At 40.1% G+C, this 60,948-nt stretch overlaps 1 protein-coding gene and 1 long non-coding RNA gene across 2 annotated transcripts; one reads left to right on the top strand and one right to left on the bottom strand.

Moving 5' to 3' along the window:
* The first annotated feature begins 1,686 nt into the window (after positions 1-1,686).
* LOC131940803 (putative fumarate hydratase, mitochondrial) lies at positions 1,687-13,129 on the top strand. Its single transcript, XM_059299631.1, has 9 exons — positions 1,687-1,762; positions 5,336-5,461; positions 5,622-5,732; positions 6,662-6,838; positions 8,120-8,275; positions 9,092-9,203; positions 9,511-9,591; positions 9,756-9,959; positions 10,377-13,129. Exons 1-9 carry the CDS (start codon positions 1,751-1,753, stop codon positions 10,799-10,801), a joined length of 1,404 nt encoding a protein of 467 aa, XP_059155614.1. The 5' UTR covers positions 1,687-1,750; the 3' UTR covers positions 10,802-13,129.
* Positions 13,130-20,309: 7,180 nt separating this feature from the next.
* LOC131940809 (uncharacterized) lies at positions 20,310-24,837 on the bottom strand. Its single transcript, XR_009386581.1, has 5 exons — positions 24,766-24,837; positions 24,274-24,388; positions 22,939-23,481; positions 20,787-20,875; positions 20,310-20,408 (listed from the first exon to the last, which is right to left on the bottom strand). It is a non-coding gene; the product is annotated as an uncharacterized LOC131940809 (long non-coding RNA).
* Between the last annotated feature and the right edge of the window lie 36,111 nt (positions 24,838-60,948).

Raw genomic sequence — 60,948 nt, 5'->3', positions numbered from 1 at the left:
TCACGATGGTAACACACAGAGAGGACGGAAGGAAGTACACAAGGGACATCACTCAAGATAACAATATTATAAATATAACTAATACAGAAGAGTGAGTTCCCTTGACCTCACAATTATTTCAATCTATTACAGAAAATGGCCAGAGGGGGAGCGGCCGCTCCCCCTGCTCCCCCCCCCCCCCCTGCGTACGCTACTGCTCCTACCTTCCACCCCCACCCCGATGTTTTTTTTATTAAATCATTAATTTAGCGCTTTTTCCTTTGTAAGGGGATTTAACCAAGCTAGGTTATTTATGTCCAAATATTAATGGAGTTGTCTCACTTGCCTCCCGGGGGACGTCATTTGTATAATGGAGGACGTCACTAGCCATTTGTATCACGGAGGACGTCACTAGCCATTTGTCTGATGGAGGGCGTCACTAGCCAAATAGTCAACGTCCCTAGCCGCTTATCTCATGGAGGACGTCACTGGCCATGTCTCATGTGAACTTACATTGACACAAATAATGTTTTCATTTTGCTCGGGTTTGGGAAAACAGAGTACTGCGTGCGACAATTTCAAATAGAATGGTCACGCTTTGACATTTACCTACAGGCTATTGCTATATTAAGCATACTGATATCAATGTGAACTAAAGTGAACTCACCGTGAACATACCCCTAGGTCAATGACTCAATATTTTTCTCTCGCTGACAATTAAACGTGGGCGGTCTTTTAGGCCTACATGTCTACACCGCTCCCCCCCCCCTAAAAAGAGAGTCTACCGCCCCAAACGAAATGGAATCGTCCATAAATGACGTCACGCTTTTTTGGACGATTTTTACCTCCCTCCCTCCCCTCCGTCATAGTCACAAAAAGCCCCCCCCCCTAAAATAACGTCACACCTCAGCCTACAAACCCCGCCCCCCTCAAAATCGCAGTTGAATTTTTCTTAAAAGACGATATTTTCCAAAATCTTGTCTGAACTCTGTCAACATATATTTAATATATATTATATTATTTTAATCAATTCCTAGTATAATTTATTAAAACAGTTTTCTAAAACGCGAAATAACGGCTAAAATTCGTTTTCTAACATTGCTCTTTTATAATGCAAAAGTGTGACGTCACACCATCTGAACACCCCCCCCCCCCCTCCCCCTCATCACACACCGTCACAAAATTACAGACCCCCCTCTCCCCCCCTACGAGTGTGACGTCATTTATAGACGACCCCCTATATAGAAAATATATACTTTTGACAGTGTCCGCCCCTCCGAAAATAGTTGTCCGCTCCCCCCCCCCCCCCCAAAAAAAATTTCAAGTGCACCCCGCAGTGTTTCTTCCAGACTTTTTTCTCCGTGGGGGGGGGGGCACTTGAAATTTTCGGGGGGGGGGGGGGGGGCGGTAGACTTTCTTTGGAGGGGGGGGGGGCGGACACTGTTAAAAGTATATATTTTCTATATAAATTATATAAATTTCATTTCGTTCGGGGGGGGGGGGCTTCGTTCCCCCCCCCCCCCCCCCGTCCCCCCAAAGAGATGCCTGGAAGAAACTCTGCACCCCCGGAGAAAAAAGTCAGGAAGAAACCTGTCTCATTTTCTTCTCGGATTTTTTTTTTACCGCATAGCTATTCGCGTCTCGCATTTTACCAACATCCGTTATCGAAAACGAAAGTAGCATTGAACACAATTTCTATTTTCTAGACTTGATTCTAGACTTAAAAACTAGACGAAATCAAGCGAATTTTCAATCACGATTATAACCCAAAATGGAAAACAAAGTAATTTCTTATTTTGATTAAATCTAGATCTAGCTAGATCTAATTAAAATTATTAACTTTTATTACAATACAAGGCAATGTGCTATGCCTAGCCTAGCTAGTAACTAGCTACTAATCTAGATCTAGCTAGGAGGTAGAAAGTAGATCTAGATATCTAGAAAGCACCTACTGAGGCTACTGAGTAGGTACTTTCTACTCAGGTCCTACTCAGACTACTACTAACTAGAATCTAGATCTACTACTAGTCTAGATTCTAGACTCTAAAAAAGTAGCTAATCTAGATTTCTAGATCTAGATCTACCTCTAAAGTCTAACTAAAGTACTCTAAACTCTACTAACTTACTAAGTCTAGTCTGCCTCTCTAGTCGTCTAGACTAGACTAGAGTAGGTTGTAGCATACTAAATTAATTTTTGAGTATTTTATCCCAAAAATATCACATGAGTTAGAATCTATTAGTTTAGTTACTTAGAGGAAGGATTAAGAATTCCATTGGGGGAGAATGTTTGGTAATCTATCGCTTTGGGTACGTCTAAAAATCGCCTGCGGCTTCGAATGTACGAAAAAGTTGCCTAATTGTCAAGGCTTTAATAGAAGTATATTGTGATATATTTGTGTCAAATATTGTACATAAATGAATAATAAACCTAAATCAATGGCTAAATATATCAATATGGGTCAGAAATTAACTTTAAACAGCAATGTTTGCGAGTAAGATATGCTATATAAACAGCAGCCTTTTGTAAAATAGAGTGGCTTTCCCTGAATCTCGCGCTATAAGTTTACAAAAAAACTTAGACAAGAAGGCTGCTATAGTACATGAGCATGGTTGCATCTGTTGGAAAAATCGCCAGTCTTCGTTTATTACTGAAAAGTTTTAATTCAATGTTTAAAAAACAGGTGCATAAATGAAACAAGGAAACATTTTTGTATTTTTCAAAATATAAATGCTCCTCAAAATGTGAAATAATTATTAAAAATAATAATTTTTATAATAATAATAATTTTTAAATAATAATTATTAAAATTTAAGGAGTCCCCTGTTTTTCACATTACTAGTCGCGGGCGATTTTACGTACCCAAAACGATAAATTACCGAATGTTTACACAGTTGTAATGGGATCTTCTTTAAAAAAAGGATGTTAGGTTAATGTTAATGATTACTGTAGTAACTAAATAAATAGTAAATACACACGTGACACATGGCTGGCTAATGTCAATGCTAACCCTGTCCCCAACCCTGGTCCTGCCATATTCCTAACCGTAATTAGGCTTAACCCTAATTTCTAACCATAAAATTAGTCAAGATTACAATACTACTAACAACCAAACACCCCTTTTTACTTTCTCGTATATACGAAGTATAGAGAAAGTCTTGTAATCGTACAAAAAAAAAATCGAGATTTTTACAAATCTCGACGTTTTACACCTCACTGATACGGAAAAACATAATTTTGCAATCTTGTCCGTATGTCTGTGTGTCTGTCTGTGTGTGTGTCTGTCTGTGTGTAAACACGATAACTTGAGTACTGTTACAGCTAGGTTGATGAAATTTCATATATAAGTATTTTATCAAAATCGTAGATCCGTATCAACTTTTGAGCTATTTCTGATAACCAGAAGTGGTACTTTTTCTACTTTGAATTTTTCAAAAGCCTATAACTTGAGTACTGTTTCAGATAGATAAATGAAATTGCACATGTAAGTTAATGTAAGTAAAAGATCTAATTCTCTACCTTCTGTCAAATTTTGAGTAATTTCCGTTGACCGGAAGTACTAAATTACGCTATTTCCGATTTCTCAAAAAACGCATGTAAATTAATAAAGTACTAATAATATTGTGCACTATTATGCACATTTTGTTTTGGCATTCGCTTGGTGCGCAATTCTTTTTTCTAATGGGATTCTATTCTATTTTTAAAAGTTTAAGTAATTAAAAATCATGTCTATATTCCAAGTTATATTAGAATATTCGAGAAAGTTTAGGGGAGATCTCTCCCGGTTTATTAAAGAAGATTCCATTATCAGACTCAGGTATCTATAATTATCCTCCATGGGTACCAAATTTATATTTCTAGCTTTAATAGGAGAGGAGAAATAGTTTTTTTTCTATTTAAAATGTGTGGTCTTATAACTTATATAATATAATTTATAAACTGTATAAACTCTGTAAAAAAATGAAACAAGTGGGAAACAAAAATGAAAATTTTATAAAATGTTTGCACACATTTTTTGAATTCTAATGATAAATTATGAAACAGTGGTGGTTCTTTTATGTAAATTTGCATAATAATTGTGCAGGCTTGTTACTGTTTGATGGTATGCTTTATTTAAAAAAATGTACATTTTTACTATGACTATTTATATAGGAAAAAACAACATTCAACATGGGCGACAAAGGTCTGAATCTTAAAAAATTCATAAAAAATTAAATCACAATTTCAAATCACAATTTCTTTATAAAATAAGAACCACAAGTGGTTTATTTAACTCATGCTGTATAGTTTTTTGTGCAGGCAAGTTTTTATATATTAAAATAAAGTTGCTTTAGAGCATATAAATATATTGTTTTCAAATTAATTTAAATTTTTTTTTTTATTGGCAAAAATGAAAGAAAATTAAAAGTAATGGAGACAATCGAGTTGACGAGATTCCTTCCATAGTGTTGTTGTCATGGAATAAAAACGTGCTTTTTAGATTTAGACCGTAAAAAAAAATAAAAAATAAAAACTTAAGCCTAAAATTAATTTAGAAATTTTATATTTTTAGAATAAATGCTATAAAAGTTGTAAATCCAGAGAACTTGAAAAAAATTTGTTGAGTTTAAGGCTACATTTCTATTTATTTTCATCAAGCCTAAGTTAAAACCGGATGTTTCACTTTCGTAAGACAAATATTGATTGGCTGTACAGTAACTTAGTGATCGATAACTATTTGTTTACAAAACTTTGCAGATCAAGTTTTTAAATAACAATGCAAATTAAAAACCCCATGACCTAGTTTTCTATTTTTAGCTTACAATGTGTACAATAAAATCAATGTCGGCCTATCCAATAGCAGGATGCCATTGTTTATGTCGCCATTACACGTGAAAACCAAATTGTTTTGGCTTGTTTTTAAATTTTCAATTAGTTACCGAAAATTTTTAAAACATCAAATAGAACCAATCTTTAGTAAAGTCCGAAATAAACCAGACAGACAGGATTTTATAACCATATTAATTGTAACTACGCCGTGCCTGATTTTTAAACTAATTTATACACCTCTCAAATACCTTTGAGAGTTTTCTCGCTCGTGTCCATTGCACTAGGTTATAGCTGAACCTCAGTAGATTTTGAAAATATGGTTGCTTTGTGTATTGGAAATTAATATGAAATTAATTTAAAATTAATAAGAGACAGTGGTAAAAAAAACAAAATTTGAAATATCAGTCCAGGGCTATGGGTAGGTTTTTTGTATGAAAATTATCTCCCTTTGTTCTAATGCTACATACTAACCTAGAGTCTAGTTACTAGTTCTAGATCTTTTTGGATACCATGTGATGCATTGTTGATAACAATGGTTTGCTCCTTTAGAAAGATGTACGGATAGAAGCAGACAGTTTTGGAGACATTGCTGTCCCTGTAGATGTGTATTATGGGGCCAATACTGCAAGATCACTCATTAACTTCAACATTGGAGGACAAACTGAGATAATGCCAGTAAGGGAATATTGTAATTTCTCTGAGTTTGATTGGTATAATAAATATAACAATAACTTTTTTCATTACTTTACTTTTTTATCCTCTTTGTTATCCACTTTTTAAAAATGTAGATCTACTAGTGTTGAAATTATAATGGTAACTAATATTTTTTTCTCAGCTGGCAATTATTCGTGCATTTGGTATTTTAAAACGTTGTGCTGCACAAGTGAACATTGAGTATGGTCTAAGCAAGGATATAGCTGAACACATAGTAAAAGCTGCTGACGAGGTGAGCAAAATTGTGTTGCAAAAAGATTTTCCCAGTACTTGTACCATGAGGGAGTTTTAAGGTTGCATTCACTGCAATTAAATAAAAAAGCAAAAAAGCTTGTCTGAATTATTGTACACATAATTATAGATAGCCCAAAAGAATTAAGTGTGTCTCCTGACCAGTCTATTCGATCTCTCAGTCTATCTAGTTCTGGTTCAAGTTGAGATTTAATCACATCATTCCTTCATGTCAGCTTCCCTGGCCACATACATTCAGACACACTGGCCTAAGTTGGCTTTTCTTTTTGTAACTAGCCGTCGGTACCTGTTGGTACCCATTACACGTGAATTATAGGCCTATATATTTTTGATGTTATACATATTTGGAAAAAAATAATTTATAAAATAGTTATTGGTCAAAACACAAAGATACACGTTTAGATATTAGTGACAAAGCAAAGAAATAACTAAATAGCTAAAAATCCAGCACATTTAAAATCAAAGTAATAACTAAATAGCTAAAAAAAAACACCATATTAAATGCACACACTGATCAAGAGACTTAAATGATTTAGTTAAAAACACTGTTTAATGGTATTTATGTTGTTTTTTAAAGTAATTTGTATTACTTTTGGCCTAGAAAATTGTATACATTTCATAGCATATGTCTTGATAGGTAGATCTATAGATCTAAATAATATTTTCAGCAAAAGTCCGTATCTTTAAGTTCTCCATGTATTGCTGAACATACTGGTCACATCGACTAAAAAAACTTGCAGAGAGAGAGAGAAGTGCGCACATGGGCTTATATATATTAGGATGGTTGAAACAATTTGACTAAAAAAATTTTTTTTAAAATACTAATAAGTAAATAGTAATACATGCATTTTATTACTTTTAAAAATTGATTTTATTTTAACACTAATTGCATCTAATTTTTTAATTTAGGTTATATCAGGTAAACTAGATGCAAGTTTTCCACTTGTTATTTGGCAAACAGGATCAGGAACACAAACCAACATGAATGTCAATGAAGTGATAAGTAACAGAGCAATTGAGATGATGGGTGGTGCTATGGGGTCCAAGTCTCCAGTTCATCCAAACGACCATGTAAATATGGGCCAGGTACAGCTACACAATTACATTTTGATATTCTAAATTTTTCTCATCTCAATATGGGCCAGGTACAGCTACACAATTACATTTTGATATTCTAAGTTTTTCTCATCTCAATATGGGCCAGGTACAGCTACACAATTACATTTTGATATTCTAAGTTTTTCTCATCTCAATATGGGCCAGGTACAGCTACACAATTACATTTTGATATTCTAAGTTTTTCTCATCTCAATATGGGCCAGGTACAGCTACACAATTACATTTTGATATTCTAAGTTTTTCTCATCTCAATATGGGCCAGGTACAGCTACGCAATTACATTTTGATATTCTAAGTTTTTCTCATCTCAATATGGGCCAGGTACAGCTACGCAATTACATTTTGATATTCTAAGTTTTTCTCATCTCAATATGGGCCAGGTACAGCTACACAATTACATTTTGATATTCTAAGTTTTTCTCATCTCAATATGGGCCAGGTACAGCTACGCAATTACATTTTGATATTCTAAGTTTTTCTCATCTCAATATGGGCCAGGTACAGCTACACAATTACATTTTGATATTCTAAGTTTTTCTCATCTCAATATGGGCCAGGTACAGCTACGCAATTACATTTTGATATTCTAAGTTTTTCTCATCTCAATATGGGCCAGGTACAGCTACACAATTACATTTAGATATTCTAAGTTTTTCTTATCTCAATATGGGCCAGGTACAGCTACACAATTACATTTTGATATTCTAAGTTTTTCTCATCTCAATATGGGCCAGGTACAGCTACACAATTACATTTTGATATTCTAAGTTTTTCTCATCTCAATATGGGCCAGGTACAGCTACACAATTACATTTTGATATTCTAAGTTTTTCTCATCTAAATATGGGCCAGGTACAGCTACACAATTACATTTTGATATTCTAAGTTTTTCTCATCTCAATATGGGCCAGGTACAGCTACACAATTACATTTTGATATTCTATGTTTTTCACATCTAAATATGGGCCAGGTACAGCTACACAATTACATTTTGATATTCTAAGTTTTTCTCATCTAAATATGGGCCAGGTACAGCTACACAATTACATTTTGATATTCTAAGTTTTTCTCATCTAAATATGGGCCAGGTACAACTACACAATAACATTTTGATATTCTAAGTTTTTCTCATCTAAATATGGGCCAGGCTGGTAGAACTAAACAATAACATATTTACTTTACTTTTTCAATGATCAATAAACATTTTAATTCAGCAATTCAAAAACAAATAATATTTTCTTTTTAAAGAGCTCCAATGATGCCTTCCCTACAGCCATGCATGTAGCTGTAGCAATGGAGGTGAGTAACAGTTTACTGCCAGCAATGGATCTGTTGGCTTCTGCCCTTGAGGTCAAGGTAAAAGAGTTTCAGGACATCATCAAAATTGGACGGACTCATTTACAAGTATGTAACAAGGGGCTGTTTTTATTTTAAATCTAGTAGACCTATACGCCTGTACAGCTTCTCTTTAAGCTGTTGAGTCATTGCATTTCAATATAATTATGGCCAAATTTTTACATTATGTTCTAGATTTTTCAATATTAACATGGTTTTAGTTAACCCTTTTTTTCGGAACCTAGGTGAAGGACATTTAACTTATCAACGATTAATTGTATGGCAATTAGTTTTGCATCTCACCCATTATGCAAAATTATGACATATTTTATTAAGATGAAATTTAATAGTATTACATTTCTTTATTATTATTTTCTTTTACATAGAAATTTGTCTTGATAGGTTATGATCACCTGAGAAAAAAGTGTTAATTTTTTTTTAATATCGAACTAGGGGAAGTAATGTGTTACTTGTTCAACAGTTTACTCCTTTTGTCTAGCCATAAGCATTTTTCTTTATAGCAACATTTTTGTAAAAATCTACGCCTCATGACTTTAAATTTCAAGGTTTTCAGAATAGTATTTTAAAACTTAAAACAATGTCATATGATTACTGCTTTATTAAACCGGAGTAATTTACTCTCTCAGCTTAAAATAATGCAATGTGTGGTTACTCAAGATGATTCATTGTATTCTTTAAAACTTAAAATAAACATGATTTTAATGATCTATCTTCATTGTTGTACAAATGTTCTAGTGTAGACTATCTTGTTATTGTCTTATTCATTCCTGTTAGGACAACTAAACTTGGTTTGTAAATATTTCTTTCATTCAATAGATTTATTAGTACTAATGAAATAAATGTTTGAAAATGGTAATTTCCCAGGATGCAACTCCATTAACATTAGGACAAGAGTTTAGTGCGTACTTACAGCAAGTCAAATATGGGAAAGACAGAGTTTTATCAACATTCCCCAGACTGCTTGAGCTTGCATTGGGTAAGTTAAAAAGAAAAGAATTTCATTTTTCCAGCATCATTTTTGTTGGATTTTTTCAGCCCTGAGTGCAACATAATAAAGTCATCATTAAGTTTAGATATTACAATCATAAATTAATAGGCAGCTTGACTGACAGAAATAGCAGCCTTCATGTAGTTGAGTAAACAGATGAAGATGTCAGAAAAATTATTTTTAGAATTTAAGAAATATTGTTTTTTTTAGATGTTTTATTAATATTGATCATTACCTTTTAATAATCGTCAAAACCTTTTAATAACTGTCAAAACCTTTTAATAACTGTCATTAGGTGGAACAGCAGTGGGTACAGGACTCAATGCCAGGAAAGGATTTGCAGAAAAGGTGGCTGCTAGTATAGCTGATTACACAGGTACCAACTGTCTGGATCCTATGTGTTGTTCAAATATGACTTTGTTTTGAAAGAAACTTATCTCATTAAGGTTTAGAAAACTAATGGATTCTGTGTCTAGCCATTGTTTGTCATAAAACACTCATGGAGTCTGTGTATACCAACTGTTGTTACATTTCCACCAGGTCTTCCTTTTGTCTCTGCTGCCAACAAGTTTGAGGCCCTGGCTGCCCATGATGCCTTGGTTGAGCTCCATGGGGCCCTGAATGTCCTAGCCTGTAGCCTGATGAAGATTGGCAATGACATCAGGCTCTTGGGCTCTGGGCCACGGTGTGGTTTGGGTGAGCTGAGTCTGCCTGAGAATGAGCCAGGTAGCAGCATCATGCCAGGTATGTCAAACAATCAGAAACCTTTGTGTACTCATTTTCACAGGTTGTAGACTTAGTTTTTTAAATTGCTTTTTTTCTCCCCAAGATAAAATAATCTTTCTCCCTGTTCATCCTTCAGCATGATAAAAATAATCTTTCTATCTGTTCATCCTCCAGCCAAGATAAAATAATCTTTATCCCTGTTCATCCTCCAGCAAGATAAAATAATCTTTATATCTGTTCATCCTCCAGCAAGATAAAATAATCTTTATATCTGTTCATCCTCCAGCAAGATAAAATAATCTTTATATCTGTTCATCCTCCAGCAAGATAAAATAATCTTTATATCTGTTCATCCTCCAGCCAAGATAAAATAATCTTTATATCTGTTCATCCTCTAGCAAGATAAAATAATCTTTATCCCTGTTCATCCTCCAGGAAAAGTAAACCCCACACAGTGTGAAGCTCTAACAATGGTAGCAGCCCAGGTGATGGGAAACCAGACAGCCGTGTCCATAGGGGGAAGCTCTGGCCATTTTGAGCTGAATGTCTTTAAACCTCTTATAGTCAGCAATGTCCTGAGATCAGTTCGACTTCTTGCGGACTCCTGCGTTTCATTCACCAGGAACTGCGTCCAGGGCATCCAGGCAAACACAGACAGGATCAGGCAGATAAGGGACGAGTCCCTGATGCTGGTCACAGCCCTGAACCCATACATCGGCTACGACAATGCTGCTAGGATAGCCAAGCTGGCTCACAAGGAGGGGACAACTCTGAAGGAGGCCGCCATTAAACTTAAGCTTGTGACGGCAGAGAACTTTGCTCTGTGGGTCAGGCCTGAGGAAATGCTGGGGCCAAAGTGAATGACAGTCTGATTGTATTCAGTAACTCAGAACTGGGAGAGGTTTCATTGGTTTAATTTCCGGCATTTAAATATATACTGATGGATATATACACTATACTCAACTACTGTCACAATTTATTTTGTAATTTAAAATTATATTTAGTTTTTGTTTGAATTGGTTGTTTAATAACACAGTAGTGTTGATGTTAATTGTGTCATGAAAAATGCTTATATAATCAGCATAGATATTCAACATTTTTGTTAAACTGTTAATAGTTTATTGGAGGAAAAGTAGCTATTGAACCAGCGATCAGTGTAATTTTATCCTGACATTGTCATAGACTGATGCTGTGATTTTACTGTTATGTTGGTTCCATATCAAATTGTTTCTTTGGCCTTTTCATTTTGCATTTATGTTTCCATAAAAATTTTGTGGTTTTTACTGGAAGTTTTTGATAGGAGCTCAGTGTTATTCATGTGAAAGTGGTGTGTTTAAAGAGATAAATAGTGATATGCTATCAGTGATATGTTGAAATTTCTATTTTTACATTCCTTACCCGGTCTATGTTGTGAGATCTACTGGATTTGATTTATTACAGATTTATATACTCGATTATTTTTATGGACAGATTTTATAAGGTTTGTTTTATCCTCATCTGATGTTTGCCCTTGGAAGATATTTTTTTTATGTCATATATTTTAATTTCCAGTGTTTTTTTTCCTATGTGAAATTCAGGTAATTTGTACACTACACCTCTATCAGGTGCAACCACTGTTTCACTCCACACATCAGGGCCATGTAATGTGTGCATTGTCTAGTGTTCAGTAAAGTTCTAATTTTGGTTTTCTGTAGCAAGTAATGTGCTGCCAAATTGTCTTTGTGCCTTCAGCTAAAATGATTTTATTCTAGCCTTGGTCTGTGTTTCCAGTTTAACTCACACATTTCAAATACCATGAATGCAACCAATCTTTTTTCCAGCATAATGTGTTTGTTGTAAAACTTAACCAAATTATTTACCATTGGGAAAATTGTGCTTAGAGGTAACTTTTTCTCCAAATATTGTCCAATATTACCCTCTGACTCAGTAAATTTATTGATTTATTTGTGTGTCATTCCAACTACTTCCATTTCCCTGATACATTTTCATGATAGATTTTATCATCATATGTCTGGAGATGTTAACATTAACTATCACTGCCATCTGTAAAAAAAATAATCAGCTCTTTCAACTGTCATTAGAGTTTTTAAAAGAAAAATTTTAAAGACCAATAACTATACTAAGATGTAAATATATACAAACATTTGCATTTTAATCTGAACAGTTTATTATTTTATCAATTATTTTTATGACTCGTTCCTCTTGTTGAATTTGTTTTATAATTTGTGGTGTTTCTCAGGATTTTGTAACATCTGCCTAATGGCTATAATTATAAATTGGTTTGTAAATAAAGGTTTAAAAAAAATGTGGTTGCACACCAAGTGAAAAATGTAGAAATTTGAGATCATCTTTCTAACTATGCAAACACTGACCACTTTGTAACATTTGTAATCACTACATTTCTTATTGTTTAAACACAAGTATTTGATAACAAGTTCACTAAGTAATGAGATGTGCCTTGTATTGTAATGTGTTTTAATATTACCCTCATGTTTTCCAAAACTTTTTAAAAGAAAACTGAAAATGTAATCCTCCAAATGAAATCAGTCTAGATTTAATTAACCTTCCATAAGGTTGGATCTAGCTGGTTTTATTATTCTCTATTAGAACAACTGATGCTGGAAGTGTCGGCCGTAATTTGTTCTCAAAATGGAATTTTACCTGACACAACCAGAGTTATCTTCCCCACATGAAATTTTATTGTGTCTGGCTTAGTGCATGAAAATTTGCCCCATTACATCTTGCTGCTTGCCCCTGCAACATGAGAATGATAGTGATAACACTAAAAGTAGATGATAGCGTCAACATTTCTTCTATCTCAGCTCACTACACACAGCCCAATAGTGTTCTAATGATTTATTTTCCCTGTGACAAAATTTGCATTAACTTGTATTCGATAAATGTGAATTGAAAATATTCAGAACAGATTTAAACAGATGTCTAAAAACTGTAGTATTTTTTTAAATGTCTATACCTACACATAGAAATATTTAGTGTACTTGTTTAAATTGGACATTGATAATTGCAGTTTGTTATATAAATGATCTTAGTTGCACAACAAACTGAGTACAAGTTTAAGCAAAGTAGTTTTAACACTTACTCTGGAGCTCCAATATATTTTATTAAAAACATTGAAAACCTTTCTTTTTGTGTATGTTTAATGTTTAAAACAACATGTTTAATCAATCATCCTCTGTATCATTACCTTCAGGAAATGGTAAAAAAAATCTAATTGAAAAATCTTGTTTTTTTTTGTATGTTTTTTATTTTGTTTGTTACAAGGTAGGCCTATGTAGGCTTAAATAAAACACTAACAGTTTAATGGCCAGAATAATTATTTAATCAATCACATCTTATGTTTGGAAGAAAATTATTTAAGACAGTTTGCCTTAATGTCTACAATTCTAAGTATCCATTGCGTAAAAAAATATAGGCCTACACACAATAGTTAAAAAAATTAACTTTTGCAGAACAGTAAAAGAAAAGTGTATAAAGGTTTTTAATTTAGCCTATAATGACGTTTTCACATTTCAGAAACTCTAAAGAAATAGATGCATTCAAAGGGGGTGCAGTGAGCAGTCTTTCGATAGCCAGACGCACAGCACACACCTCAGACACACTGAATGCACTTCTCAAACTTTAGAGCTGATGTTTGTGACAGTCATATTGAGAGCCGACATTTGTGACAGTCAAATTGAAAATTGATGTTTGTGACAGTCTTATTCTTGAGTCATGCATCCATTTTATCGCATCTTTCCTTAAACACTGAGAGAACTTTGTTCTTTCTTTCTGAAAGTCATGTGATGTCTGGGTTCTTAGATCTATTGGAATATTTGGAATGTCCCTTCTCTAATCTGGAGACAATTTCATCCAATGCTTCACTTTTTCTTTTAACTGCCATTTGTTTTAGCGTGCACAGTTTCTCTTCCAACAATGGTTAATTTCTTTGGTGGCATCTGAAAAGTAGAATACATGTTGTCATTGTATCTCAAAACATGATCTAAAGCTTCTGATTGCATTCCGTTTGTAAATAGTCAATCTGTTAAGGTTTTAGTCAATAGAACTCGTTTTTATTGCATCAACATGTGTCCATTTAAACAGATGCACACGTTTTTGCTTGTTCAGAAACTGTTTAAATCGAATTTAGCACAACACTCAATAAAAATGTTAAGACGTTGCACATTCACCAACTCACAACCTAAACTTAGCCATTCTAAGTAAAAGGTACTTATGATGAGCAATTGAAAATAATGTAGTGAGATATTTGATTGTTTAAACAACCACTTACAATACATAATAAGATCTGTACTAGAGTCTATTGGTCAACACAATGTAATTTAATGTACACCATTGTAAAGGGAGTTTCGTGTAGAAGTTTAGCCTAGAATTATCTGAAACGTACTGGGGAATGTGACTGACAGGCCGGAGAAGGAATAATCACTTGGGGACGTTACACTGTCATTTGACACTGGGGAATTAAAACTTATAGAAGAGCGAAACTAATAAGAGAGAAAAATGTTAACCAAACGCGATCTCCAAGGCAGACAACTCACTCTCCAAGTATTTGCTGTCAACTGTTCAAGTAATGAAGAAATAAGGATGGTTCCTGATTTCTTCATTACTTGAACAGTTTACAGCAAATGGTGAAGTCAAGACGCAAGGATGGTTCCTGTTGACTTCACCATTTGGTAGAAAACACTACGTTTGTTGAAAACGCTACAATATACATACCTTCAAAGTACAATCTGTTTTATCTTGTTGTATAAGAAAGTCTTGCATTTGAAAATTCATCCTACACCAGCTCAGCCATTGCTGTGACTTAATTAGACAATGAAGATGTATATATCTGAAATTCAAAAGGAAAATGAATATAGCATTCACATTTTAATAAGTAAAAATTATTTTGACTGACCTAAATGTTACCAAATAACAGAACGTAACTATACCAAAACAAAAGAACCAAAGTAGCTTAAACCCAACTAACAGAAATTTTACACAATAGTAACCCATCTTTATTAAACTATTTAAAACGTAAAATAATTAGTAAAAAAATCAATCGACTTAGACTTTTAGTTTTAAAAATGTAAAGCACTATTTTTATTCATGAAGCTTTAAAATTCTCATTCTTTAGATCTTCAGCAAAATTGTTTGTTTTTATTTCCGAAGGACAAATAAATTTTAAACTAGTATATACAGAGCGTATTTATAAAGATTAAATCTCACCATTTTAAACCCTCTCTAGTGGGGTGGTCCATCACTGAAAAAGCTGCCTTCTTGCATACGATGCTATTGGAGGTTCAAGAGGTTAAAAGCTGTGGATAAAAAAACAAAAAAAATACAACAGTCTGTTGGAGGTGGAGCCGTCAGTCGGCCGCCAGATATGCTACCACCATATGGGACGGCGAACTGTGCAATAGTGAAGGCAAAAAGTCCTAGGGAGGCCGCGAGCAGTCCAAGATGGCTGCGAGCAGTCCTGGGGAGGCGGCGAACGGTCTGTCGATTGCAAGACGCACAGCACGCACTCACACTTCAGGAGCCTGTGTGCACTTATACCTCATGCGCCCTGCGTGCACTCACACCTCAGGAGCCCTGCGAGCACTAACCCCTCAACAGCTGGGCAACCGCAATATGGGATGGCGAGCTGTGCAATAGCGGCGGCAAACAGTCCTACAGAGGCCGCGAGTAGTCCAAAGGAGGCCGCGAGCAGTCCTAGGGAGGCCGCGAGCATTCCTAGGGAGGCCGCGAGCAGTCCTAGGGAGGCCGCGAGCAGTCCTAGGGAGGGCGCGAGCAGTCCTAGGGAGGGCGCGAGCAGTCCTAGCGAGGCCGCGAGCAGACGTGGGGAGGCCGCGAGCAGTCCAAGGGAGGCCGCGAGCAGTCCTGCGGAGGCGGCGAGCGGTCTGTCGATTGCCAGACGCACAGCGCGCACTCACTCATCAGGCGCCCCGCTTGCACTCACCCCCTAGGTGCCCTGCGAGCACTCACCACTCAAGAGCCCTGCGAGCACTCATACCTCAGGAGCCCTGCGAGCACTCACACCTCAGGAGCCCTGCGAGCACTCACACCTCAGGAGCCCTGCGAGCACTCACACCTCAGGAGCCCTGCGAGCACTCACACCTCAGGAGCCCTGCGAACACTCACACCTCAGGAGCCCTGCGAACACTCACACCTCAGGAGCCCTGCGAGCACTCACACCTCAGGAGCCCTGCGAACACTCACACCTCAGGAGCCCTGCGAACACTCACACCTCAGGAGCCCTGCGAGCACTCACACCTCAGGAGCCCTGCGAGCACTCACACATCAGGAGCCCTGCGAGCACTCACACCTCAGGAGCCCTGCGAGCACTCACACCTCAGGAGCCCTGCGAGCACACACATCTCAGTGGCCCTGCGAGCACTAACCCCTCATCAGCTGGGCTACCACAAGATGGGACGGCGAGACGTGCAATAGGTACGGCAAACAGTCCCATGGAGGCCGCGAGCAGTCCTGGGGAGGCGGCGAACGGTCTGTCGATTGCAAGACGCACAGCACGCACTCACACTTCAGGAGCCTGTGTGCACTTATACCTCAGGAGCCCTGCGAGCACTAACCCCTCAACAGCTGGGCTACCGCAATATGGGATGGCGAGCTATGGAATAGCGGCGGCAAACAGTCCTACAGAGGCCGCGAGTAGTCCTAGGGAGGCCGCGAGCAGTCCTAGGGAGGCCGCGAGCAGTCCTAGGGAGGCCGCGAGCAGTCCTAGGGAGGCCGCGAGCAGTCCTAGGGAGGCCGCGAGCAGTCCTAGGGAGGCCGCGAGCAGTCCTAGGGAGGCAGCGAGCAGACGTGGGGAGGCCGCGAGCAGTCCAAGGGATGCCGCGAGCAGTCCAAGGGAGGCCGCGAGCAGTCCGAGTGAGGCCGCGAGCAGTCCTGCGGAGGCGGCGAGCGGTCTGTCGATTGCCAGACGCACAGCGCGCACTCACTCCCTAGGTGCCCTGCGAGCACTCACCACTCAAGAGCTCTGCGAGCACTCACACCTCAGGAGCCCTGCCAGCACTCACACCTCAGGAGCCCTGCCAGCACTCACACCTCAGGAGCCCTGCCAGCACTCACACCTCAGGAGCCCTGCGAGCACTCACACCTCAGGAGCCCTGCGAGCACTCACACCTCAGGAGCCCTGCCAGCACTCACACCTCAGGAGCCCTGCCAGCACTCACACCTCAGGAGCCCTGCCAGCACTCACACCTCAGGAGCCCTGCGAGCACACACATCTCAGTGGCCCTGCGAGCATTAACCCCTCATCAGCTGGGCTACCACAATATGGGACGGTGAGACGTGCAATAGGTACGGCAAACAGTCCCATGGAGGCCGCGAGCAGTCCTAGGGAGGCCGCGAGCAGTCCAAGGGAGGCGGCGAACGGTCTGTCGATTGCAAGACGCACAGCACGCACTCACACTTCAGGAGCCCTGCGAGCACTCATACCTCATGCGCCCTGCGTGCACTCACACCTCAACAGCTGGGCTACCGCAATATGGGATGGCGAGCTGTGCAATAGCGGCGGCAAACAGTCCTACAGAGGCCGCGAGTAGTCCAAAGGAGGCCGCGAGCAGTCCTAGGGAGGCCGCGAGCAGTCCTAGGGAGGCCGCGAGCAGTCCTAGGGAGGCCGCGAGCAGTCCTAGGGAGGCCGCGAGCAGTCCAAGGGAGGCGGCGAGCGGTCTGTCGATTGCCAGACGCACAGCGCGCACTCACTCCCTAGGTGCCCTGCGAGCACTCACACCTCAGGAGCCCTGCCAGCCCTCACACCTCAGGAGCCCTGCGAGCACTCACCTCAGGAGCCCTGCGAGCACTCACACCAGGAGCCCTGCGAGCACTCACACCTCAGGAGCCCTGCCAGCACTCACACCTCAGGAGCCCTGCGAGCACTCACAGCTCAGGAGCCCTGCCAGCACTCACACCTCAGGAGCCCTGCGAGCACTCACACCTCAGGAGCCCTGCGAGCACTCACACCTCAGGAGCCCTGCGAGCACTCACACCTCAGGAGCCCTGCGAGCACACGCATCTCAGTGGCCCTGCGAGCACTAACCCCTCATCAGCTGGGCTACCACAATATGGGACGGCGAGACGTGCAATAGGTACGGCAAACAGTCCCATGGAGGCCGCGAGTAGTCCTAGGGAGGCCGCGAGCAGTCCTAGGGAGGCCGCGAGCAGTCCAAGGGAGGCGGCGAACGGTCTGTCGATTGCAAGACGCACAGCACGCACTCACACTTCAGGAGCCCTGCGAGCACTCATACCTCATGCGCCCTGCGAGCACTCATACCTCATGCGCCCTGTGTGCACTCACACCTCAGGAGCCCTGCGAGCACTAACCCCTCAACAGCTGGGCTACCGCAATATGGGATGGCGAGCTGTGCAATAGCGGCGGCAAACAGTCCTACAGAGGCCGCGAGTAGTCCAAGGGAGGCCGCGAGCAGTCCTAGGGAGGCCGCGAGCAGTCCTAGGGAGGCCGCCAGCATTCCTAGGGAGGCCGCGAGCATTCCTAGGGAGGCCGCGAGCAGTCCTAGGGAGGCCGCGAGCAGTCCAAGGGAGGCCGCGAGCATTCCTAGGGAGGCCGCGAGCAGTCCAAGGGAGGCCGCGAGCAGTCCAAGGGAGGCCGCGAGCAGTCCAAGGGAGGCCGCGAGCAGTCCTGTGGAGGCGGCGAGCGGTCTGTCGATTGCCAGACGCACAGCGCGCACTCACACTTAAGGTGCCCTGCATCAACTCACACCTCAGGTGCCATGCGAGATCTCACCCCTCAGGAGCCTGCGAGCACTTACACCTCAGGAGCCCTGCGAGCATTCACACCTAGGGAGCCCTGCGAGCACTCACACCTAGGGAGCCCTGCGAGCACTCACACCTAGGGAGCCCTGTGAGCACTCACATCTCAGGAGCCCTGCGAGCACTCACATCTCAGGAGCCCTGCGAGCACTCATACCTCAGGAGCCCAGCGCGCACTTACACCTAGGGAGCACTGCGAGCACTCACATCTCAGGAGCCCTGCAAACATTCGTCATACATATTCCCAACTGACCTTATTGAAGATTCATTTGACGAGCGCTGATCATTTTTCCTCTATATGATCGCTTGCGTTGCTTGAGATTGGTTGATAGGTCAAGGAGCATCAATTTTATCAACAGGCGTCAATAATGTGATCAATCTAGCAACATCGTGGTTGGCAGGCGAAACGTGTGTTTATTTGTTCTATGACAAGGATGCTGGACTTCTCAGATTTTAGAGATGATGTTTGTGATAGTCCTATTGTTGAGAGCTGACATCTGTGACAATCAAATTGAAAATTGATGTTTGTAACAGTCTTATTCTTGAGTCATGCATCCATTTTATCGCATCTTTCCTTAAACACAGAGAACTTTGTTCTTTCTTTCTGAAAGTCATGTGATGTCTGGGTTCTTAGATCTATTGGAATATTTGGAATGTCCCTTCTCTAATCTGGAGACAATTTCATCCAATGCTTCACTTTTTCTTTTAACTGCCATTTGTTTTAGCGTGCACAGTTTCTCTTCCAAATAATGGTTAATTTCTTTGGTGGCATCTGAAAAGTAGAATACATGTTGTCATTGTATCTAAAAAAATAATCTAAAGCTTCTGATTGCATTCCGTTTGTAAATAGTCAATCTGTTAAGGTTTTTGTCACTAGAACTCCTCGTTGTTATTGCATCAATGTGTGTCCATTTAAACAGATGCACACGTTTTTGTTTGTGCAGAAACAGTATTTAAATCGAATTTAGCACAACACTCAATAAAAATGTTAAGACGTTGCACATTCACCAACTCACAACCTAAAATTAGCCATTCTAAATAAAAGGTACTTATGATGAGCAATTGAAAATAATGTAGTGAGATATTTGATTGTTTAAACAACCACTTACAATACATAATAAGATCTGTACTAGAGTCTATTGGTCAACACAATGTAATTTAATGTACACCATTGCAAAGGGAGTTTCGTGTAAAGATTTAGCCTAGAATTATCTGGAACGTACTGGGGAATGTGACTGACAGGCCGGAGAAGGAATAATCACTTGGGGACGTTACACTGTCATTTGACACTGGGGAATTAAAAAAACTTATAGAAGAGTGAAACTAATAAGAGAGAAAAATGTTAACCAAACGCGATCTCCAAGGCAGACAACTCACTCTCCAAGTATTTGCTGTCAACTGTTCAAGTAATGAAGAAATAAGGATGGTTCCAGATTTCTTCATTACTTGAACAGTTTACAGCAAATGGTGAAGTCAAGTCGCAAGGATGGTTCCTGGCGACTTGACTTCACCATTTGGTAGAAAACACTACGTTTGTTGAAAACGCTGCAATATAGCCTACATACCTTCCAAGTACAATCTGTTTTATCTTGCTGTATAAGAAAGTCTTGCATTTGAAAATTCATCCTACACCAGTTCAGCCATTGCTGTGACTTAATTAGACAATGAAGATGTATATATCTGAAATTCAAAAGGAAAATGAATATAGCAGTCACATTTTAATAAGTAAAAATTATTTTGACTGACCTAAATGTTACCAAATAACAGAACGTAACTATACCAAAAAAAAGAACCAAAGTAGCTTAAACCCAACTAACAGAAATTTTACACAATAGTAACCCATCTTTATTAAACTATTTAAAAAATGTAAAATAATTAGTAAAACAATCAATCGACTTAGACTTTTAATTTTAAAAATGTAAAGCACTATTTTTATTCATGAAGCTTTAAAATTCTCATTCTTTAAATCTTCAGCTAAATTGTTTGTTTTTATTTCCGAAGGACAAATAAATTTTAAACTAGTATATACAGAGCGTATTTATAAAGATTAAATCTCACCATTTTAAACCCTCTCTAGTGGGGTGGTCCATCACTGAAAAAGCTGCCTTCTTGCATACGATGCTATTGGAGGTTCAAGAGGTTAAAAGCTGTGGATAAAAAAACAAAAAAAATACAACAGTCTGTTGGAGGTGGAGCCGTCAGTCGGCCGCCAGATGTGCTACCACCATATGGGACGGCGAACTGTGCAATAGTGAAGGCAAAAAGTCCTAGGGAGGCCGCGAGTAGTCCTAGGGAGGCCGCGAGCAGTCCAAGGGAGGCCGCGAGCAGTCCAAGGGAGGCCGCGAGCAGTCCTAGGGAGGCCGCGAGCAGTCCTAGGGAGGCCGCGAGCAGTCCAAGATGGCTGCGAGCAGTCCTGGGGAGGCGGCGAACGGTCTGTCAATTGCCAGACGCACAGCACGCACTCACACTTCAGGGGCCCTGCGTGCACTTATACCTCATGCGCCCTGTGTGCACTCACACCTCAGGAGCCCTGCGAGCACTAACCCCTCAAGAGCTGGGCTACCACAATATGGGATGGCGAGCTGTGCAATAGCGACGGCAAACAGTCCTAGGGAGGCCGCGAGCAGTCCAAGTGAGGCCGCGAGCAGTCCAAGTGAGGCCGCGAGCAGTCCAAGTGAGGCCGCGAGCAGTCCTAGGGAGGCCGCGAGCAGTCCTAGGGAGGCCGCGAGCAGTCCTAGGGAGGCCGCGAGCAGTCCAAGTGAGGCCGCGAGCAGTCCTAGGGAGGCCGCGAGCAGTCCAAGGGAGGCCACGAGCAGTCCAAGGGAGGCCGCGAGCAGTCCTAGGGAGGCCGCGAGCAGTCCAAGGGAGGCCACGAGCAGTCCTAGGGAGGCCGCGAGCAGTCCTAGGGAGGCCACGAGCAGTCCTAAGGAGGCGGCGAGCGGTCTGACGATTGCCAGACGCACAGCGCGCACTCACAACTCAGGAGACCTGCGAGCACTCACCCCTCAGGAGCACTGCGAGCACACACACCTCAGGAGCCCTGCGAGCACTCACACCTCAGGAGCCCTGCGAGCACTCACACCTCAGTAAACATGCGAGCACACATCTCAGGAAACATGCGAGCACACACATCTCAGGAGCCCTGCGAGCACACACCTCAGGAGCCCTGCGAGCACTAACCCCTCCTCAGCTGGGCTACCCCAATATGGGACGACTAGACGTGCAATAGGTACGGCAAACAGTCCTATGGAGGCCGCGAGCAGTCCTAGGAAGGCCGCGAGCAGTCCAAGGGAGGCCGCGAGCAGTCCAAGGGAGGCCACGAGCAGTCCAAGGGAGGCCGCGAGCAGTCCAAGGGAGGCCACGAGCAGTCCAAGGGAGGCCGCGAGCGGTCTGTCGATTTCCAGACGCACAGCGCGCACTCACTTAAGGTGCCCTGCATGCACTCACACCTCAGGTGCCATGCGAGATCTCACCCCTCAGGAGCCCTGAGAGCACTTACACCTCAGGAGACCTGCGAGCACTTACACCTCAGGAGCCCTGCGAGCACTCACACCTAGGGAGCCCTGCGAGCACTCACACCTAGGGAGCCCTGCGAGCACTCACATCTCAGGAGGCCAGTGCGCACTTACACCTAGGGAGCACACACATCTCAGGAGCCCTGCGAGCACACACATCTCAGGAGCCCTGCGAGCACACACATCTCAGGAGCCCTGCGAGCACTAACCCCTCCTCAGCTGGGCTACCCCAATATGGGACGGCGAGACGTGCAATAGGTACGGCAAACAGTCCTATGGAGGCCGCGAGCAGTCCTAGGAAGGCCTCGAGCAGTCCAAGGGAGGCCGCAAGTAGTCCAAGGGAGGCCGCGAGCAGTCCTAGGGAGGCCGCGAGCAGTTCTAGGGAGGCCGCGAGTAGTCCAAGGGAGGCCGTGAGCAGTCCTGGGGAGGCCGCGAGCAGTCCTGTGGAGGCGGCGAGCGGTCTGTCGATTGCTAGACGCACAGCGCGCACTCACACTTAAGGTGCCCTGCATGCACTCACACCTCAGGTGCCATGCGAGATCTCACCCCTCGGGAGCCCTGCGAGCACTAACCCTCAGGAGACCTGCGAGCACTTACACCTCAGGAGCCCTGCGAACACTCACTTCTCATGAGCCCTGCGCGCAGTTACACCTCAGGCGCCCTGCAAACATTCGTCATACATATTCCCAACTGACCTTATTGAAGATTCATTTGACGAGCGATGATCATTTTTTCCTCTATATGATCGCTTGCGTTGTTTGAGATTGGTTGATAGGTCAAGGAGCATCAATTTTATCAACAGGCGTCAATAATGTGATCAATCTAGCAACATCGTGGTTGGCAGGCGAAACGTGTGTGGGTGGTGTAATATTGAACAGTTTATTTGCTCTATGACAAGGATGCTGGACTTCTCAGATTTTAGAGATGATGTTTGTGATAGTCATATTGTTGAGAGCTGACATCTGTGACAATCAAATTGAAAATTGATGTTTGTAACAGTCTTGTTCTTGAGTCATGCATCCATTTTATCGCATCTTTCCTTAAACACTGAGAGAACTTTGTTCTTTCTTTCTGAAAGTCATGTGATGTCTGGGTTCTTAGATCTATTGGAATATTTGGAATGTCCCTTCTCTAATCTGGAGACAATTTCATCCAATGCTTCACTTTTTCTTTTAACTGCCATTTGTTTTAGCGTGCACAGTTTCTCTTCCAACAATGGTTAATTTCTTTGGTGGCATCTGAAAAGTAGAATACATGTTGTCATTGTATCTCAAAAAATAATCTAAAGCTTCTGATTGCATTCCCTTTGTAAATAGTCAATCTGTTAAGGTTTTAGTCAATAGAACTCCTCGTTGTTATTGCATCAATGTGTGTCCATTTAAACAGATGCACACGTTTTTGTTTGTGCAGAAACAGTATTTAAATCGAATTTAGCACAACACTCAATAAAAATGTTAAGACGTTGCACATTCACCAACTCACAACCTAAACTTAGCCATTCTAAGTAAAAGGTACTTATGATGAGCAATTGAAAATAATGTAGTGAGATATTTGATTGTTTAAACAACCACTTACAATACATAATAAGATCTGTACTAGAGTCTATTGGTCAACACAATGTAATTTAATGTACACCATTGTAAAGGGAGTTTCGTGTAGAAGTTTAGCCTAGAATTATCTGGAACGTACTGGGGAATGTGACTGACAGGCCGGAGAAGGAATAATCACTTGGGGACGTTACACTATCATTTGACACTGGGGAATTAAAAAACTTATAGAAGAGCGAAACTAATAAGAGAGAAAAATGTTAACCAAACGCGATCTCCAAGGCAGACAACTCACTCTCCAAGTATTTGCTGTCAACTGTTCAAGTAATGAAGAAATAAGGATGGTTCCTGATTTCTTCATTACTTGAACAGTTTACAGCAAATGGTGAAGTCAAGTCGCAAGGATGGTTCCTGGCGACTTGACTTCACCATTTGGTAAAAAACACTACGTTTGTTGAAAACGCTGCAATATAGCCTACATACCTTCTAAGTACAATCTGTTTTATCTTGCTGTATAAGAAAGTCTTGCATTTGAAAATTCATCCTACACCAGCTCAGCCATTGCTGTGACTTAATTAGACAATGAAGATGTATATATCTGAAATTCAAAAGGAAAATGAATATAGCAGTCACATTTTAATAAGTAAAAATTATTTTGACTGACCTAAATGTTACCAAATAACAGAACGTAACTATACCAAAACAAAAGAACCAAAGTAGCTTAAACCCAACTAACAGAAATTTTACACAATAGTAACCCATCGTTATTAAACAATTTAAAACGTAAAATAATTAGTAAAAAAATCAATCGACTTAGACTTTTAATTTTAAAAATGTAAAGCACTATTTTTATTCATGAAGCTTTAAAATTCTCATTCTTTAGATCTTCAGCAAAATTGTTTGTTTTTATTTCCGAAGGACAAATAAATTTTAAACTAGTATATACAGAGCGTATTTATAAAGATTAAATCTCACCATTTTAAACCCTCTCTAGTGGGGTGGTCCATCACTGAAAAAGCTGCCTTCTTGCATACGATGCTATTGGAGGTTCAAGAGGTTAAAAGCTGTGGATAAAAAAACAAAAAAAATACAACAGTCTGTTGGAGGTGGAGCCGTCAGTCGGCCGCCAGATATGCTACCACCATATGGGACGGCGAACTGTGCAATAGTGAAGGCAAAAAGTCCTAGGGAGGCCGCGAGCAGTCCAAGATGGCTGCGAGCAGTCCTGGGGAGGCGGCGAACGGTCTGTCAATTGCCAGACGCACAGCACGCACTCACACTTCAGGGGCCCTGCGTGCACTTATACCTCATGCGCCCTGTGTGCACTCACACCTCAGGAGCCCTGCGAGCACTAACCCCTCAAGAGCTGGGCTACCACAATATGGGATGGCGAGCTGTGCAATAGCGACGGCAAACAGTCCTAGGGAGGCCGCGAGCAGTCCAAGTGAGGCCGCGAGCAGTCCTAGGGAGGCCGCGAGCAGTCCTAGGGAGGCCACGAGCAGTCCTAGGGAGGCCACGAGCAGTCCTAAGGAGGCGGCGAGCGGTCTGACGATTGCCAGACGCACAGCGCGGACTCACAACTCAGGAGACCTGCGAGCACTCACACCTCAGGAGCCCTGCGAGCACTCACCCCTCAGGAGCACTGCGAGCACTCACACATCAGCAGCCCTGCGAGCACACACACCTCAGGAGCCCTGCGAGCACTCACACCTCAGGAGCCTTGCGAGCACTCACACCTCAGGAAACATGCGAGCACACATCTCAGGAAACATGCGAGCACACAACTCAGGAAACATGCGAGCACACACATCTCAGGAGCCCTGCGAGCACACACATCTCAGGAGCCCTGCGAGCACTAACCCCTCCTCAGCTGGTCTACCCCAATATGGGACGACTAGACGTGCAATAGGTACGGCAAACAGTCCTAGGGAGGCCGCGAGCAGTCCAAGGGAGGCCACGAGCAGTCCAAGGGAGGCCGCGAGCAGTCCAAGGGAGGCCACGAGCAGTCCAAGGGAGGCCGCGAGCGGTCTGTCGATTTCCAGACGCACAGCGCGCACTCACACTTAAGGTGCCCTGCATGCACTCACACCTCAGGTGCCATGCGAGATCTCACCCCTCAGGAGCCCTGAGAGCACTTACACCTCAGGAGACCTGCGAGCACTTACACCTCAGGAGCCCTGCGAGAACTCACACCTAGGGAGCCCTGCGAGCACTCACACCTAGGGAGCCCTGCGAGCACTCACACCTAGGGAGCCCTGCGAGCACTCACATTTCAGGAGCCCAGCGCGCACTTACACCTAGGGAGCACACACATCTCAGGAGCCCTGCGAGCACACACATCTCAGGAGCCCTGCGAGCACTAACCCCTCCTCAGCTGGGCTACCCCAATATGGGACGGCGAGACGTGCAATAGGTACGGCAAACAGTCCTATGGAGGCCGCGAGCAGTCCTAGGAAGGCCTCGAGCAGTCCTAGGAAGGCCTCGAGCAGTCCAAGGGAGGCCGCGAGCAGTCCTAGGGAGGCCGCGAGCAGTCCTAGGGAGGCCGCGAGCAGTCCTAGGAAGGCCTCGAGCAGTCCTAGGAAGGCCGCGAGCAGTCCAAGGGAGGCCGCGAGCAGTCCTAGGGAGGCCGCGAGCAGTCCTAGGGAGGCCGCGAGCAGTCCTAGGGAGGCCGCGAGCAGTTCTAGGGAGGCCGCGAGCAGTCCAAGGGAGGCCGTGAGCAGTCCTGGGGAGGCCGCGAGCAGTCCTGTGGAGGCGGCGAGCGGTCTGTCGATTGCTAGACGCACAGCGCGCACTCACACTTAAGGTGCCCTGCATGCACTCACACCTCAGGTGCCATGCGAGATCTCACCCCTCGGGAGCCCTGCGAGCACTAACCCTCAGGAGACCTGCGAGCACTAACACCTCAGGAGCCCTGCGAGCACTTACATCTAGGGAGCACTGCGAACACTCACTTCTCATGAGCCCTGCTAGCACTCATACCTCAGGAGCCCTGCGCGCAGTTACACCTCAGGCGCCCTGCAAACATTCGTCATACATATTCCCAACTGACCTTATTGAAGATTCATTTGACGAGCGATGATCATTTTTCCTCTATATGATCGCTTGCGTTGTTTGAGATTGGTTGATAGGTCCAGGAGCATCAATTTTATCAACAGGCGTCAATAATGTGATCAATCTAGCAACATCGTGGTTGGCAGGCGAAACGTGTGTGGATGGTGTAATATTGAACAGTTTATTTGCTCTATGACAAGGATGCTGGACTTCTCAGATTTTAGAGATGATGTTTGTGATAATCATATTTTTGAGAGCTGACATTTGAGACATTCAAATTGAAAATTGATGTTTGTAACAGTCTTATTCTTGAGTCATGCATCCATTTTATCGCATCTTTCCTTAAACACTGAGAGAACTTTGTTCTTTCTTTCTGAAAGTCATGTGATTTTTGGGTTCTTAAATCTATTGGAATATTTGGAATGTCCCTTCTCTAATCTGGAGACAATTTCATCCAATGCTTCACTTTTTCTTTTAACTGCCATTTATTTTAGGGTGCACAGTTTTCTCTTCCAGCAATGGTTAATTTCTTTGGTGGCATCTGAAAAGTAGAATACATGTTGTCATTGTATCTCAAAACATGATCTAAAGCTTCTGATTGCATTCCGTTTGTAAATAGTCAATCTGTTAAGGTTTTAGTCAATAGAACTCGTTTTTATTGCATCAACATGTGTCCACTTAAACAGATGCACACGTTTTTGCTTGTTCAGAAACTGTGTTTAAATCGAATTTAGCACAACACTCAATAAAAATGTTAAGACGTTGCACATTCACCAACTCACAACCTAAACTTAGCCATTCTAAGTAAAAGGTACTTATGATGAGCAATTGAAAATAATGTAGTGAGATATTTGATTGTTTAAACAACCACTTACAATACATAATAAGATCTGTACTAGAGTCTATTGGTCAACACAATGTAATTTAATGTACACCATTGTAAAGGGAGTTTCGTGTAAAGATTTAGCTTAGAATTATCTGGAACGTACTGGGGAATGTGACTGACAGGCCGGAGAAGGAATAATCACTTGGGGACGTTACACTATCATTTGACACTGGGGAATTAAAAAACTTATAGAAGAGTGAAACTAATAAGAGAGAAAAATGTTAACCAAACGCGATCTCCAAGGCAGACAACTCACTCTCCAAGTATTTGCTGTAAACTGCTCAAGTAATGAAGAAATAAGGATGGTTCCTGATTTCTTCATTACTTGAACGGTTTACAGCAAATGGTGAAGTCAAGTCGCAAGGATGGTTCCTGGCGACTTGACTTCACCATTTGAGAGAAAACACTACGTTTGTTGAAAACGCTACAATATACATACCTTCTAAGTACAATCTGTTTTATCTTGCTGTATAGGAAAGTCTTGCATTTGAAAATTCATCCTACACCAGCTCAGCCATTGCTGTGACTTGATTAGACAATGAAGATGTATATATCTAAAATTCAAAAGGAAAAGGAATATAGCAGTCACATTTAAATAAGTAAAAATTATTTTGACTGACCTAAATGTTACCAAATAACAGAACGTTACTATACCAAAACAACAGAACCAAAGTAGCTTAAACCCAACTAACAGAAATTTTACACAATAGTAACCCATCTTTATTAAACTATTTAAAAAGTAAAATAATTAGTAAAAAATCAATCGACTTAGACTTTTAATTTTAAAAATGTAAAGCACTATTTTTATTCATGAAACTTTAAAATTCTCATTCTTTAAATCTTCAGCTAAATTGTTTGTTTTTATTTCCGAAGGACAAATAAATTTTAAACTAGTATATACAGAGCGTATTTATAAAGTTTAAATCTCACCATTTTAAACCCTCTCTAGCGGGGTGGTCCATCACTGAAAAAGCTGCCTATGCTTCATACGATGCTATTGGAGGTTCAAGAGGTTAAAAGCTGTGGATAAAAAAAAAATAAAATACAACAGTCTGTTGGAGGTGGAGCCGTCAGTCGGCCGCCAGATATGCTACCACCATATGGAACGGCGAACTGTGCAATAGTGAAGGCAAAAAGTCCTAGGGAGGCCGCGAGCAGTCCAAGATGGCTGCGAGCAGTCCTGGGGAGGCGGCGAACGGTCTGTCAATTGCCAGAGGCACAGCACGCACTCACACTTCAGGAACCCTGCGTGCACTTATACCTCATGCGCCCTGCGTGCACTCACACCTCAGGAGCCCTGCGAGCACTAACCCCTCAAGAGCTGGGCTACAACAATATTGGATGGCGAGCTGTGCAATAGCGACGGCAAACAGTCCAAGGGAGGCCGCGAGCAGTCCTAGGGAGGCCGCGAGCAGTCCTGTGGAGGCGGTGAACGGTCTGTCGATTGCTAGACGCACAGCGCGCGCTCAAACTTAAGGTGCCCTGCATGCACTCACACCTCAGGTGCCATGCGAGATCTCACCCCTCAGGAGCCCTGCGAGCACTAGCCCTCAGGAGACCTGCGAGCACTTACACCTCAGGAGCCCTGCGAGCACAAACACCTAGGGAGCCCTACGAGCACTCACACCTAGGGAGCCCTGCGAGCACTCACATCTCAGGAGCCCTGCGCGCACATACATCCAGGGAGCACTGCGAGCACTCACATCTCAGGAGCCCTGCAAATATTCGTCATACATATTCCCAACTGACCTTATTGAAGATTCATTTGACGAGCGCTGATAATTTTTCCTCTATATGATTGCTTGCGTTGTTTGAGATTGGTTGATAGGACAAGGAGCATCAATTTTATCAACAGGCGTCAATAATGTGATCAATCTAGCAACACCGTGGTTGGCAGGCGAAACGTGTGTGGATGGTGTAATATTGAACAGTGTATTTGCTTGATGACATGGATGCTGGAAGCAGCTAATTTCTACATTGGAAGCCGCTTGTAATGTTCTGTCTTTGCTAGACGGTGGAGGTGGTTTTTGGTGATGTCTCGACTGCAGTCTTTACCTCAGGTTTCAGTTTTCGCTTGGCTTGTAGCCAACTGAAGAGTTCAGACATACGTCAAGCTGTCATGTTAACCCTAGCTTTAGCTAGAAAACTCCATTTCTCTCATTGTCTGAGATTTAGGCCTACATCCAGCAAGAAACTGATTTCACTTCCATTTCTGTTTTGATGTGCGGCTGGACGTAGCTCCACCTGCACATAGAATGTGTCAACAATGTGTGTTGTTTGTAATTTAAAGCTTTTTTTTTTGGAGTTGTTACATTGATGGGACTTCTAGATCTACATGTACATAAGCACATAGGCCTTTATTCTGCATCTAGTTATTGTTTACAATTTTTTGGTGGAATCGGGTGGAATTTTTATATTAATGTCCGATAATAAATTCTTCTTTTAAAAAAGGGGGTGTTAGGTAACTGGTAGTTAACTTAATACACACACTGCTGGCTAATGTCAATGCTAACCCTTTCCCTAAACCTAACCCCAACCCTAGTCCTACCAAACGCCTAACCCTAATTTCTAACCATAAAATAGTTGAGATTGCAATACTACTAACAACCCAACACACCTATTTAAGGAAGAGTCTATTATCGGTAATCGGTATCTAAAATCACCCGTCCATGCATATCTTTTCTAGACCTCAAGTAATATGAGAATGTTAAGTTGGTTGTTATATTATAAAATGATGGGCCTTCTAGATTCCATATCTACATATTCTTCTGTCAGATGCCTCTATTCTAGCTCTAGTCCCAGTTTCTAGATTTAGATGTATTTTAGTTTTAAAATTTCAATTATTGTATACATTTTATTGCATGTGGTATTAATTGTAATAATTTTATAGATTTGGCTAATAAACTCGGGTGACAACTTTATTTTATAATTAATATTTTGATCTAGATCTATCCAACTATAGGGCCTGCTTAGCCTAGAGGTAGGCCTAGACTCTATTATACTATATAAATATATATCTAGGCCCTAGATCTATATTTAGATAAATGATTATGAAACGTACCGTACCTCTATCCTCGTCGCCAATATTTATAGAAATAGTTTAAGGTAATATTCTGTTAGTTGGTTATTTAATTGACGGACCTTCTTCTAGATCTACATGTACTTAAAATAAGTACACAGGCTTTTTAAATTCTAGATTTAGATCTAGTTATTTACTGTCTGTGTCTCGCTTGGAAATACCGCTTCACAGGTTTTAAGCGAAATGTGCGCTTGGGTTACTTCCCCTTTCATGAACTCTAACTCACACACCGATCACAACACAGTCGCATTGTCTGTGTACTACAAGTTGTAGGCCCATTGTGCTACACCCGTCAAACATACACAAACAGCGTCACACATTCTCACTGTGTGCTAATTGATGTGTCATGCCTACATGATACTGTGTGTTGATTTATTTTGTAAACGAAAGCAGTTTCATCTAAATACATCACTGTGTTAGAAAACTAACTTTAGACGTTATTTCGCGTTTTAGAAAACTGTTTTAATAAATTGTAATAGGAATTGATTAAAATACTCTATTTTGACAGAGTTTAGACAAGATTTTAGAAAAATATCGATGTTTTAAAAAATAATTCAACTGCAATTTTGAGGCGGGTTGTAGGCTGAGGTGTGACGTCATTTTAGGGGGGGGGTCTGGCTTTTTGTGACGACGTGTGACGGAGGGGAAGGGGGGGGGGGGTAAAAATCGTCAAAAAAGCGTGACGTCATTTATGGATGACCCCTATGGGAAATACAAAATTAAACACTAAAACACAATTAATTTTTTTTTCTTTTTATTTGTGAAGCCAAGCTCCCAAGATGAAGTTGAGTTCATGTTTATTTTTTACCCTGGCAAATGAAATGATTGTGAGGTAAGGGCTGGTCCAACCTAGCTTAACTTGTCCCAACTCAAGTAAAATTTTAATCAATCGAGTTGTGCTACATCCTCAGGAGATTTCTTTTCTTCTCGCACAACCCTTTTTCAACCTTTTAATACGTAAATTTTAAAAATTAGAAACAAAGCAGCAGACCATTGATAAAATGCCGTTAATTATAATTTATAATATGCTCCATCAAAATTTGGTTTCCGTTACAATATTTCGGACAACTTCGGCTTGGCTTTACGAAAAATAAAATTTCCATTGTTGTCTCCCTTAGATTAAGTTTTACAATGAGATGAGATTAGCGTTAAGAGGTTTTCTACTTTTTTAAATTCAAGAGGAAAGAAATTTACATTTTGTGTTAGCGCTAACCTATTATTTAAAATATAAATACAGTTATGGTAACACACAGATGTTTTTCAAAGTTTTGCTCTCTCAGTCAAGCTTGATCAACTGCAGATACTTCTTCAGTCCAGTGGCGTAGCGAGGTCGGGTGTCACCCGGTGCGGTACTTAATGGTGTCACCCCCCCCCCCCCCCCCCCCCCAGAGGCGTAGCGACCCTTCCCGGGGACGAACTTTCAAATTTTCGATTTGCACCCCCCCCCCCTTCAAACTTTCTATTTGCACCCCCTCCCCCTCAAACTTTCTATTTGCACCCCCCCCCCCTCAAATTTTTCTCTATATATTTTGCTATTTTTTGCCTTGGTGTCACCCGGTGCGGTCCGCCCCCCCCCCCGCCCCCACCCCCCCCCCCACCTCGCTAGGCCTTTGCTTCAGTCTTATATCACGTGAGAAATGCCAGTGCATTGTATCAAGCTACTAATCCAGCATTAATTGACTTATTCACTAATAGATTTCTAGAAGGTCACAGACCAGGCGCCGCCTCAACTGGAGTTGGGATATGGTCGAGTCTCATCTACCCATGCTGCAATGCTAGTGGGTGGCTGTGGGTTCAAACCACAACCGCAGCCACCAACCAGATTTGCTAACAGCCACAGCCACACCACTCCCTCGTGTTCCGACACCGAGAGCGGATATGTACTCAACGTAGCAGAAAACTTTTTGCATATATTGTTTTTTTTTTGCCAATATTGATTTGTGCTTTTTTAACGATATTAATATGTGTTTTTTTGCCGATATTGATTTGTGCCTTCTGCCGATATTGATTTGTGCTTCTTGCGATATTGTTGTGTATTTTTTGCCGATATTGGTTTGTTGCTTTCTGCCGATATTGATTTGTGCTTCTTGCGATATTGTTGTGTATTTTTTGCCGATTTTGATTTGTGCTATTTTTTCTTTGCCGATATAGATTATTTGTTGTTGTTGCCGATATTGATTTGTGTTTTTTTTGCCGCGAATTAACAGCTGGACAGTATTGATCATCTACTATTTACTCATCTTAGACAATACAAAGCAGCACCGGCTTTTGCAAAGTGAAAAACATGATCGTTTAGCAGGAGGGTACACTAGCTTGACGTCATATGTCGACAACTTCAATCATGTTAACTCAGCGTTCTTTTAAAATGTGTTTGTCCTATTTATCATGTACCAGATTTTCATTAAGTATCAATATTTTAACAAAAAAGAAGATCACAACCCCCCCCCCCCCCTCCCCACCTTTCTTTGTCATCCACCAGTGGGTAATTGTCTGCAGCTGGTGGTCCGAAAACATCGTTTGACCTTGAGAATGAAATATTTCAACCTAATGGCCGTTTCGTCTCCCTCGGGCTTGACCTTTGATCCGTGAATATCGTTATCTAAAAAAACGAGCCTTCATGTCATAGCAGGTGACACGCCATGCCCATCCGGTATACACAACTACACATTCAATTTTTTTTTTTTACCTTCAGCAATTTGATAACAATCATCAAACGTCGGCCACAATGATCGTCACGACGCCCTAATGTCTGTTGAATATTAATACAGTCGGTGCTGGCCGATTATCGACGCGGTCTGCCAGGTATGTTTGGCTCGCGGCACACAATGCAATCGCCAGCCATGACAAGAACGCAAGCGGTTGCCTGGTTGGAAAAAAAAAATATAACACAGCCCGAAGTCCAGACGGTAAGGGGAGAGCAGCATAATGGTCGTTACTTGACAGGAGTTACCCCGCCTCGCTGTGCTTGGCTGGACAGCGGGAAAATGACTAATACTAATACATGTAGTTCTATTGTGGTAAATGTTACAATGGATGTCAACCTGTTTTAAATATTTTGAACTTTGATCTTTATTTGACCCGCCCAGCGCACTACGTTAATGATTGTTAATAACCCATAAGCAATAAAAGACGCATTTCGAGTTGGTCATAATTTAGCTTTTACTGTGGCTATTAAGAATTACATAGGCCTACACCTGGTTTTAAAAATTCATCCTACCCAAGTGTGTTCATCTGATTAAGATTTCGTTTTTTTCTACTCGCTGTAGGGCTGCGGTTACGAAGACAAGTTAATAAAACATACAATGAAAGCTTGTATAACTTGTATAACACAATTTTACTCTTCACTACAGACCCACTAAAGTAATAATTGAGCTCCACAGTACTGCCCGTGTAGACTTTTCTATTTGTAATGAAAATCAGAAGGAGAAGCAACTATGAGCAGTAACAAACTAGGAACAAATTATGTCACTAAATAAAAGGTCATGGAATGTCAACTATTACGACTTACACTGTGTGTGAGAAGATCAGCACTAGAGCTTGTACAATAAGGCCTACATGAGATGGTGCATAAGGTCTACAGACGACCAGCCATAAGGCCTAAATGAGATGATGGATAAGGTCTACAGATGACCAGCCATAAGGCCTACATGAGATGATGCATAAGGTCTACAAATGACCATAAGGCCTACAGCAGATGGTGCATAAGGTCTACATGAGATGGTGCATAAGGCCAGCCATAATATCTACAAAGATCAACCATAACGCCTACAGAAGACCAGATAATAAGGCCTTTAAAATATCAGCCATAAGGCTTATAGCAGACTAGCCATACGGTTCAAGCAAGTCCAGCCATAAGGGCTACAGAAGCCCAGCCATAAGGGCTACATATGACCATTATGTTGCTACATCACCCTCCAGAAGATTATACATAAATCGCACCTACCCCAACACCCCCCCCCCCCCCCACCCCCTCCCCCTCTTCACAAAGCCCTGCTTCTTTTTGCTGCATGCAAACTCCTCAGCATAAAACTAAATCTTTCATGAAAATGGAAATCACGGCCCCATTATTGCTAATCCTGGCCAGGGCCACGCTCAAACGCTGGCCAAATCAATCGATGACAGCCTCAACTGGACATTTGAAATCGGAATCCCTGGACACACCCCGGGGAGGCTGCTGCGCATGCGCATTGGGCATGGACCGAGCAAAGCGATTAGCGGGTTTCGTATAATGCGGTGTTGTTAGCGCGGTGTCTCCGTTATGTTTTCAAATGATGAAGCGATCAATGTTCTTTTAGCTGCCGCTTGATGGGATACGTCCTGTGAATCATCCTCCCCTCTCTATCATCTCTTCAATACGTACCGCTCAGGAGTTATCTGTTCTTTGTATCTGTTCATCTACTCGGCATGTATTGATTGATCCTACCCCCCCCCTCCCACACACACACACACACATTCGTCCGTCTGTCCACCAATGCGTTAGAACGTCCATCTAACATCTGATATTTTCACCAAATGATCAATATTTATCTGGACAAAATTTCTACAGAAATGGAAGTCTATATCAATACAAAATGATTCAGTAAATGATTTTAAAAATTAACATTATGTGCTATACACGTAATTTAAAATGTCTCTTGTGTCTAGTTGGTTGTGTCCATCTCCTTGGTGCAGTTCAACATTCTCGACTAAGGTCTGTTCGCTTTCAGGCCTTTGTTCGCTTCTGTCAACATTTGCCATGTATATTCAACTATAGAAGTAAATGTAACGATCGTATCAAACCTCAAATAATGGTCAGAATATGATGCTTTTTTAAAATCATGCTCATCACATATAACCATCTCACTGATGGTTAGTACATATAACCCATTTCAAATAATGGTCAGTACATATAACCCATCTCAAATGATGGTCAGTACATATAACCCATCTCACTGATGGTCAGTACATATAACCCATCTCAAATGATGGTCAGTACATATAACCCATCTCAAATCATGGTCAGTACATATAACCCATCTCACTGATGGTCAGTACATATAACCCATCTCAAATGATGGTCAGTACATATAACCCATCTCACTGATGGTCAGTACATATAACCCATCTCACTGATGGTCAGTACATATAACCCATCTCAAATCATGCTCATCACATATAACCATCTCACTGATGGTCAGTACATATAACCCATCTCAAATGATGGTCAGTACATATAACCCATCTCACTGATGGTCAGTACATATAAACCCATCTCAAATCATGGTCAGTACATATAACCCATCTCAAATCATGGTCAGTAGATATAACCCATCTCACTGATGGTCAGTACATATAACCCATCTCAAATCATGCTCATCACATATAACCATCTCACTGATGGTCAGTACATATAACCCATCTCAAATAAAGGTCAGTACATATAACCCATCTCACTGATGGTCAGTACATATAACCCATCTCAAATCATGGTCAGTACATATAACCCATCTCAAATCACGGTCAGTACATATAACCCATCTCACGGATGGTCAGTACATATAACCCATCTCACTGATGGTCAGTACATATAACCCATCTCACTGATGGTCAGTACATATAACCCATCTCAAATCATGGTCAGTACATATAACCCATCTCAAATCATGGTCAGTACATATAACCCATCTCACTGATGGTCAGTACATATAACCCATCTCAAATCATGGTCAGTACATATAACCCATCTCAAATCATGGTCAGTACATATAACCCATCTCACTGATGGTCAGTACATATAACCCATCTCACTGATGGTCAGTACATATAACCCATCTCAAATCATGGTCAGTACATATAACCCATCTCAAATCATGGTCAGTACATATAACCCATCTCACTGATGGTTAGTACATATAACCCATCTCAAATGATGGTCAGTACATATAACCCATCTCACTGAAGGTCAGTACATATAACCCATCTCACTTATGGTCAGTACATATAACCCATCTCAAATGATGGTCAGTACATATAACCCATCTCAAATGATGGTCAGTACATATAACCCATCTCACTGATGGTCAGTACATATAACCCATCTCAAATGATGGTCAGTACATATAACCCATCTCACTGATGGTCAGTACATATAACCCATCTCACTGATGGTCAGTACATATAACCCATCTCAAATCATGCTCATCACATATAACCATCTCACTGATGGTCAGTACATATAACCCATCTCAAATGATGGTCAGTACATATAACCCATCTCACTGATGGTCAGTACATATAAACCCATCTCAAATCATGGTCAGTACATATAACCCATCTCAAATCATGGTCAGTAGATATAACCCATCTCACTGATGGTCAGTACATATAACCCATCTCAAATCATGCTCATCACATATAACCATCTCACTGATGGTCAGTACATATAACCCATCTCAAATAAAGGTCAGTACATATAACCCATCTCACTGATGGTCAGTACATATAACCCATCTCAAATCATGGTCAGTACATATAACCCATCTCAAATCACGGTCAGTACATATAACCCATCTCACGGATGGTCAGTACATATAACCCATCTCACTGATGGTCAGTACATATAACCCATCTCACTGATGGTCAGTACATATAACCCATCTCAAATCATGGTCAGTACATATAACCCATCTCAAATCATGGTCAGTACATATAACCCATCTCACTGATGGTCAGTACATATAACCCATCTCAAATCATGGTCAGTACATATAACCCATCTCAAATCATGGTCAGTACATACAACCCATCTCACTGATGGTCAGTACATATAACCCATCTCACTGATGGTCAGTACATATAACCCATCTCAAATCATGGTCAGTACATATAACCCATCTCAAATCATGGTCAGTACATATAACCCATCTCACTGATGGTTAGTACATATAACCCATCTCAAATGATGGTCAGTACATATAACCCATCTCACTGAAGGTCAGTACATATAACCCATCTCACTTATGGTCAGTACATATAACCCATCTCAAATGATGGTCAGTACATATAACCCATCTCAAATGATGGTCAGTACATATAACCCATCTCACTGATGGTCAGTACATATAACCCATCTCACTGATGGTCAGTACATATAACCCATCTCACTTATGGTCAGTACATATAACCCATCTCAAATCATGGTCAGTACATATAACCCATCTCACTGATGGTCAGTACATATAACCCATCTCACTGATGGTCAGTACATATAACCCATCTCAAATGATGGTCAGTACATATAACCCATCTCACTTATGGTCAGTACATATAACCCATCTCAAATCATGGTCAGTACATATAACCCATCTCAAATCATGGTCAGTACATATAACCCATCTCAAATCATGGTCAGTACATATAACCCATCTCAAATCATGGTCAGTACATATAACCCATCTCACTTATGGTCAGTACATATAACCCATCTCAAATCATGGTCAGTACATATAACCCATCTCAAATCATGGTCAGTACATATAACCCATCTCAAATCATGGTCAGTACATATAACCTATTTCACTGATGGTCAGTACATATAACCCATCTCAAATCATGGTCAGTACATATAACCCATCTCACTGATGGTCAGTACATATAACCTATCTCACTGATGGTCAGTACATATAACCCGTATGAAATGATGGTCAGTACATATAACCCATCTCACTGATGGTCAGTACATATAACTCATCTCAAATCATGGTCAGTACATATAACCCATCTCAAATCAGGGTCAGTACATATAACCCATCTCAAATCATGGTCAGTACATATAACCCATCTCAAATCATGGTCAGTACATATAACCCATCTCACTGATGGTCAGTACATATAACCTATCTCACTGATGGTCAGTACATATAACCCGTATGAAATGATGGTCAGTACATATAACCCATCTCACTGATGGTCAGTACATATAACTCATCTCAAATCATGGTCAGTACATATAACCCATCTCAAATCATGGTCAGTACATATAACCCATCTCACTTATGGTCAGTACATATAACCCATCTCAAATCATGGTCAGTACATATAACCCATCTCAAATAATGGTCAGTACATATAACCCATCTCACTTATGGTCAGTACATATAACCCATCTCAAATGATGGTCAGTACATATAACCCGTCTCAAATGATGGTCAGTACATATAACCCATCTCACTGATGGTCAGTACATATAACCCATCTCACTGATGGTCAGTACATATAACCCTTCTCAAATCATGGTCAGTACATATAACCCATCTCAAATCATGGTCAGTACATATAACCCATCTCACTGATGGTCAGTACATATAACCTATCTCATTGATGGTCAGTACATATAACCCGTATGAAATGATGGTCAGTACATATAACCCATCTCACTGATGGTCAGTACATATAACTCATCTCAAATCATGGTCAGTACATATAACCCATCTCAAATCATGGTCAGTACATATAACCCATCTCAAATCATGGTCAGTACATATAACCCATCTCAAATCATGGTCAGTACATATAACCCATCTCACTGATGGTCAGTACATATAACCCATCTCAAATGATGGTCAGTACATATAACCCATCTCACTGAAGGTCAGTACATATAACCCATCTCACTTATGGTCAGTACATATAACCCATCTCAAATGATGGTCAGTACATATAACCCATCTCAAATGATGGTCAGTACATATAACCCATCTCACTGATGGTCAGTACATATAACCCATCTCACTGATGGTCAGTACATATAACCCATCTCACTTATGGTCAGTACATATAACCCATCTCAAATCATGGTCAGTACATATAACCCATCTCACTGATGGTCAGTACATATAACCCATCTCACTGATGGTCAGTACATATAACCCATCTCAAATGATGGTCAGTACATATAACCCATCTCACTTATGGTCAGTACATATAACCCATCTCAAATCATGGTCAGTACATATAACCCATCTCAAATCATGGTCAGTACATATAACCCATCTCAAATCATGGTCAGTACATATAACCTATTTCACTGATGGTCAGTACATATAACCCATCTCAAATCATGGTCAGTACATATAACCCATCTCACTGATGGTCAGTACATATAACCTATCTCACTGATGGTCAGTACATATAACCCGTATGAAATGATGGTCAGTACATATAACCCATCTCACTGATGGTCAGTACATATAACTCATCTCAAATCATGGTCAGTACATATAACCCATCTCAAATCATGGTCAGTACATATAACCCATCTCAAATCATGGTCAGTACATATAACCCATCTCAAATCATGGTCAGTACATATAACCCATCTCACTGATGGTCAGTACATATAACCTATCTCACTGATGGTCAGTACATATAACCCGTATGAAATGATGGTCAGTTCATATAACCCATCTCACTGATGGTCAGTACATATAACTCATCTCAAATCATGGTCAGTACATATAACCCATCTCAAATCATGGTCAGTACATATAACCCATCTCACTTATGGTCAGTACATATAACCCATCTCAAATCATGGTCAGTACATATAACCCATCTCAAATAATGGTCAGTACATATAACCCATCTCACTTATGGTCAGTACATATAACCCATCTCAAATGATGGTCAGTACATATAACCCGTCTCAAATGATGGTCAGTACATATAACCCATCTCACTGATGGTCAGTACATATAACCCATCTCACTGATGGTCAGTACATATAACCCTTCTCAAATCATGGTCAGTACATATAACCCATCTCAAATCATGGTCAGTACATATAACCCATCTCACTGATGGTCAGTACATATAACCTATCTCATTGATGGTCAGTACATATAACCCGTATGAAATGATGGTCAGTACATATAACCCATCTCACTGATGGTCAGTACATATAACTCATCTCAAATCATGGTCAGTACATATAACCCATCTCAAATCATGGTCAGTACATATAACCCATCTCAAATCATGGTCAGTACATATAACCCATCTCACTTATGGTCAGTACATATAACCCATCTCAAATGATGGTCAGTACATATAACCCATCTCAAATCATGGTCAGTACATATAACCCATCTCAAATCATGGTCAGTACATATAACCCATCTCACTGATGGGTCAGTACATATAACCCATCTCACTGATGGTCAGTACATATAACCCATCTCAAATCATGGTCAGTACATATAACCCATCTCAAATGATGGTCAGTACATATAACCCATCTCAAATCATGGTCAGTACATATAACCCATCTCAAATGATGGTCAGTACATATAACCCATCTCAAATCATGGTCAGTACATATAACCCATCTCAAATGATGGTCAGTACATATAACCCATCTCAAATCATGGTCAGTAGATATAACCCATCTCAAATGATGGTAAGTACATATAACCCATCTCAAATCATGGTCAGTACATATAACCCATCTCAAATCATGGTCAGTACATATAACCCATCTCACTGATGGTCAGTACATATAACCCATCTCATTGATGGTCAGTACATATAACCCATCTCACTTATGGTCAGTACATATAACCCATCTCAAATCATGGTCAGTACATATAACCCATCTCACTGATGGTCAGTACATATAACCCATCTGAAATCATGGTCAGTACATATAACCCATCTCAAATGATGGTCAGTACATATAACCCATCTCACTTATGGTCAGTACATATAACCCATCTCAAATGATGGTCAGTACATATAACCCATCTCAAATGATGGTCAGTACATATAACCCATCTCACTGATGGTCAGTACATATAACCCATCTCACTGATGGTCAGTACATATAACCCATCTCAAATCATGGTCAGTACATATAACCCATCTCAAATCATGGTCAGTACATATAACCCATCTCACTGATGGTCAGTACATATAACCTATCTCACTGATGGTCAGTACATATAACCCGTATGAAATGATGGTCAGTACATATAACCCATCTTACTGATGGTCAGTACATATAACTCATCTCAAATCATGGTCAGTACATATAACCCATTTCAAATCATGGTCAGTAGATATAACCCATCTCACTGATGGTCAGTACATATAACCCATCTCAAATCATGCTCATCACATATAACCATCTCACTGATGGTCAGTACATATAACCCATCTCAAATGATGGTCAGTACATATAACCCATCTCACTGATGGTCAGTACATATAACCCATCTCAAATCATGGTCAGTACATATAACCCATCTCAAATCATGGTCAGTACATATAACCCATCTCAAATCATGGTCAGTACATATAACCCATCTCAAATCATGGTCAGTACATATAACCCATCTCAAATCATGGTCAGTACATATAACCCATCTCACTGATGGTCAGTACATATAACCTATCTCACTGATGGTCAGTACATATAACCCGTATGAAATGATGGTCAGTACATATAACCCATCTCACTGATGGTCAGTACATATAACTCATCTCAAATCATGGTCAGTACATATAACCCATCTCAAATCATGGTCAGTACATATAACCCATCTCAAATCATGGTCAGTACATATAACCCATCTCACTTATGGTCAGTACATATAACCCATCTCAAATCATGGTCAGTACATATAACCCATCTCAAATAATGGTCAGTACATATAACCCATCTCACTTATGGTCAGTACATATAACCCATCTCAAATGATGGTCAGTACATATAACCCGTCTCAAATGACGGTCAGTACATATAACCCATCTCACTGATGGTCAGTACATATAACCCATCTCACTGATGGTCAGTACATATAACCCATCTCAAATCATGGTCAGTACATATAACCCATCTCAAATCATGGTCAGTACATATAACCCATCTCACTGATGGTCAGTACATATAACCTATCTCACTGATGGTCAGTACATATAACCCGTATGAAATGATGGTCAGTACATATAACCCATCTCACTGATGGTCAGTACATATAACTCATCTCAAATCATGGTCAGTACATATAACCCATCTCAAATCATGGTCAGTACATATAACCCATCTCAAATCATGGTCAGTACATATAACCCATCTCACTTATGGTCAGTACATATAACCCATCTCAAATGATGGTCAGTACATATAACCCATCTCAAATCATGGTCAGTACATATAACCCATCTCAAATCATGGTCAGTACATATAACCCATCTCACTAATGGGTCAGTACATATAACCCATCTCACTGATGGTCAGTACATATAACCCATCTCAAATCATGGTCAGTACATATAACCCATCTCAAATGATGGTCAGTACATATAACCCATCTCAAATCATGGTCAGTACATATAACCCATCTCAAATGATGGTCAGTACATATAACCCATCTCAAATCATGGTCAGTACATATAACCCATCTCAAATGATGGTCAGTACATATAACCCATCTCAAATCATGGTCAGTACATATAACCCATCTCAAATCATGGTCAGTACATATAACCCATCTCACTGATGGTCAGTACATATAACCTATCTCACTGATGGTCAGTACATATAACCCGTATGAAATGATGGTCAGTACATATAACCCATCTCACTGATGGTCAGTACATATAACTCATCTCAAATCATGGTCAGTACATATAACCCATCTCAAATCATGGTCAGTAGATATAACCCATCTCACTGATGGTCAGTACATATAACCCATCTCAAATCATGCTCATCACATATAACCATCTCACTGATGGTCAGTAAATATAACCCATCTCAAATGATGGTCAGTACATATAACCCATCTCACTGATGGTCAGTACATATAACCCATCTCAAATCATGGTCAGTACATATAACCCATCTCAAATCATGGTCAGTACATATAACCCATCTCAAATCATGGTCAGTACATATAACCCATCTCAAATCATGGTCAGTACATATAACCCATCTCAAATCATGGTCAGTACATATAACCCATCTCACTGATGGTCAGTACATATAACCTATCTCACTGATGGTCAGTACATATAACCCGTATGAAATGATGGTCAGTACATATAACCCATCTCACTGATGGTCAGTACATATAACTCATCTCAAATCATGGTCAGTACATATAACCCATCTCAAATCATGGTCAGTACATATAACCCATCTCAAATCATGGTCAGTACATATAACCCATCTCACTTATGGTCAGTACATATAACCCATCTCAAATCATGGTCAGTACATATAACCCATCTCAAATAATGGTCAGTACATATAACCCATCTCACTTATGGTCAGTACATATAACCCATCTCAAATGATGGTCAGTACATATAACCCGTCTCAAATGATGGTCAGTACATATAACCCATCTCACTGATGGTCAGTACATATAACCCATCTCACTGATGGTCAGTACATATAACCCATCTCAAATCATGGTCAGTACATATAACCCATCTCAAATCATGGTCAGTACATATAACCCATCTCACTGATGGTCAGTACATATAACCTATCTCACTGATGGTCAGTACATATAACCCGTATGAAATGATGGTCAGTACATATAACCCATCTCACTGATGGTCAGTACATATAACTCATCTCAAATCATGGTCAGTACATATAACCCATCTCAAATCATGGTCAGTACATATAACCCATCTCAAATCATGGTCAGTACATATAACCCATCTCACTTATGGTCAGTACATATAACCCATCTCAAATGATGGTCAGTACATATAACCCATCTCAAATCATGGTCAGTACATATAACCCATCTCAAATCATGGTCAGTACATATAACCCATCTCACTGATGGGTCAGTACATATAACCCATCTCACTGATGGTCAGTACATATAACCCATCTCAAATCATGGTCAGTACATATAACCCATCTCAAATGATGGTCAGTACATATAACCCATCTCAAATCATGGTCAGTACATATAACCCATCTCAAATGATGGTCAGTACATATAACCCATCTCAAATCATGGTCAGTACATATAACCCATCTCAAATGATGGTCAGTACATATAACCCATCTCAAATCATGGTCAGTAGATATAACCCATCTCAAATGATGGTAAGTACATATAACCCATCTCAAATCATGGTCAGTACATATAACCCATCTCAAATCATGGTCAGTACATATAACCCATCTCACTGATGGTCAGTACATATAACCCATCTCACTGATGGTCAGTACATATAACCCATCTCACTTATGGTCAGTACATATAACCCATCTCAAATCATGGTCAGTACATATAACCCATCTCACTGATGGTCAGTACATATAACCCATCTGAAATCATGGTCAGTACATATAACCCATCTCAAATGATGGTCAGTACATATAACCCATCTCAAATCATGGTCAGTACATATAACCCATCTCAAATGATGGTCAGTACATATAACCCATATCAAATGATGGTCAGTACATATAACCCATCTCAAATCATGGTCAGTACATATAACCCATCTCAAATCATGGTCAGTACATATAACCCATCTCAAATCATGGTCAGTACATATAACCCATCTCAAATCATGGTCAGTACATATAACCCATCTCACTCATGGTCAGTACATATAACCCATCTCAAATCATGGTCCGTACATATAACCCATATCAAATCATGGTCAGTACATATAACCCATCTCACTGATGGTCAGTACATATAACCCATCTCACTGATGGTCAGTACATATAACCCATCTCAAATCATGCTCATCACATATAACCATCTCACTGATGGTCAGTACATATAACCCATCTCAAATGATGGTCAGTACATATAACCCATCTCACTAATGGTCAGTACATATAACCCATCTCAAATCATGGTCAGTACATATAACCCATCTCAAATCATGGTCAGTAGATATAACCCATCTCACTGATGGTCAGTACATATAACCCATCTCAAATCATGCTCATCACATATAACCATCTCACTGATGGTCAGTACATATAACCCATCTCAAATAAAGGTCAGTACATATAACCCATCTCACTGATGGTCAGTACATATAACCCATCTCAAATGATGGTCAGTACATATAACCCATCTCAAATCATGGTCAGTACATATAACCCATCTCAAATCATGGTCAGTACATATAACCCATCTCAAATCATGGTAAGTACATATAACCCATCTCAAATCATGGTCAGTACATATAACCCATCTCAAATCATGGTCAGTACATATAACCCATCTCAAATCACGGTCAGTACATATAACCCATCTCACGGATGGTCAGTACATATAACCCATCTCACTGATGGTCAGTACATATAACCCATCTCACTGATGGTCAGTACATATAACCCATCTCACTGATGGTCAGTACATATAACCCATCTCAAATCATGGTCAGTACATATAACCCATCTCAAATCATGTTCAGTACATATAACCCATCTCAAATCATGGTCAGTACATATAACCCATCTCAAATCATGGTCAGTACATATAACCCATCTCACTGATGGTCAGTACATATAACCCATCTCACTGATGGTCAGTACATATAACCCATCTCAAATCATGGTCAGTACTTATAACCCATCTCAAATGATGGTCAGTACATATAACCCATCTCAAATCATGGTCAGTACATATAACCCATCTCAAATCATGGTCAGTACATATAACCCATCTCACTGATGGTCAGTACATATAACCCGTATGAAATGATGGTCAGTACATATAACCCATCTCACTGATGGTCAGTACATATAACTCATCTCAAATCATGGTCAGTACATATAACCCATCTCAAATCATGGTCAGTAGATATAACCCATCTCACTGATGGTCAGTACATATAACCCATCTCAAATCATGCTCATCACATATAACCATCTCACTGATGGTCAGTACATATAACCCATCTCAAATCATGGTCAGTACATATAACCCATCTCAAATCATGGTCAGTACATATAACCCATCTCACTGATGGTCAGTACATATAACCCATCTCAAATCATGGTCAGTACATATAACCCATCTCAAATCATGGTCAGTACATATAACCCATCTCAAATCATGGTCAGTACATATAACCCATCTCAAATCATGGTCAGTACATATAACCCATCTCAAATCATGGTCAGTACATATATTCCATCTCACTAATGGTCAGTACATATAACCCGTATGAAATGATGGTCAGTACATATAACCCATCTCACTGATGGTCAGTACATATAACTCATCTCAAATCATGGTCAGTACATATAACCCATCTCAAATCATGGTCAGTACATATAACCCATCTCAAATCATGGTCAGTACATATAACCCATCTCACTTATGGTCAGTACATATAACCCATCTCAAATCATGGTCAGTACATATAACCCATCTCAAATAATGGTCAGTACATATAACCCATCTCACTTATGGTCAGTACATAAAACCCATCTCAAATGATGGTCAGTACATATAACCCGTCTCAAATGATGGTCAGTACATATAACCCATCTCACTGATGGTCAGTACATATAACCCATCTCACTGATGGTCAGTACATATAACCCATCTCAAATCATGGTCAGTACATATAACCCATCTCAAATCATGGTCAGTACATATAACCCATCTCACTGATGGTCAGTACATATAACCTATCTCACTGATGGTCAGTACATATAACCCGTATGAAATGATGGTCAGTACATATAACCCATCTCACTGATGGTCAGTACATATAACTCATCTCAAATCATGGTCAGTACATATAACCCATCTCAAATCATGGTCAGTACATATAACCCATCTCAAATCATGGTCAGTACATATAACCCATCTCACTTATGGTCAGTACATATAACCCATCTCAAATGATGGTCAGTACATATAACCCATCTCAAATCATGGTCAGTACATATAACCCATCTCAAATCATGGTCAGTACATATAACCCATCTCACTGATGGGTCAGTACATATAACCCATCTCACTGATGGTCAGTACATATAACCCATCTCAAATCATGGTCAGTACATATAACCCATCTCAAATGATGGTCAGTACATATAACCCATCTCAAATCATGGTCAGTACATATAACCCATCTCAAATGATGGTCAGTACATATAACCCATCTCAAATCATGGTCAGTACATATAACCCATCTCAAATCATGGTCAGTACATATAACCCATCTCAAATCATGGTCAGTAGATATAACCCATCTCAAATGATGGTAAGTACATATAACCCATCTCAAATCATGGTCAGTACATATAACCCATCTCAAATCATGGTCAGTACATATAACCCATCTCACTGATGGTCAGTACATATAACCCATCTCACTGATGGTCAGTACATATAACCCATCTCACTTATGGTCAGTACATATAACCCATCTCAAATCATGGTCAGTACATATAACCCATCTCACTGATGGTCAGTACATATAACCCATCTGAAATCATGGTCAGTACATATAACCCATCTCAAATGATGGTCAGTACATATAACCCATCTCAAATCATGGTCAGTACATATAACCCATCTCAAATGATGGTCAGTACATATAACCCATATCAAATGATGGTCAGTACATATAACCCATCTCAAATCATGGTCAGTACATATAACCCATCTCACTGATGGTCAGTACATATAACCCATCTTAAATCATGGTCAGTACATATAACCCATCTCACTGATGGTCAGTACATATAACCCGTCTCAAATCATGGTCAGTACATATAACCCATCTCAAATCATGGTCAGTACATATAACCCATCTCAAATCATGGTCAGTACATATAACCCATCTCACTGATGGTCAGTACATATAACCCATCTCAAATCATGGTCAGTACATATAACCCATCACACTCATGGTCAGTACATATAACCCATCTCACTGATGGTCAGTACATATAACCCATCTCAAATGATGGTCAGTACATATAACCCATCTCACTCATGGTCAGTACATATAACCCATCTCAAATCATAGTCAGTACATATAACCCATCTCAAATCATGGTCAGTACATATAACCCATCTCACTGATGGGTCAGTACATATAACCCATCTCAATGATGGTCAGTACATAAAACCCATCTCACTGATGGTCAGTACATATAACCCATCTCAAATGATGGTCAGTACATATAACCCATCTCACTGATGGTCAGTACATATAACCCATCTCAAATCATGGTCAGTACATATAACCCATCTCAAATCATGGTCAGTACATATAACCCATCTCAAATCATGGTCAGTACATATAACCCATCTCAAATCATGGTCAGTACATATAACCCATCTCAAATCATGGTCAGTACATATAACCCATCTCAAATGATGGTCAGTACATATAACCCATCTCAAATCATGGTCAGTACATATAACCCATCTCAAATCATGGTCAGTACATATAACCCATCTCACTGATGGTCAGTACATATAACCCATCTCAAATCATGGTCAGTACATATAACCCATCTCAAATCATGGTCAGTACATATAACCCATCTCAAATCATGGTCAGTACATATAACCCATCTCAAATCATGGTCAGTACATATAACCCATCTCACTGATGGTCAGTACATATAACCCATCTCACTGATGGTCAGTACATATAACCCATCTCAAATCATGGTCAGTACATATAACCCATCTCAAATCATGGTCAGTACATATAACCCATCTCAAATGATGGTCAGTACATATAACCCATCTCACTGATGGTCAGTACATATAACCCATCTCAAATCATGGTCAGTACATATAACCCATCACACTCATGGTCAGTACATATAACCCATCTCACTGATGGTCAGTACATATAACCCATCTCAAATGATGGTCAGTACATATAACCCATCTCACTGATGGTCAGTACATATAACCCATCTCAAATCATAGTCAGTACATATAACCCATCTCAAATCATGGTCAGTACATATAACCCATCTCACTGATGGGTCAGTACATATAACCCATCTCAATGATGGTCAGTACATAAAACCCATCTCACTGATGGTCAGTACATTTTACCCATCTCAAATGATGGTCAGTACATATAACCCATCTCACTGATGGTCAGTACATATAACCCATCTCAAATCATGGTCAGTACATATAACCCATCTCAAATCATGGTCAGTACATATAACCCATCTCAAATCATGGTCAGTACATATAACCCATCTCAAATCATGGTCAGTACATATAACCCATCTCAAATCATGGTCAGTACATATAACCCATCTCAAATGATGGTCAGTACATATAACCCATCTCAAATCATGGTCAGTACATATAACCCATCTCAAATCATGGTCAGTACATATAACCCATCTCAAATCATGGTCAGTACATATATCACATCTCACTGATGGTCAGTACATATAACCCATCTCACTGATGGTCAGTACATATAACCCATCTGAAATCATGGTCAGTACATATAACCCATCTCAAATCATGGTCAGTACATATAACCCATCTCACTGATGGTCAGTACATATAACCCATCTCAAATGATGGTCAGTACATATAACCCATCTCACTGAAGGTCAGTACATATAACCCATCTCACTTATGGTCAGTACATATAACCCATCTCAAATGATGGTCAGTACATATAACCCATCTCAAATGATGGTCAGTACATATAACCCATCTCACTGATGGTCAGTACATATAACCCATCTCACTGATGGTCAGTACATATAACCCATCTCAAATCATGGTCAGTACATTTAACCCATCTCAAATGATGGTCAGTACATATAACCCATCTCAAATCATGGTCAGTACATATAACCCATCTCACTGATGATCAGTACATATAACCCATCTCACTGATGGTCAGTACATATAACCCATCTCAAATGATGGTCAGTACATATAACCCATCTCAAATCATGGTCAGTACATATAACCCATCTCACTGATGGTCAGTACATATAACCCATCTCAAATGATGTTCAGTACATATAACCCATCTCAAATCATGGTCAGTACATATAACCCATCTCACTGATGGTCAGTACATATAACCCATCTCAAATGATGGTCAGTACATATAACCCATCTCACGGATGGTCAGTACATATAACCCATCTCAAATCATGGTCAGTACATATAACCCATCTCACTGATGGTCAGTACATATAACCCATCTCAAACCATGGTCAGTACATATAACCCATCTCAAATCATGGTCAGTACATATAACCCATCTCAAATGATGGTTATTACATATAACCCATCTCACTGATGGTTAGTACATATAACCCATCTCACTTATGGTCAGTACATATAACCCATCTCACTGCTGGTCTTTACATATAACCCATCTCAAATCATGGTCAGTACATATAACCCATCTCACTTATGGTCAGTACATATAACCCATCTCAAATCATGGTCAGTACATATAACACATCTCAAATCATGGTCAGTACATATAACCCATCACAATGATGGTCAGTACATATAACCCATCTCACTGATGGTCAGTACATATAACCCATCTCACTGATGGTCAGTACATATAACCCATCTCAAATCATGGTCAGTACATATAACCCATCTCAAATGATGGTCAGTACATATAACCCATCTCACTGATGGTCAGTACATATAACTCATTTAAATCATGGTCAGTACATATAACCCATCTCAAATCATGGTCAGTACATATAACCCATCTCACTCATGGGTCAGTACATATAACCCATCTCACTGATGGTCAGTACATATAACCCATCACACTCATGGTCAGTACATATAACCCATCTCACTGATGGTCAGTACATATAACCCGTATGAAATGATGGTCAGTACATATAACAAATCTCACTGATGGTCAGTACATATAACTCATCTCAAATCATGGTCAGTACATATAACCCATCTCAAATCATGGTCAGTACATATAACCCATCTCAAATCATGGTCAGTACATATAACCCATCTCACTTATGGTCAGTACATATAACCCATCTCAAATGATGGTCAGTACATATAACCCATCTCAAATCATGGTCAGTACATATAACCCATCTCAAATCATGGTCAGTACAAATAACCCATCTCACTGATGGGTCAGTACATATAACCCATCTCACTGATGGTCAGTACATATAACCCATCTCAAATCATGGTCAGTACATATAACCCATCTCAAATGATGGTCAGTACATATAACCCATCTCAAATCATGGTCAGTACATATAACCCATCTCAAATGATGGTCAGTACATATAACCCATCTCAAATCATGGTCAGTACATATAACCCATCTCAAATCATGGTCAGTACATATAACCCATCTCAAATCATGGTCAGTACATATAACCCATCTCAAATCATGGTCAGTACATATAACCCATCTCAAATCATGGTCAGTAGATATAACCAATCTCAAATGATGGTAAGTACATATAACCCATCTCAAATCATGGTCAGTACATATAACCCATCTCACTGATGGTCAGTACATATAACCCATCTCACTGATGGTCAGTACATATAACCCATCTCACTTATGGTCAGTACATATAACCCATCTCAAATCATGGTCAGTACATATAACCCATCTCACTGATGGTCAGTACATATAACCCATCTGAAATCATGGTCAGTACATATAACCCATCTCAAATGATGGTCAGTACATATAACCCATATCAAATGATGGTCAGTACATATAACCCATCTCAAATGATGGTCAGTACATATAACCCATATCAAATGATGGTCAGTACATATAACCCATCTCAAATCATGGTCAGTACATATAACCCATCTCACTGATGGTCAGTACATATAACCCATCTCACTGATGGTCAGTACATATAACCCATCTCAAATGATGGTCAGTACATATAACCCATCTCACTGATGGTCAGTACATATAACCCATCTCAAATCATGGTCAGTACATATAACCCATCTCAAATCATGGTCAGTACATATAACCCATCTCAAATCATGGTCAGTACATATAACCCATCTCACTGATGGTCAGTACATATAACCCATTTCACTGATGGTCAGTACATATAACCCATCTCAAATCATGGTCAGTACATATAACCCATCTCACTCATGGGTCAGTACATATAACCCATCTCACTCATGGGTCAGTACATATAACCCATCTCACTGATGGTCAGTACATATAACCCATCTCACTGATGGTCAGTACATATAACCCATCTCAAATGATGGTCAGTACATATAACCCATCTCACTGATGGTCATTACATATAACCCATCTCAAATCATGGTCAGTACATATAACCCATCTCAAATCATGGTCAGTACATATAACCCATCTCAAATCATGGTCAGTACATATAACCCATCTCAAATCATGGTCAGTACATATAACCCATCTCAAATCATGGTCAGTACATATAACCCATCTCACTGATGGGTCAGTACATATAACCCATCTCAAATCATGGTCAGTACATATAACCCATCTCAAATCATGGTCAGTACATATAACCCATCTCACTGATGGGTCAGTACATATAACCAATCTCAAATCATGGTCAGTACATATAACCCATCTCAAATCATGGTCAGTACATATAACCCATCTCAAATCATGGTCAGTACATATAACCCATCTCAAATGATGGTCAGTACATATAACCCTTCTCAAATCATGGTCAGTACATTTGACCCATCTCACTGATGGTCAGTACATATAACCCATCTCAAATGATGGTCAGTACATATAACCCATCTCAAATCATGGTCAGTACATATAACCCATCTCAAATCATGGTCAGTACATATAACCCATCTCACTGATGGTCAGTACATATAACCCATCTCAAATCATGGTCAGTACATATAACCCATCTCAAATCATGGTCAGTACATATAACCCATCTCAAATCATGGTCAGTACATATAACCCATCTCACTGATGGTCAGTACATATAACCCATCTCACTGATGGTCAGTACATATAACCCATCTCAAATCATGGTCAGTACATATAACCCATCTCAAATCATGGTCAGTACATATAACCCATCTCAAATCATGGTCAGTACATATAACCCATCTCACTGATGGTCAGTACATATAACCCATCTCAAATCATGGTCAGTACATATAACCCATCACACTCATGGTCAGTACATATAACCCATCTCACTGATGGTCAGTACATATAACCCATCTCAAATGATGGTCAGTACATATAACCCATCTCACTGATGGTCAGTACATATAACCCATCTCAAATCATAGTCAGTACATATAACCCATCTCAAATCATGGTCAGTACATATAACCCATCTCACTGATGGGTCAGTACATATAACCCATCTCAATGATGGTCAGTACATAAAACCCATCTCACTGATGGTCAGTACATTTTACCCATCTCAAATGATGGTCAGTACATATAACCCATCTCACTGATGGTCAGTACATATAACCCATCTCAAATCATGGTCAGTACATATAACCCATCTCAAATCATGGTCAGTACATATAACCCATCTCAAATCATGGTCAGTACATATAACCCATCTCAAATCATGGTCAGTACATATAACCCATCTCAAATCATGGTCAGTACATATAACCCATCTCAAATGATGGTCAGTACATATAACCCATCTCAAATCATGGTCAGTACATATAACCCATCTCAAATCATGGTCAGTACATATAACCCATCTCAAATCATGGTCAGTACATATATCACATCTCACTGATGGTCAGTACATATAACCCATCTCACTGATGGTCAGTACATATAACCCATCTGAAATCATGGTCAGTACATATAACCCATCTCAAATCATGGTCAGTACATATAACCCATCTCACTGATGGTCAGTACATATAACCCATCTCAAATGATGGTCAGTACATATAACCCATCTCACTGAAGGTCAGTACATATAACCCATCTCACTTATGGTCAGTACATATAACCCATCTCAAATGATGGTCAGTACATATAACCCATCTCAAATGATGGTCAGTACATATAACCCATCTCACTGATGGTCAGTACATATAACCCATCTCACTGATGGTCAGTACATATAACCCATCTCAAATCATGGTCAGTACATATAACCCATCTCAAATGATGGTCAGTACATATAACCCATCTCAAATCATGGTCAGTACATATAACCCATCTCACTGATGATCAGTACATATAACCCATCTCACTGATGGTCAGTACATATAACCCATCTCAAATGATGGTCAGTACATATAACCCATCTCAAATCATGGTCAGTACATATAACCCATCTCAAATCATGGTCAGTACATATAACCCATCTCACTGATGGGTCAGTACATATAACCCATCTCAAATCATGGTCAGTACATATAACCCATCTCAAATCATGGTCAGTACATATAACCCATCTCACTGATGGGTCAGTACATATAACCCATCTCAAATCATGGTCAGTACATATAACCCATCTCAAATCATGGTCAGTACATATAACCCATCTCAAATCATGGTCAGTACATATAACCCATCTCAAATGATGGTCAGTACATATAACCCTTCTCAAATCATGGTCAGTACATTTGACCCATCTCACTGATGGTCAGTACATATAACCCATCTCAAATGATGGTCAGTACATATAACCCATCTCAAATCATGGTCAGTACATATAACCCATCTCAAATCATGGTCAGTACATATAACCCATCTCACTGATGGTCAGTACATATAACCCATCTCAAATCATGGTCAGTACATATAACCCATCTCAAATCATGGTCAGTACATATAACCCATCTCAAATCATGGTCAGTACATATAACCCATCTCAAATCATGGTCAGTACATATAACCCATCTCACTGATGGTCAGTACATATAACCCATCTCACTGATGGTCAGTACATATAACCCATCTCAAATCATGGTCAGTACATATAACCCATCTCAAATCATGGTCAGTACATATAACCCATCTCAAATCATGGTCAGTACATATAACCCATCTCACTGATGGTCAGTACATATAACCCATCTCAAATCATGGTCAGTACATTTAACCCATCACACTCATGGTCAGTACATATAACCCATCTCACTGATGGTCAGTACATATAACCCATCTCAAATGATGGTCAGTACATATAACCCATCTCACTGATGGTCAGTACATATAACCCATCTCAAATCATAGTCAGTACATATAACCCATCTCAAATCATGGTCAGTACATATAACCCATCTCACTGATGGGTCAGTACATATAACCCATCTCAATGATGGTCAGTACATAAAACCCATCTCACTGATGGTCAGTACATTTTACCCATCTCAAATGATGGTCAGTACATATAACCCATCTCACTGATGGTCAGTACATATAACCCATCTCAAATCATGGTCAGTACATATAACCCATCTCAAATCATGGTCAGTACATATAACCCATCTCAAATCATGGTCAGTACATATAACCCATCTCAAATCATGGTCAGTACATATAACCCATCTCAAATCATGGTCAGTACATATAACCCATCTCAAATGATGGTCAGTACATATAACCCATCTCAAATCATGGTCAGTACATATAACCCATCTCAAATCATGGTCAGTACATATAACCCATCTCAAATCATGGTCAGTACATATATCACATCTCACTGATGGTCAGTACATATAACCCATCTCACTGATGGTCAGTACATATAACCCATCTGAAATCATGGTCAGTACATATAACCCATCTCAAATCATGGTCAGTACATATAACCCATCTCACTGATGGTCAGTACATATAACCCATCTCAAATGATGGTCAGTACATATAACCCATCTCACTGAAGGTCAGTACATATAACCCATCTCACTTATGGTCAGTACATATAACCCATCTCAAATGATGGTCAGTACATATAACACATCTCAAATGATGGTCAGTACATATAACCCATCTCACTGATGGTCAGTACATATAACCCATCTCACTGATGGTCAGTACATATAACCCATCTCAAATCATGGTCAGTACATATAACCCATCTCAAATGATGGTCAGTACATATAACCCATCTCAAATCATGGTCAGTACATATAACCCATCTCACTGATGATCAGTACATATAACCCATCTCACTGATGGTCAGTACATATAACCCATCTCAAATGATGGTCAGTACATATAACCCATCTCAAATCATGGTCAGTACATATAACCCATCTCACTGATGGTCAGTACATATAACCCATCTCAAATGATGTTCAGTACATATAACCCATCTCAAATCATGGTCAGTACATATAACCCATCTCACTGATGGTCAGTACATATAACCCATCTCAAATGATGGTCAGTACATATAACCCATCTCACTGATGGTCAGTACATATAACCCATCTCAAATCATGGTCAGTACATATAACCCATCTCACTGATGGTCAGTACATATAACCCATCTCAAATCATGGTCAGTACATATAACCCATCTCAAATCATGGTCAGTACATATAACCCATCTCAAATGATGGTTATTACATATAACCCATCTCACTGATGGTTAGTACATATAACCCATCTCACTTATGGTCAGTACATATAACCCATCTCACTGCTGGTCTTTACATATAACCCATCTCAAATCATGGTCAGTACATATAACCCATCTCACTTATGGTCAGTACATATAACCCATCTCACTGATGGTCAGTACATATAACCCATCTCAAATCATGGTCAGTACATATAACACATCTCAAATCATGGTCAGTACATATAACCCATCACAATGATGGTCAGTACATATAACCCATCTCACTGATGGTCAGTACATATAACCCATCTCACTGATGGTTAGTACATATAACCCATCTCAAATCATGGTCAGTACATATAACCCATCTTAAATGATGGTCAGTACATATAACCCATCTCACTGATGGTCAGTACATATAACTCATTTAAATCATGGTCAGTACATATAACCCATCTCAAATCATGGTCAGTACATATAACCCATCTCACTCATGGGTCAGTACATATAACCCATCTCACTGATGGTCAGTACATATAACCCATCACACTCATGGTCAGTACATATAACCCATCTCACTGATGGTCAGTACATATAACCCGTATGAAATGATGGTCAGTACATATAACCCATCTCACTGATGGTCAGTACATATAACTCATCTCAAATCATGGTCAGTACATATAACCCATCTCAAATCATGGTCAGTACATATAACCCATCTCAAATCATGGTCAGTACATATAACCCATCTCACTTATGGTCAGTACATATAACCCATCTCAAATGATGGTCAGTACATATAACCCATCTCAAATCATGGTCAGTACATATAACCCATCTCAAATCATGGTCAGTACAAATAACCCATCTCACTGATGGGTCAGTACATATAACCCATCTCACTGATGGTCAGTACATATAACCCATCTCAAATCATGGTCAGTACATATAACCCATCTCAAATGATGGTCAGTACATATAACCCATCTCAAATCATGGTCAGTACATATAACCCATCTCAAATGATGGTCAGTACATATAACCCATCTCAAATCATGGTCAGTACATATAACCCATCTCAAATCATGGTCAGTACATATAACCCATCTCAAATCATGGTCAGTACATATAACCCATCTCAAATCATGGTCAGTACATATAACCCATCTCAAATCATGGTCAGTAGATATAACCAATCTCAAATGATGGTAAGTACATATAACCCATCTCAAATCATGGTCAGTACATATAACCCATCTCACTGATGGTCAGTACATATAACCCATCTCACTGATGGTCAGTACATATAACCCATCTCACTTATGGTCAGTACATATAACCCATCTCAAATCATGGTCAGTACATATAACCCATCTCACTGATGGTCAGTACATATAACCCATCTGAAATCATGGTCAGTACATATAACCCATCTCAAATGATGGTCAGTACATATAACCCATATCAAATGATGGTCAGTACATATAACCCATCTCAAATGATGGTCAGTACATATAACCCATATCAAATGATGGTCAGTACATATAACCCATCTCAAATCATGGTCAGTACATATAACCCATCTCACTGATGGTCAGTACATATAACCCATCTCACTGATGGTCAGTACATATAACCCATCTCAAATGATGGTCAGTACATATAACCCATCTCACTGATGGTCAGTACATATAACCCATCTCAAATCATGGTCAGTACATATAACCCATCTCAAATCATGGTCAGTACATATAACCCATCTCAAATCATGGTCAGTACATATAACCCATCTCACTGATGGTCAGTACATATAACCCATTTCACTGATGGTCAGTACATATAACCCATCTCAAATCATGGTCAGTACATATAACCCATCTCACTCATGGGTCAGTACATATAACCCATCTCACTCATGGGTCAGTACATATAACCCATCTCACTGATGGTCAGTACATATAACCCATCTCACTGATGGTCAGTACATATAACCCATCTCAAATGATGGTCAGTACATATAACCCATCTCACTGATGGTCATTACATATAACCCATCTCAAATCATGGTCAGTACATATAACCCATCTCAAATCATGGTCAGTACATATAACCCATCTCAAATCATGGTCAGTACATATAACCCATCTCAAATCATGGTCAGTACATATAACCCATCTCAAATCATGGTCAGTACATATAACCCATCTCACTGATGGGTCAGTACATATAACCCATCTCAAATCATGGTCAGTACATATAACCCATCTCAAATCATGGTCAGTACATATAACCCATCTCACTAATGGGTCAGTACATATAACCCATCTCAAATCATGGTCAGTACATATAACCCATCTCAAATCATGGTCAGTACATATAACCCATCTCAAATCATGGTCAGTACATATAACCCATCTCAAATGATGGTCAGTACATATAACCCTTCTCAAATCATGGTCAGTACATTTGACCCATCTCACTGATGGTCAGTACATATAACCCATCTCAAATGATGGTCAGTACATATAACCCATCTCACTGATGGTCAGTACTTATAACCCATCTCACTTATGGTCAGTACATATAACCCATCTCAAATCATGGTCAGTACATATAACCCATCTCAAATGATGGTCAGTACATATAACCCATCTCACTGATGGTCAGTACATATAACCCATCTCAAATCATGGTCAGTACATATAACCCATCTCACTGATGGTCAGTACATATAACCCATCTCAAATCATGGTCAGTACATATAACCCATCTCAAATCATGGTCAGTACATATAACCCATCTCAAATGATGGTTATTACATATAACCCATCTCACTGATGGTTAGTACATATAACCCATCTCACTTATGGTCAGTACATATAACCCATCTCACTGCTGGTCTTTACATATAACCCATCTCAAATCATGGTCAGTACATATAACCCATCTCACTTATGGTCAGTACATATAACCCATCTCACTGATGGTCAGTACATATAACCCATCTCAAATCATGGTCAGTACATATAACCCATCTCAAATCATGGTCAGTACATATAACCCATCTCAATGATGGTCAGTACATATAACCCATCTCACTGATGGTCAGTACATATAACCCATCTCACTGATGGTCAGTACATATAACCCATCTCAAATCATGGTCAGTACATATAACCCATCTCAAATGATGGTCAGTACATATAACCCATCTCACTGATGGTCAGTACATATAACCCATTTCACTGATGGTCAGTACATATAACCCATATCACTCATGGGTCAGTACATATAACCCATCTCACTCATGGGTCAGTACATATAACCCATCTCACTGATGGTCAGTACATATAACCCATCTCACTGATGGTCAGTACATATAACCCATAACACTGATGGTCAGTACATATAACCCATCTCACTGATGGTCAGTAAATAAAACCCATCTCACTGATGGGTCAGTACATATAACCCATCTCACTGATGGTCAGTACATATAACCCATCTCACTGATGGTCAGTACATATAACCCATCTCAATGATGGTCAGTACATATAACCCATCTCACTG

The sequence above is a fragment of the Physella acuta genome, unplaced genomic scaffold, assembly GCF_028476545.2.
Source record: "Physella acuta isolate Inbredline_101_S28 unplaced genomic scaffold, ASM2847654v3 ptg000331l, whole genome shotgun sequence".
NCBI lineage: Eukaryota > Metazoa > Mollusca > Gastropoda > Physidae > Physella > Physella acuta.
Note: the sequence above shows the minus strand (reverse complement) of the source record. Positions and strands in the feature narration are given on the sequence as shown.

Bases quoted from the DNA above. Each gene is read 5' to 3' on its own strand.
- LOC131940803 (XM_059299631.1), top strand. The intron at 5,462-5,621 runs GTAAGGGAATAT...TTTTTTTCTCAG, and splicing joins GACAAACTGAGATAATGCCA to CTGGCAATTATTCGTGCATT. The intron at 9,592-9,755 runs GTACCAACTGTC...CATTTCCACCAG, and splicing joins TAGTATAGCTGATTACACAG to GTCTTCCTTTTGTCTCTGCT.